Source organism: Phalacrocorax aristotelis, chromosome 6 (genome assembly GCF_949628215.1).
Source record: "Phalacrocorax aristotelis chromosome 6, bGulAri2.1, whole genome shotgun sequence".
Taxonomy (NCBI): Eukaryota; Metazoa; Chordata; class Aves; order Suliformes; family Phalacrocoracidae; genus Phalacrocorax; species Phalacrocorax aristotelis.
The window spans coordinates 56971874-57029099 of record NC_134281.1 but is presented as its reverse complement, the minus strand read 5'-3'; the positions used below and the strand labels follow the sequence as shown (position 1 = coordinate 57029099).

General features: G+C 43.2%; 1 protein-coding gene across 5 annotated transcripts; it reads right to left on the bottom strand.

Annotated features, from left to right (window-relative positions):
* Positions 1–1500: 1500 nt before the first annotated feature.
* LRRC8D (leucine rich repeat containing 8 VRAC subunit D) lies at positions 1501–56643 on the bottom strand. 5 transcript variants are annotated; one of them, XM_075098083.1, is made up of 4 exons: positions 56355–56628; positions 44421–44548; positions 24276–24377; positions 1501–6696 (listed from the first exon to the last, which is right to left on the bottom strand). In XM_075098083.1, exon 4 carries the CDS (start codon positions 6692–6694, stop codon positions 4124–4126), a length of 2571 nt encoding a protein of 856 aa, XP_074954184.1. In that variant the 5' UTR covers positions 6695–6696; positions 24276–24377; positions 44421–44548; positions 56355–56628; the 3' UTR covers positions 1501–4123. The 5 variants fall into 5 exon arrangements, 4 of the variants coding, with proteins under 4 accessions (XP_074954184.1, XP_074954182.1, XP_074954183.1 ...); XM_075098081.1 differs by lacking the exon at positions 24276–24377; XM_075098082.1 differs by lacking the exons at positions 24276–24377; positions 56355–56628 and adding an exon at positions 45789–46139 and having other exon boundaries at positions 44421–44544.
* Between the last annotated feature and the right edge of the window lie 583 nt (positions 56644–57226).

The following is a 57226-nucleotide window of genomic DNA, read 5'->3' as shown; positions in this document are numbered from 1 at the left end:
CTCCGTTACTGCCCAATCCGTTCCTACATCTTGCCAAACACCTGGCAGGAATGAGTTAGGGAACCTTATTCCTGCACGAGGCAGGGTGGCAGGCTTAACGACATCTTGAGATATCTTCTAGTCCCACCTATGATAGCTTGCTGTCTAAATCAAATTGTTCTGGGACCACACATTAGGAACGCGTTGATAGGGCTCTGTCATGCAGCTAATGACGAGACTGCCTGTGCCTCTTGAATCTTTCTACATGACCTCATTTCTACTGGATTTGTGTTTTTCACAATCATTCATGCATTTTACCTCCATTAAAGAATCCCCAGCTTACAGACAGGAAATTTAAATATTTTTAATGTCCTTTTTCCCAGGTGAGGAGAAGCTTGTGCCAAAACCAAAAACGGGTCTCAAGTTTAACCTCCCTCCTTGCTTCAGGCTGAAGAGCAGCGCTGTGTCCCACGTTATCTTCAAGGCCAGTTGTTGCACAGGCAATAATACCATCACACTGGGTGACGGCAGCTCAGATAAGCTACCCTTCAGCCCACTGCCACTGTGCCATCGACACTGGGATACCTCAGCAAATTTGAGGCTTTTGTTCTCATCTTCAGCTCCCTCATGGGCACAAACACGACAGAAGCCTTATTTTTCATGTTCACAGCAACACTCAGGACTGTCAGGTTCCTGCACAGCTCCCTGTCTTGAGAACTGGGAAGTCTGAAAGCTAAAATCTGCTTCTGCAAGAAACCAGGATGATGGTCAACACCACAACTGTAGGAGAACTTCATTTGCTTTGCTTTAAGTAAAGGAATCACAGTCTAGCCCACGGCCTTCACATGACCGTACACCACTAACTTCTGTGCGCATCCATGGAAACACAACATACAGAGCAGCTGTTTCTGTAAGACTTTAATAAAAATACAGTCCACAAAGTGAGTCCCCCATAACCAGGCATGACTTCAAGCGTCTGGCCTTCCCCCTTTGCTACCAGAGAGGGCAGCTCAAGACTGCAAAGCCGTTTTTTTAGCAGCAGAAAGCCTTGTCAGCATCCTCCCTTACACCACCTTACGCTCAGGACATCCACGGCTCTGCACCACAGAAAGTATTTTCCAAAAGGAGAATTTATTGGAAGACTAAAGGATCTTCACAGAAATGCATTACAGTGGCAGGAGCAATCAGAACGGACAAGATCCTATTTCCTCTCAATCTGAATGAGCACAGTAGTTTTTCTTCCAGGGCCATACACATATTCTGCAAAACTCCATGAGCCAAATAAAAACAGTGGTAGGTCATTTAGAGTACATATATATTAAAAAAAAAAAAAAGAAAAAACCCTATCCTGAAGTACTTCATCCTAGTTAGAAGCCATACCTACAGGATTTACTAGAGCAGCAACTCATACCTCTTCCTTAGATTACAGGCACCGCAGAACAATTCAGCATAAGATACTTGAAAACAGATTTTACTATGCAAACACACTTTTCCCCCATTAAAAAAAAAAAAAGATTAGAGGAAGATATAAATGTCTTATTTATTAAATCAAATAGAAATGCAAAATATATTTCACATGCCTTACATGGAAAAGAGGTGAACTTCCAAGGCGTTAAAGCAAGACTGTGTCAGTTGACACGCAGGAAACAGGAACATTATAAACAGTCACAACGGGGAGGAAGGACCGGGGGGAGGCAACGTGGGGATGACGGGCAGTTCCTCCCCACTCTGAGAAAGCTCTCCTAAAAACAAGAATGGAGTTTATGCTGAGCAAGCATCACAATTCTGAAATTAACTTTAACATACACTTATTTTGGAGGAAGTTGTCTAAAGAAGTACCATTGGCTAATACCTAGTCAAAACAGTGGTCTAAATTACGTACACCATACTCAGATGAAGTGGACGTGGGTTTATTTCTTGAACATCAGTAGGGACAGTAGGAGAATTGGAAACACCAAAAAAAGTTTTAAAAAAGCTGGATCAATCCACAGCCGCATTCTGTGCGACTCCACTATTAAAATAAGAAAAAAAGATGAAAAATAGGACTATGTTTCTCAATATTTTAATTACTTTGTCATCCTCCAACTCTTCCTCCCTCCTACAAGCAACTTCTTGGAAGCTGAAACGACACTCAACAGCAAATACAAAGCATACACCAATAGTATATTCCACAGTTTTTCTAAAGAGTCAATAGTCCAGCAATTTTAAAGTGATCTATGTGCAAAAAATAAACACAGAAGAGAATTTCTTGAAAAAAAAAAATTCCACTGCAGCCTTAACTTCTACTTAAAAAAAATTCTGAGGATTAGCACTAAATTTCCCAGTGGAGGACAGATCAGTAACTGCTAGTATTCTGCCACACCTGTGACTTGGTGTTGCAGAACCGTCAGCGTCCCAAGGTTACTACCTGCTGGCAAGCGGAGAACAGACTCTATCCCCAAAAGAAGTGGGAAAACCGCTCTTCATAAACTGGTCTTCTGACATACATAAGCATAGGGTGCAGGTATGTATTCAGAGGCTGCTCCCTACAGCTGAGAACAGTCCTCCCAGCATGACTAACAGTAAATGATTAACAATAAAATGTGCAAGATTCGTACCAGCAGTATTTGAAATGTTCCTGACTGCTCGATGCCCCTAGGCTTAAACTATCCCCTCGTTAACAGTGGTGGAAGTCAGGGCAGCTCTGGTGAAGTTACAGTAGAAATCGCTGTGCATGAGGATTTCTGTGTGAGAAGAACAGTCCCTTGAACTACAGACTAGTTCAGTCCTGACCACACTACAATAGGGAATTGTGTTTAAACCATGAGTAATCATGTAATCATCTCCCAGCATAGTACTTCTTTTCTGCACACATGGAATGTAAATGGCCAAGATTTACAACTGATGATTTTGCAGATTTAATGGATTATATTTCTTTAATGGTTCTGGCAATGCAAACTCAGTTAAAAAAAACACCACCAAAAAAACAACCAAACAAAAAAAATCCCACGCTCACTGCTGTCTGCTTTTTTCTTTATTTGATGACTTATCTGGCACACAGTTAGGGCTTTCTAACAGTGCGTAAGTGTTCAAAAACATCAAATTACTTGGGCTGGGGCGGGGGAGAAGGTGGTCCTATGGTTAAAGTCCAGGTGTGGAGGACACACCACAATAGGTGATAAAGCTAAAACACGTTTGGGTAAATCGTAACTGTCACGTCTCTGTCATTAGTCTAGTAAATGGAACAGACACCCCGGTTCTTAAGCAAGGGCTGTGAAACAAAACAATCACCAACTCATAAAATGCCTGGAGTTTCCCAGATGAAAACTCGGAAGAGGAGCAAAACATGAGCAGTAAAGTCACTTGGTGTTTCATGGCTTTTGAAGTCACCTTGCAAAACAGTTCAAATATCAAAACTATCCCCAACTTGAAAGCCAAGTGGCAGTATTCTCCCTTTTACCACCCACTGCTGCGTGGGACAGAGGAGCGTTAGGGAAGGAAGCTGAGGGGGAGACCAGCTGCGGGAACTTGACCAGTCTTTGCTGGTGTGAAGGAGTAGCACGCCGGACCACAGAAGAAACCTCACCCGACAACATGAGGCCTTGAGGATGAAGAATGAAGGCAAACACACTTGGCCTGATGCAAACCACATACCTTAATGCAGGAAAACGGTGATTGTGGTGCAGTTCAAAGCACAGCCAAACTGGTTTCATTTGCTGAGGGTGGCTAAATACTAACAACACATATCAACATGTGTTTCAAGTGCTGTTAGAACCATACCGCATACAACATTTATGCTTGGTTTCCCCCCCCATAATGCACTAAAGTAAATCCAGACCTTAAGGAATAACTTGCATAGTAAGAAAAGGTCATCAATTTAATCATTTACTTTAAGCAGGCAAGCAAATTTGTAAACATTCAAAAGCGGCAGCATCCAAGTTACAAACAATTTAAGGAAAAAAGAATTGAGATTATTAAGGTTCTCAAAAATTTTTGAAATAATCTTTTAAAACACTGCAAACATTGAACACTCGGTTACACCTCTTCTAATCCTGCTAGCAGTCCTTCCAAGGAATTCTGCTTTCTAAAACGCATGGTCTCGCAAGTGCCATACTTTTTAGCATTTGCCTTTTGGAAGTCAGCTACGGGAGCCTTTCGCCTCAGCCTAAATCCCGTTAGCAAAGGGAACGCTTGTGTCTTGGTTCAACACCTCTTTAACTTCTGAGGGCAAAGCGTCAAAGAGGTGATCTTCCACCACGAGCCCGCTTTTCCTGAGAAGCTGACACTGCCCCAGCGTGGCTGGCAGACGGTCCAAGCAGTTTCCCTTCAGTTCCAGATGAGTCAGGTGCACCAGCTGACTAACTTTATCTGGGATTGAGGTAATACAGTTTTGCCCCAGACTCAAAGTCCTCAATTTAACACATTTAAACAACTGTTTTGGCAAAATGTCGACTTTGTTTCCCGTGATGTGAAAATGCTGCAGATTTTGAAGCAAACCTATTTCCACTGGAATCAATGCGATTGAGTTGTAGCTTACATCTAAACACCTAAGTTTCTGTAAACTAAACACTGCGGTTGGTAAGGATTCGAGTTTGTTATTGGAGAGATAAAGAGACTCCAAATTCTTTATGTGGGTAATAGAGGAAGGAATGCTGACTATTTTATTGTGCCACAGCTTTAAACAAGTCAATCTTTTTAAATGCTGGAAACTGATGATTTCTTCAATTGTGCGTATGCTATTTGTCTTTAAATCCAGTTCTTGTAAGTTAGAGAGGCTGAAGATGGCATGAGGAATTCTCTCCAGTTCACAGTTCTGCAGTTCCAACTCCGCAACATTAGTCATTTTCTTAAGGCTATTGAGTACCACAAGCTTAGTGCCGTCATTATGAATGACTAGTTTTGTCAGATGTGGTGCCACATCTGTGATATTGGGGGGAATTTTGGTCAAATTGCTCTTCACGTGGAGAATTTTAAGGTGTCTCAACTCTCTGAGAGATTCAAGCCCTATCATTTTATTGTTTTCAGAGTTCAAGTTGCCTATCAAGTACAATTCACAGAGGTTTTTGAGCAAATACACCCACGCAGGAATTTCTGCAACATCTGTGAATTTCACATGAAGGCATCTCAAGTGGTCCCGGAGGAAGCTGAAGGCAGTCTGCTCGACCTTCGCAGGGCAGTGGCAGAGATGAAGCTCCTGAAGATTTGTCATCTGGGAAATTTTCGCTGGGATTTTCGCTTCAGGAATCAGCTCCAGTTTCAACACATCCAGGTCCGTCAGCTCAAACACTGCATCAGGGACCCCCGACAGCATGAAAAGATGCAACTCTTGCTTGTCCTGGGCATTGCGGGAAACATGTTGCCGCAGCTTTTCAAAAGTCCATTCGTGGTTTAAACTAATTTCCCGTAGTTTGTTCTCACTTACCTCTGACAAAAAGACACCAAATCGCTTAGAATACAGCTGGTCGTACTGATCTACCATATGCAAGAGAAAGGCAAAATCATTTTTGACATCAGGGATATCACTGAAGCTACTCTCTTCTCTGACCTTTTCAAAGGAATATTCTTTTAAAGGTATTCGGAACAGCCAGAAAAGTGTGTAGAGACAGATAAAACCATAGACACAAATGAGGGAAATATAGCTGATAAGCAGCTTCTTCAACATGTAAGCCATGTTGTGTGTACATTCAAACTGTGTGTAGCCAATCAGGTGTTCCACTTTCGGGTTGCAGATGTGTTCAAAACTAATGGTGTTGACAAAGTTTGCAGTATAGCAGAGAATAAATATGAACTTGACGGTCTTGATGACAGTCTGGCCAACATAGAGCTTGTAAATCAGATCACTGTCCTCCACATGAGCCCGGAACTTACGCACTTTCTCAAACAGCGCTTTGGCTTGCTCTCCATCTTTCTTATCTAAAATAGTGACACTGGGAACCTCAATCATAGGCTTGTCAGCTGAAAATTTGAAGCCAGACTTTGTTATCATGGGAGTGCTGGCGCTTGGGCTTCCTTCATCACTGCTAGTGGAAACATACTTGGGCTGGGACTGGGCTCCAGTTAACCTCTGTTTGTTCTCCTCAGAGTCCTCACATGCCGTTTCAGACAATGCTTTTGTAGTCCACGGGGACTCAAAGCACTTCCCTAATATAGACACAAAATGCTCAATTTTTGAGCAAGTCTTGGGATACTTGAACCAAAAATTGCTACTGACTATTAAAATAATAGTATGGATGAGAACAAGATAGGGAAAATACTTTGAATACCAAGGAAGAGCCAAATGATAGCACATCTGGTTAATAAATACGTATTGCTGAAAATCCAGATTTGTTTTCCGGCCTGAAGAATCTTTCTGCTCCTTCTTCAGCTCCTGGCCTGATTCAGTGGGTTGATACTGAGAAGAGGTAGCTCTGCTCAGAGGTACGTCAGGTGTTACAGTAGGGGCACTTCCGAAGGAAACCGTTCTCATTGATGCTTCTTCTCCTTGAGCAGTGGTTGTTTCAACAGTGGTAAACTCAGCCTTCCCTGACGTGCTGGGTTGTGCTTTTGAATTTACAGTAGACTGCAAAACTGGCAAGCAGACCACCTGGTCTTTGGTCAGCTGCATGGTTCCAGCAAAAATGGCAACCATTAACATAACAACAGCTAGATAATCCATGAATACATCCCACCATGGTTTCAAGATACGGTACGTTGGCTGGATGTCATTGAGCGATGCAACTTCTGCAAGGGTAAACATTCCTACAAAGAGAACAAAGACAAAAATCAGTATTGTCGAGTGGTGAGCAGGTTACTTTAGCATTTCCTAGCAATCGCACCATGACATGCAGATCCTCAGAAGGTTCCAGTTTTCATTACGCTTTGTTGCCTGTCGCACATTGTCCATTATTCCACTCAACACTGTTTTCTCAAATGCTATGTACTGAAATGATGTGTTACTTATGCATCAAAACATCAGTCTTCTCATTTCAGGCCAGATGATACTTACGTACTTTTGCCACTTGACAGTACAAGCACCAAGGCCTGCTCTGTGCAAATGAAATATCTGAAAGGTGAAGTGCTGTAGCTGATATTTATTAGTAACATGAACAGCAACAATTGATTACCCTGCACAGAATCCAATTCTGTAAAAATGACTGCCTGATTCTGAACACATGAAATCCAGCCGTAACATCATTTTGTAGTACCTTGCATTTAAACAAAATAACTTTTGTTAAATGCTTTGCACCTTGCTCATGACTTGCACAGCACATTTGAGCTCTCTTGTTGCATTATAAGCAAGGTCTCTCATTTCTTTTCATCTAACACAATAAGAGTCAATGTCTCCCACCCCTTGCTATTGAGCATCCACACTGCTTACCAGATTGGTTGGCTCCTTTACCTTAAGTACTGCTGCACAAGTGAAAGTCTTGCAGTTACTATGTGAATATTTGGCACAATTTTTAAAATGTGTTTGGATGTTTTACAGTGAGAAACAGTTATCACCTGTTCACTGGACCAAACGGTACCGCATAAATTTTTTTCCTCCCAATTAAAGAAGAAAAAATCCTTCCTCAGAAAAATAAAACCCAGCTAAACAAGAAAAAAAAAAAAACCCTCTCAACTCTTTCTTAACATAATGGGGAAAATATTTTTTTCAGATTATCATCACAGCCTGGTGATTATAGGATGCTGGTTAGTCCAGGTAGCACAGGAGCAGGCTGTAAGGCTTTCACTTTAATTTAAACATATGCACCGTGAGACAAAGTGGCAAACTGATACTGTGAGAATCCAAACCTCTTTGCAGCTTTAAATAGCTTGCTTTGCTTTTTGTTTTGACAAAATCTAGGACTCAACTTATCAGCTTTTTAAAAAATAAGCTTCCTGTGCAAGCAGGATGTGGTAAAATCATCCTTTTAACTGCTGAACTTATGACCCAAATTTGCCATTTCTAAAGTAAAATATGCAGCTTGTGCGCTGCATGTACGGAGTGGGGAAGGAGACAGGATGTGCATTATCACGCAGAGTCTGGCTCCCTTTGGTTGGGAGAAGAACAGCTTAGCAGAGCACGAGGAGATCAAAGCAGGCAGCATGAAGAAGCATCAGATTTATCATTTTTAACTTGTGGAATACCAATTTGTACAGGCCTGCACCTTACACACACTAAAGGGCAGTGTCACAGGCAACGAACACACAACATGATTATTTCTAGCCTACATTTCTCTGAAGATAACAGACATTTCTATACACAGAACTCAAATATGAGCTACTGCCTATATGGTCAAAGGCATGCGTTAGCCCCTCTCCTTCCCCGCACGAGTGCAAGCAGCTCCCATGGCCTCGGTCTGTGGGAAGGGCCAGCGGTCACCGTACAGAGCTCGGCATGGAGCTCCCGATGAAAGCATCTCCTCCACCACAGGGCCTGGTGGAGGAACCAGCCCCTGGCCTCCCACGCTCTCCTCCCAGGAGCTTTTACTAGTTTTGCATACCTAGCCTGGGATTTGGTGACGGCAGCCGGAGAGGAGAGGGTTTTATCTCACTTCAGCACTCATCTCAGTTGGTGCTGTTGGCACAGTTGCCAATATGTAAAAGTTAAGGCTCAGTTCCTCAGGGAATGGGCAGAAGGAACTTCCAGCTCTCCTCCCTCTCTTTATTTTCCAGTGGGCAAATGAATGTCAAATACCCCTCCCTCATCAGTAACACAAATTGCTGGGCTCTTACAGTTCTCCCAGCTCCACAAGAGCCTCCTCTGGGCAGCATGGTTCCTGAGCCTTGCCCCACACAATTCCCCAGGGCTGTAGTTGCTGTAGAAGTGCTGAAGGACACAGATCAGTAACACAGCCCACAGCTACCGAAGCCTCACAGTGCTTTACTTGAGGTTAGCTACAAACTCCCATCTCCTTTAATGTCTCCAGGTGCTATCCTAGACTGAGTCACAGCATGACTGCTTGCCCTAGGATCGCTGTCTTCAACATGTAAAAAACATGTGCAAAAGAATAGCATTAGTCATTTGTACTAATGTGAACAGATAGATAAGGACCTTCCTTACTTGAAAGGCAAAGCTGCCGCCTGCCCAGGACAGGAGAACCACAAAACAGCAGCAGGATCCCGTAGAGATTTTTTTTTTCTTTCTTGGAGGCTGTTTGGAAGGGATGCTGTCACGGATCTCCAGGCTGTTTTCACTGTGGTCTCACCCACCTTGGCAGCCGCAAGAACTTCTCGTCCACTAGGTTACTAGCGCAACAGTTCGACAGGAGAGCAGAGAGCCAAACGCTTAGCAAGGACAAGGCATGCACGGTTCCTACAGCCGTGCCTCTGCACACAGAGCTATGCAATGCGCAGGGGGAAGGAGGCAAGCGGGATGGGAAGGAGGAATGAGATGCCTGCTGTAACAAACGTGGGTAGCTGCTACTGCGTGTTCCTCTGGGGCTAGCCTTTCCCTCAACTTTGCACTAGCTAATTACGTGGGAAGTTACTTCATTGCGGTTTGGGGCACAACCTGCAGAATCCCTTTCACAGAATGAAGGTGATTTTTTTTGTTTTGTTTTGTTTTTTTTTGCTTCTGCCACGAGAACACGTGGATAAAGTACCGAAACCCAAGCGCTGCAGACGTGGCTGCTCTAAGTCACTGAAATAATGGAAACGAAATGAGAGTGCACAAAGTGGTTCCAGCCAGAGACTTAGAAAGAACAATTCAAAAAAACGCTAAAGCTAAAAATCACCTCTACCAGACCTCTGACTCGCATGCACGCAAAATGATTTCAAAAGAGGTTAGGAGACACAACAGAGCCCATGTAATCCTCTTTGTGAGGCTGTAGGCAGCGTGGTGTAACAGGAGCTTTACACCGCGAAGTACCCCATTCAGTGCTCTGAACATGTCTTTTCTTTCAAGTTACTGATACTCACAGAAGAGCTGCTGTTTTGGCAGCGATTAGCAGTTATAAAACACAAAAAACCACTCTGTGGCATTACTGTCTAACACTGTGTCTCATAAAAGAGAGGCAGACCTTTTTCTAGCTAGCAAAAATCAATTCCAGGAGCTGAAGACAGGTTTCTGTCCTCACATGTCTAAAATAGTTAAATGTTCTGAGTCTTAAAAACCAAAATGAAAAACTATAAACCCACACACAGTATAAGTAAGACACGTTCTGGCCCACAGGCTGCAAATTAATTTAATGTTTTCTCTCTTAAATCCATCATTGCATATATTGGTGCTTGATTTTACTAAACTAATAACCATAGAAGTTAACTTTTATTTTTGCAGATGCTTAGAAATCAGACTATTAAGAGGTACTCAGAACAACAGGTCTCTACAGTGTTTTAATATTTGGGGGTTTTCGTTGTTCCACGGTTAAATTTAAACTAAAGCTTTTAAAACCTGCTTTGAAAGCCTACTATCCAGAATATTCCTTGGAGTAGGTAGACAGCATTTTCATCTCTAATTTTCACCTCCTTTTAAGGGTGCCAGATTGGGGTTGGGGTTTCATGACAAGCTGCAGCGATGACCCAGTCATAAGGAAAAGCAAAAACAGAAAAAAAAAAAAAAAAGGAGGAAGGGTGAAAGAAAGTAAAAGTAAAAGCTGGTCTGGAGGCAGGGCCTGCAACTCCCTGCTATAGGTGGTCTCCTCTCAAGACCAGTGCATGCTCTATTCACAACCCTGATGCAAAAAAAGTTTGTAAGCAGTTAGCTCAAACTGAAGAGCAAAGTACTATGCAGCTGAAAAGCCAAAATGCCTGATTTCTCATGGCAAAAGCATGCGCTTCTTTCAGCCCCTTTCAGGGCTCGCCAGCATTGAATGGACCTTGAGGCTCAGCAGAACATGGGGTCTGAACACACCGAGATCTAGACCCAAACTAGAAAACTGTGGTTCTTGAAGAGAAATCATTTTTAATTCCCAATATGGAATTTCAGGACACAGCCTCCTTTTTAAAATAGCATATTTTAGTTTAGTTTTAGTAAGCACCGATTTTAATTCAAGCCTATCGCAGTACGAACTTCAGGGCTGCACAGATGCACCAAGTAAGGCAGACATTTAATTTTAGCAAATAATTCTTTTTTCTCCCACACCCTTTGTCTCCAGTTCCATAACTTGGATGATGCTTTAGAAGAACATCAACCTCTCCCAGCTCCATCCATTACCTCCAGGTATCTACTGGGTGCATTCTCTCTTCTGGGAAAAAAAAAATTCTTTAACCTAAACAAGCACAACTGTTCTAAGCACAACTGTTTCTTGCTGCCTTCTAAGATTTTAGGTGGACAAACTTAAAGTTCTGAAAGCAGCATAGCACTACCTCCAGTTCCATTGCTAATGTGATATGGAACTCTAGAACTAAAACCACTTTGTTTATTTTGTACTTATATAAGTTACAGTAAAAACAGAATCAAAAAAGAAAAAATTGGCAATGACAATTCAACTGTTCTAAGTTACCCTTGCTGATTTAACATGGGCCTGTAACAACTAATTTCTTAAATCATACTTCTTACCCAATTATAACCCTTTCATTAGTCTTACAGAAAAGCTGTAATAGAAAGAGCTCAGAATGTGATTAGCCTGGGTGAATTTTTCTGACATATTTCAGACTATAAATGCTGAAATACAACGTGGACATATTGGGGTTATTTCCTAAGAAACTGTTGTAGCTTAAATACAGAAGTTAGAGGAAAAGGAAGCAGCAGATTGGTATGTCACTAATGTTTATTTACATCCTACTTCTTCCTGTACTTACTGATAAAAACTTCATCTGTCTGCCCCTGTAATTCACCGGCCCTCCTGTTTTAAAAGCGTATTTAAATTTAAAGCAAATTCAGAGTTCAAACAAACAAATAAAACCAGAATTGTAGCACATGAACCTCTCATTTCATTTTCAGGTTCCCAAGACTCCGAACAAACCCACTTTGTTTCAGGAAACAAAAAGATTCTTGAATTAGCCTTGTCACCGCAACTGGTCAAGAATTTCCTATTAAAAAAAAACACCCCATTTCTAGTTGAAAAGAAAAAGTGCTACCATGAACAAAATTGTTTTCTCCCTTCCCACAGGAAATTAAGGAGAAGAAAAGTTTTCCCATAACTAAAAGGCTTTGCTAGCTTGCTTTTGATCAAGTGACTATAGGTTTGAATTTATTTCCGCTGTATACTTTACTCCCTCTTTCCACCAACCATTTCTACTTCCTTTGTTTTTCTACTTCTGCACTATCCTATTAAGGCAGGCGATTAGGCCTTAATGTGATAAGAATGGATTATGAGATTCCTCTTAGCCAGGACATTGCGAATATCAATTGTTCCACAGATAATCTGCAAAGATCAAACAGATCAAAAAGATGCCACCATCCTTCCCTCCCCCCCTTCCCAAAACAAGTGTAAAGAGCCCCAGAGCCCTTGTAAAATAATGCATGAAGTCATTCAGAAAAGAGCCTATGAATGAATATATGAATGTGTCTGTATGCTCAGAATGCACCGCCTATATTGGTTATTCAGTTTCTGACATTAAAAGAAGTTTAAAACAAGCTGAAGGAAGTTTAACCAAAACACCAGTAGACTTTGGGATCTGGTAATAGAGGGCAATAGTCCTCGCTCATGTCGCGGGCATGTTACAGCTGTGCCTAGCCCGGACTGCAGCTCCTAGTGGGTTGGCTGAGGCACTGCCTCTGGGTAGCTGTAGAGAAGCAGCAGCCCATTTGAAAAAGAGGAGTTAACTCTGCTTTTTTCCATGGGGGATTATTGTGCTTTGCTCTACCTGACCCAACTAAAGTAACAAAACCAGTTTTAGGTACAACTGTGATACAGCTGCTCTTCCCAAGCATCAAAGCCCGAAATTCGGCTACGCGTGGATTTGTGCATTGAGTGTCCCCATTGCCTGAAAAGCCCAGGAAGGAAACGTTCCACAATAACATAAAATAGAGGTATTTTTAAAGTGTTTCTCTACTGTATGAAATGTTTCGCTACTTCTCCAGCAACAGAAGGTATTGCAGAACATTAACTAACACCAGAACGCAAGGACTAGAGCGCGGCTTATGGTATCAGACACTCCCTGATTAGTGCTTTTGTCTCAGGAAGATCAGAAACAGATTTAACATAAGAACTTGCATGGAAAAAGATTTCCATTTTTTTTCCACCAAATTAGAATTACAAAAATTCCTACTCTCTATTTCTTCCCTAAACATCTGACAGCAGCTTAATCTACCAGTTTTAGATCAATCTGCAAGATCTGGGTGGTTTATTTTTGTTTGGCTACCCCTTAACTGAGCAATTTCTTATTTGTTTGGCCTATTTGATGTTGCAGGCTAAGCAAATTTCTACGGGATGGGATATTTATCTGTCTGATTTGACTTTCTTAAAATTAATCGTGTGTCACCGTGAAGGTAGTATTTTAGAGATAGTGTACCACAAGATGCTCTGTGGGAGTGATGGATGGTAACTGAATAAGGAGAAAGCAACAAACACAAAGCTGAAAGGAGATTTCCTGTAGAGAAAAACATTCCAACTAAGGAACAAAACTTCCATAGCTTTTAATTATAACTAAATCTCATTATATAAATATACATGGAAAAATATGATGCTGTTACTACATACCTGATTAAGGAGGATTCATTAGCACCACTCATACACTCATCATTTGAGAAACAAACAAACACAAAAAACAACAAGAACCCCCACAACCAACCCATCTCTGCAATTCTCCATCCCACTACCCAAATTGCACAGCTATAATTTTGGACTTTCCCTTAAAGGGAATATATAATCTCTGATATAGACTGTAAGTAAATTCCCCAAGTAAGGAACCATCATCATCTTTATGAACAACATTAACATGACTAACAGTAATTTGGTAAACAAAAAATTATCAAAATCTAATTTCTCTCAGACTGTATACAGAAATATTAGACTTCAGTAAGTTGGAGACAAAAATAAGATTTTTGCTTTATACAATCAATGTCAAAATAGCAACCATTTATAAAAAACTTATTTCTTTTTTAAATCTTCAAAAATTCTGCCCTTGAACGCTGGGCTTCTTCAGGTTGTATAACACTCTAACCTACTTTTGGATCCTGCTATTTAAGTGTTTACACTGAACCTTCCTTGTTTACCAGCTCTTTGAAGGTCTAGTGCTATACACCACTCCTACACAGATGGTTTTGTAATCAATGTGATATTTAAAATCAGTATTAGCAGCCATAATTTCCCTAACAATAAACTCTCAAACCATTCTTGTCGTGCTGTAAGTGACCGCAGAGGTCTGTTTAAGGATGACTTTCAAAACAGGAGCCCAATGTTGTACTTCTTACTAGCTCCACAATGCACCCGAAAATTAATACAATTAACTCTGCATTTGCCACATTCAAGTCCACAGAGCACAGAAAATTAGCAACTTCCCGCTTTACCTATGGCAGGACTCCTGAGCCATGCTCTTACGAGACAGCTGCTTTGACCAGAAGCACAAGCTTCAGTTTTGATTCACATTTATCCCAGGCTTCGGAGTACAGTGCTCAGTATCTTTCAGAATACGACTTGTCAGTTTGACCTTGAAAAGCTCAGAGATACTCTAAGCTGAACGTTCAGCAACACTTCTCCATCCTCACTTCGTGCAGGTTAGTAGCACTGGAGACCATAAAGGGCGTGAGAGATGAGATGGGAGAAGGAAATGAGTGGAGAGGAGAGTGGTCGTGAGCATCCCTCTGCACGGGTCTCTGTAGCTGGTAAAGAGCTCAGGATTATAACTATATGCGTTACAGTGCAAGTCCGTTCACCACGTGTGATTTTACAGTTACAAAACAAACCACCTAGCAAGGCAACATGCAAGCAACCAAGAGAGATGACTGAGGGTAGACCCAGAAAAAGTAAATACTGAACTTATGCTTTTCATACCTAGTAAGTAACAGTCCATAAACACACAGGCATTTGACAGGCAATTTCTCTCAGGAAGGACATGAATCTTGCAAAACACAACCGCCTGAACAGAAATTTTACAGCAGAGTAACAGGGGCCTTCCAGATGAAGGCAAAGAACATATAATCACAGAATTGTTTAGGCTGGAAAAGACCTTCAAGATCGTCAAGTCCAACCATTAACCCAGCACTGCCAAGCCCACCCCTACACCATGTCCCTGAGCACCACAGCTACACGTCTTTTAAATACCCCCAGGGATGGTGACTCCACCCCCTCTCTGGGCAGCCTGTTCCAATGCCTGACCACTCTTGCAGTAAAGACATTTCTCCCAATATCCAATCTAAACCTCCCCTGGAACAAGTGGAGGCCATTTGCTCTCATCAATCACTAGTGACTTGGGAGAAGAGACCGACCCCCACCTCACTACAACCTCCTTTCAGGTTGCTGCAGAGAGTGAGGAGGTCTCCCCTCAGACTCCTCTTCTCCAGGCTAAACACCTCCAGCTCCTTCATAAGACTCGTGGCTCCAGACCCTTCCCCAGCTCCGTTGCCCTTCTCTGGACACGCTCCAGCACCTCAATGTCCTTCTTGTCCCGAGGGGCCCAAAACTGAACCAAGCATTCGAGGTGGGGCCTCACCAGTGCTGAGTACAGGGGCCCCATCCCTGTCCAGCTCCTGCTGGCCACACCAGTGCTGACACAAGCCCGGGGCTGGTGGCCTCCTTGGCCACCTGGGCACACGGCCGGCTCATGCCCAGCCAGCTGTTGACCAACACCCCCAGGTCCTTTTCCTCCAGGCAGCTCTCCAGCCGCTCTGCCCCAGGCCTGTAGCGTTACATGGGGTTGCATGCCTTAGCGTACCCTGGCACATGCACTCCTAACCTTACTTGCTGTTACAACCACCATTGTTTACACAATATGGATTCACCCTTCTTTTATCCAAGGCAGCACATTGCTAGTGATCGAAGTAGCAACACTAAGGCTGAGCAATCAGATTTCCAACAGCACCTTCTGTTTTACCTAGGCTGATTACAGCAATAACAGTGAGCGGACACTTGGTATCTCATTTCACATACATAAAACATACCCAAACTGGTAACCTTGAAAAGACAGCCTAACATGTGTGTGCAAGACCCCCAGTTTAACACTGAGCACTTTTACTCAAGTACAGACACAGCTGAAAGTTACTGCAGTTGATTTAACCTGTGCTGACATGGACATACAATGCAATTAAAAGTGACATCATCCAACAAACTAACAGCTGCTTGTGCTCAAGTGCTAAACAATTAAGCTCTTTGCCATTTCAAAATCTGCTCTTCCCCTATCTTTTAGCCAGTGATGTTTCTGCAGTGTTTTCACAACCACTATCCTAAGTACAGGAACACACAGTAAAACATCTGGCGCCGCTACTGACCAGAGCACTTTGGGAATTTATCAAGATGCAAAAGCAAGCTACACCAAAATAAAAGCACATCTGGTAACTCTAGTCCCTAGAGGTTGCATTTTATCACTAAAAAAGCCCCAGTGATACAATTTTTTTAAAAAGTAATTAAAAGGACTGAAGAGAAAAAGGGGAAAAAATTATAACAAAATTGTATTTCCTTTTTAGTTTACAAATCTGAAAAACAGAATGGCTGAAAATGGTTTAGACCCTGAGATGTTATTTAAATTTGCCTTTACATAAGTAAGTCCACATGGCTACAAAGTTTGTTGCATGAAATAGCTTGATCTCAGTGGAGATGGCACTCAGCAACTCATGCAACTCCCCTGAAAAATACTCCTTTCTGATCCACAGCCACACACGCTGCCAGTCCCTGTCTCATCTTGTTCTGGATTCACTTGGAACTGGGGCAACTTCAAAAGCGGTAAGAAATTGAACTTGGCATAGAGCTGCTAGTTTGGTGATTTTAAGCCACAGAACGTAAAGATACAAATCTTATTACAGGGTATATTAGTACCTTTAACTACACACCCTAAACATACCTAAAGAATAGGAAGGAGTGCCAACCAAAGAAAATGTGTTGCTGAAGTTCACGTTGCTGTAGGTTTTAACAGCCCCTCTTAAGGGCAAAATGACCTCTCCACCCTAACTCATACTAAGGTCTAGGTTTAATTTCTAAACTGTATTCCCATCAGAATGGAAGCAGGTTTACTGAGTAACTAAAGTAAGTTATTTTCAATGAATGCTTTCCTTCTTTTTATTTTTAATGGACATGCCAGCAACCTTGGACTGGGTCATTTACAGCATCCTCATGGAGATCTAGAGCCAAGAGCAGACAAAAAGTGCCTTTAACTAAAGAACAGGCTCCATTGTTCCCTACCTGAGCTGGCTCATCTCTTCAGACAGAACAGCAAACAGTCACTCTCACTGGGTTACACATTAAACCGAAGTTTCATGTATAAGATTTGCACACATGCAAGCTACTGTATTTTCAGGTACCTGCAGTGACACTCCCATTACATCCATTAGCTAAAAGTGATCTAGGAAAGGTCACAAATTAAAAAATAACAACAAAAGCAAATTAAACACACACACAAAAAATCCACCAAAAAGCACCCAGCGACACAACAAACTACACATAAACAGCAGCCTCCTCCTCGCACAGAGTTCCTCTATTTCTGCCAAGATCTTTTCCATGGCAAGAGCAGTAGGAAGGTACACCAAGTGCAGCTGAGAATCAAGATATGAAAAAGCACACTTAGAATTCTACCTTTCCTTTTACCCACTATGCCAACATAGAGCTCCCTTGATTAAAAAAAAAGGGGCAAGTTTACAGCTCAGTAAATAGGCTGCACCCTCAGTTTTTAAATACGCAGCCTCTCCAACTCTTTATGGGACAATAGTCAAATTATGTTCCTGCTTAAATGTCACGCAGCCTTTTTTCTCCCCAGGGAAAAAGGGAGACTTCCTCACTCAAGACAAGGACTAGCCATAAAGCCATGTCACAGAAACTATTAGAGATAACTGCTAAGCAGCCTCCGACACCCCTTCCCACCACCCTGTCTCCCCCCACCCTGGGCAGACACTGCACAACCGATAGCCTGATCCCAACCCTACCTGCTCTTTATCAAGCAAAGAGATCTTCTATGCTTCGGACATCCTGCCAGATGGGTAACAACGATGACTTGTCATGTAAAACTGATTAACAGATGAAGGATGACTTATTAATGTTACCGCATTCCTGCCAAGCTTCCAATAGCTGAATCTCCAGTAGTTTCATGCCAGGAGAAATGCCTGAAGCTGAAGTATTTATCTTCAAAGGGAGTCATTTAAGTTTACTATATTTCTTTTTCCTCTTCTAAACTTAAGCTGCTTTCTGTAAGAGGTAAGCTATTTACTTAGTCCATCTAGTCCCATAATTGTTTGGTTCAGGGTGTGTACTTCAATCTCAGTACTTACACAAAAAAAGGAATTATGCTACAACACAATTTGGAGGCTGATGTTTTGAAATTTTGCTGATGAGTTCAGATCACCTCCTTCCTTTTTATGCTGTATTTTCTCAAAACCCCATTCAAAATGTTGCCTGAAGAACAGAAAGAATGTTCCAAAAGACTTGCCATCTTCCCTGAGACTGCAGCATTCCTGCTCTAACAAGCAAGCTTCTGGCTCTGCAAAAAGGTTCAGTAAGGCTCAGTTGTGTTGCTTGCTGCCATTCACCAACACCAACAGATCCATACAGCCTCCAATTTAAATATTTACTATTGCTAAATTTATATTATGATTTGACCCAAATGTTCCAGCTGGAATTGTAACCTCTGCACTGAGGGCTCTCCAGCAGGGAGCGGGCAGACAACCCCTGCCCCTGAAGGCTTACAATCCAGAAGTGATTATTTGTTAGGCAATGACAAGCATGTTTGTGGCTGTAAAATTCAAAGCAAAAAACCAAACCCCATCGGGCTTCCAGAAAGAGATAGAAAAAGCCGGATAGCAGCGTGATTAAAAGTATAATCAAACTTAATGTTTTAATGCACTGCTATCTTTGAAAAGGATTAACATTATGTCCAGATAAATCTGTTTACAGTTACAGCATTCCTATATACTTAGCTGTACTCCTTCTCACTGGTGTGAGGAGGATGCGATCTCAAAAATAAGGCATTAAACATAATAGCTCTTGAAACCTACCTTTCCAGTAAGACAGACAATGAAGCTTTCCTTTCCACTCAAATCCGTTTTAAAACAGCTAATGAAGCTTTCCGAGTATGTACTTCAACTCAAATAAACAAAACTATAAAGAGGAGACATTGTATCGGTCTTATCAATGGACAGATGCCACTCCTGCTCCATCACTTACCACCTTGCCACGACTACGACAGCCTTCCCCACGCGCTCGCAGTAACGTTTTTGGCAGCCACCTTCGCAGACACGCAGTCACGTACCATGTCACTGCCTGTCTGACTTTTACAGCCAAGGTGCTATCTGCTTGGATGGCCAAATGGGTCCAGCGGCAGCTTCCCCTTGCCCCAGGTGCTCGCCATTTGAACTTGTTTTGGCAAGTTACTCATCACTTAAAGCAGCACAGTAGCCACTCCCCAGATGCTACAGAAATAAAAGGAGAGTTGACATCTACTGGGGGAAAGCAAGAGAGTCAGGTTTTGTTGTTGGCATTGTTTCAATACACAGCCAAACCAGGTAATTTTCACATCCTCCAGTTAGCCCCAGTCAGGTCCCGAAAGATTCTGTGCAAGCACAGGTAACTGGCAAGGCAAGTTCAGGACACAGCACTAGCATCCTACTGACCTGGGAGAAGGGCCCTTTCCTTCTAAATAATCCAGCCCTTCCACCAGCATGCCAATATTTCAAAAAACTGGGGAAACGGAAAGCCTGAGCCCGTGCAAGTACATCACCACTGATTTCAGAGTCCTGGCTCTCATTGTGCTTTCCGTCGAGCAAAACGCGAGGCTTTCGGGAAGAGGTGCAGTCCAGCCCCCCTTGCTGCCCTGGTGCCCTGTTCAGAACAAGGTAGAGACCCAGACTTGTCCCAAGGCAAATTGTTCTTTAACATCATTTCCAGCAACATTTCTCTAGGCATGTGTGATGGACAGGGCATCACCTACTCACGTATGTGAAGCAGGAACAACGAAGCAAGTCCTGCTTTTATCTTTTAACAGTGCCAGAAAACTCCAGTTCCAGTGTGGTGGTAGGAGACAGGACAACTACAGCGTTCCTCTCCCACAGGCATGCAGAGACCTCCTCAGGCTCCCGAGTGATCAGGTGGCACAGCCTTACGGATCTGCAAACACCGGATCTGCAAACACCGCTCTCTTGGAACAGGGCAGCCTGGAGGCAACCTGAAACTATCAGGGGACAGCAGGGATTACTTGAGCTCTCGGTTTGCATTTCAAGTTGTTGACTCAACACGAAACAAAACCACTAAATGGCCACAAATCGCCCACAGTGACCTGAAACACATCATCGCTGAATGCGAGTAATCTTCGATACACCATATCTATCCACAAGTTTGACTGGCACTGTTTTAACAAGGATCTACTCAAGAACATTAGGATAACTGGCCAACCACTTTATTTATATGTTCCTGATATCTCATCCGCACATTTGTACTACTGCCTGTGCATGTGGGTGTACAGCAATAATATACATATGACTACATTCCCATAAACCATGAGTTAAGAGTTTAGGATTTGTCATGGCCAGACCAAAACATGAACAAAACCATCCGTTTGATTTATTATAAAGTTTCGTAACAGCCCGTCTTTGACCAAGAATTTTGCCTGCCAAATTATGCCTCAAGTATGTTTTTTTTAATAGGAAAAATGTTATCAAGGCCCAGAACTCTATGATAGCTTTGTTCCCTTTTAGGATGAACGGCAATTTTAACCTTTGTTTCAAGTTCCTCAATGGCTAACAATAAAAAAACCTTTCTCTTAGACATAAAACCACCAAGCAACTTCAAATTAACAAAACTTAATTAAATTATTCCTTTAAAGCTTCACTGATTTCAGTTTCCCAACTGCTGACTTGCTTTAGGAAACCAAAGTGAAGGACCGTTCTCCACCCGCATCGCAAAGCTTGGGACATGCACACACAGAGCACCAACTGACCTTGCAGGACAGACCCGAAATGGCGACTTTAAGAAAGCAGGTGATGTGCTACTGCTGTAAGCTGTACGTCTTTGCACATGGACGCAGCCATGTCCATGTCCACAGTGAAGCAGCCCTGGATCCCAAGGCCTTTGCAGAAATATCAAAGTTGGATCCTTGCTCACCACATGCAAGCAGGCATGAGATAGATGTTCTTTTGGATCTGAAGCCAAGAAAGGGAAGAGCTAGTACTACAGCTGGCCACGGTCAGACAGGCATCATTCTTTAGGCCTGATGGAACGCTGCAGCCTTGTCCCAAAATGGGACTAACGGCTTATTGTGCTGCTTGCTCTGTTAAGAGTGGCAGCGCTACTGTTGGGTTAAAACATTCTTCATATGACAAACCATTATGGGCAATCCTGCTCCTGGCTCACTAGGGGCACCCTCTGTCTCTCCATACCATGCATCAGATGGCACTACCTTTCACAATACTTGCATTGTATGCTCTGTGCTCCTTGCGTAGCACTCAGCTCCTGGGTTTTGGTTAGAGTTCCTTCAATTCAAACAAAAAAAAAAAAGAAGTTATTTTTGTACTAAGAGCTAGACTGTGATAGCACTTGATATTTATATTGCATAAAAGGTTCAATTTCCTACTCTATATCAAAGCCTTACTGCATTATGCATTGTGTAATCCTGTCTCAAAAAGATTACAGCCCCAAAATTCAGTTGAATTGCATCAAATTTCATACTGTGTAACACGGTAGAGTGTTTGAGGAAGGCAAAGTTTTGAGCTTGACCAGTTATAAAAGCAAGAACCTTTAAGTCTATGCTGTGGGCTAGAAACAGGAATAAATCTCCTTTTATCTTCTTTATCTTTATCTTCTATATTAGCAACACTTTGACCACAGGAAAAGTCACAAAGTAAAGACATCCTAAAAACGTTTGCAAGTATTAGCAGTGCATTGGAATTATTCCTTAATACGTGGCTCTACTCTGAAAAGTGTTTTAACAAAGGCATCATTCAAGGATATAAATTAGCAGGAAATTTTGCTATTTCCGTGCAGTCGTACAATTCACAAATAAAACTATTTCTCTCCAGTTATTGGAACTCTTCCTCAGGAAGTGTAGCTGAGGTTTCCACATACAGTTAACCTGGGGATAATGCTTTTTAGTGCTCTGCATGGACTTACTTGCTGAAGCTGGCCGTATTCACTGATTTGCCATTTGCTTTGTCAAATTAAGAGATGCAAGTTGTAAGAGCGCTTTACTTCCACCCCTAAAGGGAGACGATACAACTGGCTGTATACGTACAAGAAACAAACAAAATGAGTAATCATGAAGTGGCTTTAAAAGAAAAACAAAACCCCCATCAAAAATTAAAACACTCATGGAGGTAAAGGCCCACAGGCTTAGACTACAAGATCTCAAGTTATATAAATAAGAGCAATAATGCTATTATGAGTCATTTATTAGGGAATCTTTACTGCCTTCAGTTAACAAAAAAAAAAGTGTGATGACAGCACACTTGAAATTATCCAGTTACATAAAATGATTTCTTGCTTCTGAGTTGCTGTTTGTGAATAGCTGCAATTTGAACAGAGATCTGAATAAAGATCCTTCTTCCCCCTCACTGTAACACAGACCCAAAATGAAAGTTTATTAGCAATGAGCAAAAGCATATGCAGATTAACATGAAATATTCAAACTTTCCAGGTTAGGCTTGCATTTAAGGTTTTTAATTAGGAGCTCTGCACGTCTATAGTCCAAGGCAAAGGTCAGCAAGGAACAATCAACCAGGTTATGCCACCACAGCCAGCTACTAGAGTCTTCTCCAGTCCTTCTCTGAGACAGCTGTCACTGTCAAAGACACAACATACTACAGGTCTGATCCTCCAACTCCCAGATAAAGTCCCCCTGCCAACTATAAAACCATCTCACCAACCACCACAGAACAAAATATTGCTTCTTAGTAATTTAAGTCACTGAAAACCCACAGGATATAAAACTATAAATTATCACAACCATGCCAAAAACCAATACGGCCAAAACATAGCAGCAAAGTGCAGTTATTTCTCTGTAGATGAAAGCCAAGGGATTTCTAGTGTTTTCTTTCCTCTAATGCACAAAACCAAAATGCCAGCAGCATGTTCCTTGGTAGAAGCCCGAAGACCACTTAAAAGTCTCCATTTTCAAGACATCTTAGACTACATAACTTATTTCATTACTTTTCCCCCCTCAAACAAAGTACAAAAGCAACTTCAGTTTCTTTTATGATCCCCTTTGACTCTTGGAACTCCTGTGGGCAGGCAAGAACACCAAGAACTATGAATACAGCTCGTATTTGGCATTAACTGAACATCGTTAATTTATGATTTACAATTATATTACAAAATGCACATATACACAAATGTGTCTTACGGATCAAGCCATCTTTCCACAGTTAGCAAATGATGCAATTTATTCAGTCATCACAGTCCAGATCAGACCAGTGACACTGTAAGACATCACGCAAGCAACACAATAGCATGTACTGAAGAACTACTGAAAACTCATTTAACAAATCAAATCCATCTCGTAAAAAAAATCCCAGGGGAGTCCTTTACCACAGTATATCATCTGTGTTTCAGACTCAGCATTCCAAAATATTTAGCTTTTTCTACAACAAAGAATTTGTCTTGTCTTGGAATGACTGCACACAGGGGAAAATACAGCATTCATATAGGAGCCACAAAATATCACACTTAAAAACTGTGCTTCTTGATGCAGCTCTTCAGAGCTAGTTCACAGCATCTATGACTTCAACATTCTGTTTGCCTCTGTTCAAAGGTCCAGTAGCCCTATTTCGTGGTTTGCCAGATTAGTGCTATATTAAGCACGAATATAGCACTATTAGCACCGGACGGGCAGCCCAGGGGGGTAGGACTGAGCTGTTACTTTTATCCTCGCACAGATCTTCAAAGGAAGTCCACTCACTGGTCCCATCTTTGGGCCACAAATGGCATGACCACAAAAGAAAAACAAAACCAAAAACATTCCCACCTACAGGGACAGAGATGCTAAAATGCTTGATCTTTCGCATTTGCTCAATTTTAAAAACTTTTATTGCATTATTCTTCTGATGTTCTTGTTTTAAGACTTCCCTCCCTCGCTTTGCAATTCTGCAGATTCCTTTCCACCAAGACTCTTGGACAGCGCAAAGGCGTGTGTCACAAGACACATCCAGGAGCTGACTGCTTTTTCTTTGAGCACATACATGTATTTGTGTGGACACAGTGACAAACGCAGAAGAGGTCTCGGCTCTTCAACTGACATCGCAGGAGCATACTGAGGTAGACACTGCCAACAAGGCTGAGCAGCTACTCCCAGCGCTTGGAGGACATGAAAGGAAGAAGCAGTGAAACAAGTCATTATGCCTCTACCTATATCTCCCCATCAATGATCTCTGTCCGTCAGTATCAACCAGATGCAACCGTCATCCATAAATAAAGTTGTGGGTGTGCCTGTGTGCGCCCGCAGGTAACCTTGGGAGGAGAAAAACAGAAAAGAAAAAAAAAACGTAATGAAGACTGAAACATTTGTAACTCAAGAACAGAGAGAAGCTTTCTCCAACACAAGTGTCAGGAGGCAGTTCATAAAGGAAATCGGAGACTTTTGCTTGACAAAAGCACACAGCTAGGCCTTCTTCCCTGCACATCTTAAACCTCCTTGCTCCATTCCATTCCTCTCTCCACTTCTGAAGACATCAATCCTCAAATAAAAACCATGCATTTTCTCTGCAGACCAATTACTTTAAATACAATGGAGGGACACCGCACAGGTATGATCACTGAAAGCTGAATGCTCAAAACCAGTTTGTTACTCTGATGCATGTATATTCTGTTTGTGGATCAGCACCTATGCCCTGCAATCAGAAGCACAATGACACATTTTAGCATGCAGGGTGCTTTCTCGCTTTATCACCACCTCTCCTTCATATACACTCCCTCAGTGTTCCTTCAGCCAGCATGACGCTCCTTATAATAAATTTAGAAACAAACCTCTGAATCACCAGTTCCTGTTGTTGAAAGTAGCTAGATGTTACAGCAAGTTTCCTAGTAAACAGTTAGAGAATAATCTTCCCACTATGTTAGACCCCATTGTTACAAAATGCTTTCAAACCCTAGAACAAGGTTTTACAGTTTCACATGAAACTAAATTTCATTCCCGAGGTGCCTAATCCTTCCTAGAGTCATATGAATTCTTACCCATAATGGTATCATGCAGCAGTGAGTTCCAGAGGTTAATTGTCCACTATGAAAAGAAAAAACCCATTAAAAACCCCCTCAAAAATGTTGCTTATAAACTCATTGCTTGTGAACCTCCCACTGCATTTACTCCATTCCACTGTACTTTTCCTTGTCACTTCTTTAGATGCAGCTTCAAGAGGAGGAATGGAAAGATCTGAGCTACTACTCTGCAAGAGAAAAGCATCACAAAGATTCCAAAACTGGTTATATGCAAGAAAGGTCAGTTCCAGAGAGAAGAGAGCAGAGGTCAGATGGTGCTACACACAAGCTAATTCACCCTGCAGAGAGGAATTACTTCCTAGCATAAGCAGAGTGGAAATGCACCCACATTTCCCAGTTTGAGTCCATGAGGAACCATATGCATGGTTAAGAAACCCTTGGCAACCACCTGAGGACTCCAATTCCTTCTATTGTTCTTGAAATATATAAGAGGAATTACATATCTCAGGCCAAGAGGCATCATCCATGTATATGCCTCACATGTATGTACATATGTATATACATACACACACACTCTCACAAACAATATATACTTTCTGAGGGGCCAGCTGGTGCTCAATTATTCAGCATATGAGGAACATTTTGTTTTGCGGATTAGTATGGTCCCATCTATGAATTACTGAAGCCAGAGGGACACCACAGACCACTATACTCAATTATTCCTGTATTTAGCCCAGAGGACTACATGTAACTGTAAGCCAAACCTTTGTTTGCCTAACATAACACTTCCAGAAAAGCTTTCAGCCTTGGGAGCATTTTGGGTGGAATCCACCACTTTCCTTTGTCATTTATTTGTTCCAGTGCTTACACTCTCTCACCGTTACAAATGCATGCCTTATTTCCAATTGCCTGATCTCAGCTCCTCGCCATCAGTTCTGTGTTACGCCTGTTTCTGCTAGCCTTTTAGCCTCCAGCATGCCTTCCCTTAGAAGGTGCTTCTTGCCAACTATCAAGTCACCCCATTTATCCATCAAGAAACAACAGATCCAGCAACAGAATGAGCTTTTCAGGCTCTCCTTGTGGTACCCAAAGACCACCCAGCCTTCAAATATCTCTTCTGACTCTTTTCTGAACTCACTCCCGTTTTCAACAGGCTGCTCACGACCCCAGATTCACACTCAATTTACTTTCTTTTGCCCATTGTCCCTCCTACTCATACACCCAAACTTGCACACCTTTGCTGCCCTGCAAGAGGGCAGTCGTGTCCAGTTGTTTACTCACTGAGCCCCCAAGCAGTCTTCTCCCCAAGCTCCTCTTCTGCCACTACTTTGAAGTACAATACCTGCAGGCCCCATAACCTTGCATCAGACTATATTAAAATGCACTTTTGATTGGTACAGCTCACCAGGATACCCAATTACTCTGTACAAGCTGCCTTGTCCTCATTTACCACGCTGCCTAGCATGATATGGCCTGCCAGTCATATTAGTACAGATCCTGTCCTTGTCTCCAGGCGCTTGATGAAAAGGTTCAATGGAATCTGGCCTCACCTCAATCCTTAGAGCAGATTTCTAGAAACATTCCCATTTGATAATGATTCACCACCAATGACTAACTTCAAAACATCAGTTAGTCAGTTCTTAATTCCTTTGCTTTTGCAATACCACATAGCACTAAAATGTCAGGACAGGAGTCCCGAAGGGGTATGTCAAAGCCCTAACGGACCACCTCTGCTGCTGCCAAGAAAGGGCAACACTTTCTCAGTAGGCAGCGCGTGGAAGGAGCTAGGGAGTAGTAGGGAACCACAGCGGCTGGACTGTCTCCCTGCCCCTGCAGCAGATGCCTTCTGAAGAGAGCTTTACTACATCTCATGCAGGTCCCTCCCTCAAGTAAAACTTAAGCTTCCAGCATGTCATTCATTTGCTAAGACACATTTCCCTTGAAGTGATACAGACCGATATTAGTCTGTCTAATGTTTTATCAACTGAATATTGCATTAACTTTTCCAATATTTTGATGAGGATTAAAGTCAAGCTAGGTAGAATATGGTTAAATCAGTTGTGCACCCTTTCCTTGTCTACCCTGGCACAGTTAATTTTAAGACCCGCAATACCAACAGTTATTAAAAATTGCCTGCAGGCCTGCAAGCTCTTTAAAACAATCAAGTCCTAGCACTGCTGATTTGCCTATATCTATCCCTAGAAGGTAATAAATATTTATTCATTAAGAAGGATTTAATTCTCTGCTGGAACAGCATTCATGGTATCACGTTCTGCACCTTCCCAAATATGGAACAGTATTAACTAATATTTCTACTTTTCTTGCATGAGCTACTTATTATCTCTATCTAGTAACTGGAATTATTTGTTTCCTAACATATTTCAGCTGGAGAAAATATGCAGAGTTAATTCTCTAACTTACTTCCTAACTTCTCAATGTGTGCTAATTTTCATGTATCCATTGTCCCCTTTATTAATATATTTTGCTTTAACATTTCTAGATGTGTCCTGAAGCCGGGGGCTCTTAGTGTAGTAGTTGTCTGTTTTCTTTAAACCAGAATTTCAGCTTTTGAGCTATTTAGTATCTTCTTATAGACATCTCTTTTCCATTCACATTTTTCTTCCTATAACAACATCAAGTTCTCCATGATGACAAATATGCTCTTTTGAAGCATTAAGTATGATTTCTTTGGGGCTGCTCTCTGTTCATCCATCCTGTAAGTAACTGGGTCACACTCGATAGTCCCATGGCAACCACCAACCTCCAGTTGTGTGATACCAAAGTCCACAGGAGCCGTCTCAGCCAAAGAGCTGAAACAAGAGCTGACCTGCAACGGGCTGAATTTCCAAGGCACTGAACACCTTTCCCATGATGCCAACTGGATGTTCAGTACCTCGGAAGCAACAAAACAAACAGAATGCATAAAAGGAAACAAACCTGTCTGCTGATTAGTAATTTTAGTCATCTCTAAAAAGCATTTTAGAAAAACATCTATATTAATTTCTCCTATTCCCTGACTGTAAAGGTAAGGCATTTACCAAGTCACCAATTTGGTGAGTCAACCAGACTGGACACGAACATGTTCAGGCTCCTGCTCATCAGCCTGACCCTTGCCCAGCTTAACAGCTTCTGCATACTACCAGCCATCTGCTACTTTTTTTTGATGAACAAGGCAAAACAAACTGACCTCAGTCCTACCCTAGTGTGCAGCACCACAAAAACTGCAGTGCTCCTCAGCAGTCTCAGCAGAGAAGAAAGGCAGTGCAAAGCACACGCACTCTCAGTGTAGATACAACATTCCTTATCTGCCTGAGGTGGAAGCTTCTATGCTTTACCTGGATTTGCACATGCAGTCAATTAAAATTTAGTACAGAATCAGTCCTTAGCCTCTAGGACCAAGTCTTTCACAGGGCAATAAAACTTAATGTATTCAGTAAGAAAACCACAACATTTGGTTTTGTAATTGCCACAATAGTAGGAAAGACACTCAAAACCTTCCAGTTTCACAACTTTATTTAAATAAATATGCTAACTATTCATACATAGTGATCTGCTGAGTATCCTAGAAGCATGGTGGTAGCAGTCTACAGATGTAATTCTGCAGTTCAACACATGTGATGGACTTTTCCACATAATGAGGAGTCCCACGTGGCTCCTGAAGCACATATTTGTGTGCATTTATTTAGAGTAGAAATTCCTTGGGATGTTTAGCAAGAGTCCAAATTCAGTAGCTGAAAAGGAAATAACCTGGGTTCTTGCAGTACATCAGCCACTGCAACTTATTTTGCACAATCGAAAATGACTAAGGGAAAATGCATACAGTTGTTCCGTCATTTGCCCTCTTATTAAAACAGCAAAGTGGGAAGGAAAGTGAAGGACAGGGAAGAAGACTGTAGCAGTGCATTAAACAGCAAAATGGAGTGCCCTACCGATACCTTCTGCAACAAATTCCCCCAAAATTAGACAGCAAATATTCAAAACCACCAGTCTGCACAGACAGTTCAGTGTGAAGTGTATGCTCTCTGTGCTGGGCTCCTCTGTCCCCTCAGGCTTGAGGTAAATGTAACTATGCAGGTTGCCAAAAGCCTCGTATACTAAAACATTCAGCCTTCTTCTACTACCCACATTTTGCCAAAGTTCTCTGCCTCATGCATACATCTGAAATAACTTTGTATGGGATGGGAAGAATCTCAGTTTGGGCTGGAAGTCCAAGATGTGCTAGGGGGGCTCATATGCCTGAAACTTCTATTATCCTCCTCCCCATCCGCTAGAAAATCTCACAAGAGATCAGCAGCATTCCATTCACTATAAAAGATAAAATATGTGAACTACAAGTTTCTACTGAAACTCTCAGCCATCACACAGTTAATGACAGCTTTAAGACGCCGTTAACAGTGTTTCAAAGGTCTATTGCAAAGACAGTTCACATTCCTCTCATAATTTCTGCTTAAGGTTAGCAGAGCCTGAAGGAGTTACTTGAATATTAAATTCAGATGAAAGTACAGAGTGACTTTAAAATATCAGTGCTATTCCTGACTAGTAATACATCTGTGTCCACATAAACCCACCCAAATCCTTAAGGACAGCCTTCCTATATAACATAATCCACTTTGCGGCTTTGTCTGCATAAGGCACTTTGGATTACTTCTTAAGAGACAAAAAAAACATAGAAAATTTAAAAATTGATTGATTAAACTGCTTAAGACCTTCTTCAAGCACTCTTTCCCAGAACCAGAGTGACTCTCAATTATTCTGCCTCAGAGATGTAGGGCAGTTGAATCAATTCACTTTAAATTCACACCTTCAGCTGATTCAAATAATTTCTCAATGGCATGTGAAGACAAGCCCTTAACTCCAGAACCACACACAGGATTTACTTGGGAGTAACTGTCCAAAACATCTCCCTCGGGAAACAGGCCCAGACAACACAACACATCAGGATGCTGGTTCAACACCAAACCATTCTAAGAAGAATGCAAGAAACCACACAATCAGAAAAGCTTGAATTCTGGTAAATAAATTCATGACTGTGTATTTGCCAGGTTTGTTTTAGGGAAGCATTTCCAACAGGCACCTAGCCTTAGTTTGAAAAGCCTCTTATTCTGACACGATATTCCAAGACTGCTCACCCTCCTTCCCCATCCCTACCCTTTCTCTGCAGGCTGCATCCCCCAGCTGCTCTAGCCCAAACCCCAGCCTGCCTCCCCGACAGCTGACACACAGGGCACAATTTAACACACAACACCACAGCCCCTTGTAAGATTTTGGCATTGCCCAAATACAAGGCTAAGTAGCCTGGAACGGGAATTGCAGGTTCAGATCCAGCAGAGAGGTGCCTTGACTTTGGATGCTCCCACCCCCGCAGCTGGGCTCTCATTGTTTTTTCCTGGGGATGTATTTTCAGATCAGAGCCAGGGCCTGCTGGAGATACAGATCAGCTTTGCTCATCCCACAGTTCTCTGTCACTGACGAAAAATAGCTCTGGAGGGAGAAGAGGAGGCTTTCAGCTGTTTTCTCCAGTCCTCTAGCCGTTTCCTCTGTCTTTGTCCTCTCCTTCCAGTTTTTATACCTTGCAATATGGGAGAAACCATTTCTCATCTTCATGGCTTGATGTCAGAGTAACTGTTTTCTTACACTATAGAGCCAGCAAATCCCCAAATCTGCCTTTAAAACAAACTTAATAGCAGCTACAATCTTCCAGCAGCACCCTCAACAACATGATCACCAGGTTTTTCATGGAAGAGCTGAAAGAAGCTGGCATCTTCCTTGCTTCCTTACCAAAGGCAGCCCTGAGAAGCAGCTGGAGCCAAACAGGAGTGGTCCAGGTAGATGCTTCTACCAGGCACCACTGATACTCTACAGGGTTCAAAAGAACCACAGGAGAGGGACATTTTCCTAGACAGGATCAAAAATAGATGGCTTTAAGATGGCTGGAAAGCATGTAATATACTATTCTTCAATTTTCTCATAAACAGTAACTTTATTCTTCCTGAAACATTGATCGACATTTGATCTTGTTATGAACAATTCTGATGCCTCCCCCACAGAGCATCTAAGCTGCATCACATTAAAGCTGTTCCTTTCTCCTTGCCTCTAGCATATTCCTAACATGTAAACAACTCAGCTGTGCACACAAGCAAAGGCACAGCTAGCTAGTGAAAGCTGCAGCACTAAGGGCACCATAGGAACCCATCCAATCCTAATAACCCATTATTTTCACAGGGCACTGTATTTATTAACTAGAAGCCAAATGCTATTAATGCAAATGTACACGTGAAAAATGATCCCATTAGAAAAGCTGAAAGAATATTACAGAGTGTTATTTTTCATGGATAGTCATGTTTCACAGGCTTTGTTATCCCCCCGTAACCCAAACATACCAGAGAAGTCAGTCAATGATGGAAGAATTGTGACAAGACTAGGAGAAAGGCAAGTGTCAAGAAAATCCAAGCAGGCTTACTGTCTGAGGATTTCTCAATTGATGTAACACCACATGACAAGTAATATTGTTGTGGCCAAGCCTGAAAACCTATAGGGATTTTTCCAGTTCAGCTTGAAAAAAAAAAAAAACAACCAACAAACAAAGCAAGAAAAAAACCTCTACAATCTCTCTTCTCACCCCTTCAGCAGTGAAGGAATTTGCAGGTGATACGCTATCACAAAAATTAATGAAGTTTAATGCAAAAGCATTGCTTACCCGCATACTTTGTGTATGTTAACTCTTGCTTTACAGGCTCTGGACCGAGCGTACCAGGCAAGCTGCCCTGGTAAACCCTGCTCGCTGGGGCACACTTCAACAGCCAGATCCACCCGCTCCTCCACGGAATCCCCTTACAACACCATTGCTCAACCCACAAATCTCTCTCTGCAGGCAAGTCTGTGAGTAGGAAAAACTAAGGTCTGGAGGAAACACAGGTCATCTCTGACCCCTATCTCATCCGTCCAGGGGTCCTGCAGTGGTGCCACAGGAAAAGCAAATGTAACTGCAACTACTTTTGTTTAGGGCCTTCTCTGCATTAGGAGGTTTCCAGTGGCAGGAATCCAGAGCAAAGCAGCTCTGGAGTTGTGAACTGAATACAGCTGCGCTGCCAGGCTCAAACACCAGGACCTAGAGCAGGCCAGGGTGCCTTTGGACACTGCCTTCTGACCAGAGCAGTTGCAGTTTTTTGCCTCTTAGGTTAAAGCAGAGCCCAGTGATTTCTTGCTGTTCTTCTGTCCACACCTACTCCACAAACTGGAGCAAATCAGTCATGTCCCAACACCCACTAGCTTCCTTTGGCTTACTTCACACATTCAAAAATGTCAGACTACGAATTCCAGACCCTGCTTCTTCCTTCCATGACGCAAAGTATCACCCTAGTCACACATATCCTTCTCCTCTCCCACTTCTTATCAAATTCCACTGCCTATATTGCCACCAAAGCAAGTTTTATCCACTTGAAGCCATGAAATCATCCACTTCTTCCCAGAACCCCTCAAGAGCAAACTGCTTTCATGCCCTCCTCTCTGTACAACCCAGCAGGGAGCACCCACTCAGTCCTGCACATAACGTTTACCCAAGGAGGTTTTACTGGAGTAAAACAAGCATTCAGGGAGATCTAGTTTTATTAATACAATTGCATATCATTCCCTGCAGCTAAAATTTCTTCATCATCCCCACATTTCCCACTTTCAATCCTTTTAACACAAATTAAAGGGAAAAAAAGCCTTCCCCTTCCATATTTTGAGCCAAGGCAAACGGTTGTTTTATAACAAGGTCAAACCACCTCATTTTACAAAACTAACTGGAGTCTAACTCCAATGCTATCCCTGCAAAGCAGTCCTGCACACTCTTCTTCCACTCTAAAAACCCTACTCATGGTAACTGCACCACACGACAAATTTTATAAAGACTTCACACAGCAGTGCAACTAAATCTTAACTTCTGACTAAGGTAAATTAAAGTTCACGGTTAAAGCAGGCCAAAGTGTATCACTATCTGCAAGCTGGAACACATAGACTACTCTTCACAGACTCAGGCCTTGAAAAGTGCAAGGTTCAGCAGCTGCACCCTACGTATCTCATAAAATGCAATGTCACAAACACCAACACCAGAAGGCTGTGGCTACATTTCAGTGCCAAATACCTGACAGCCATCTCACTTTTAGAGGAACCTGATCAGAAGACTGTAGCCTAGCCATAACTCAGGGTTTAATGACTAAGGGGACTAGTGAACTGAAAATGTGAAGCGTTTCAGGTTTAAATTATGAATGGTAGAGACAGCTCAAGTTAAAATTATTACATTTTCATTCACCTTTCATGCTGATAATTAAATAAAAATGAAAGAAGGGTTGGAAAGCGGCTTTTTTGTACGGTGTCAGCAAACAAATGCCTTGATGTATATTCACCATGCACTAAACATTCAAGATTCAGTTCCAAAAATGCACAGGACTGCACGTAACATGGTTTCAGTTAATAAAAAGACAAAGACCAGTTTGTTACCTCTCCTAGGATCAGAGCCACAAGACCTACACCTTGTATCAAAGATCTGCCCCAGACAGGAGCCCTCAGAGGGTATCAATTAGCATCTTAAAGGATTTCAAAAAGCTGCTGAAGCTTCTATACCTTTCATGAATTGGTTTTGATTGACCCATCTTTGTCCTACTGCAGCTGAAAAACTCCTCAAATAGAGATTATTTATGATAATCTAACTGAATTCAAAGGGCCAGTTTTGAGTCACCCCTTCAGGGTCATACCGCAGCTTGCAGCATTCCCCACTTTTACCACTACCCCAGCATAAAGGCAAAAAGGCCTTTATGCACACCCAGCTCAAACACAAACCTGTAGAAATATAAGGCCTTGATGGACAAACTCCTATTGAGGAAAAGCCAACGAACCTGCATGCAAGAGCATACAAACACTGAAAAACTGCAATACCTTTTACCCACGAAGCACCTAGTACACCAGCGCAACTGAAAAGGTTATGAAGCAAGCATAATTAACCCTAACACTCACACCAAAATAATGGGAACACACTCGGCTCTTTCAGTGCTGTAACCTCATCAAAACGCTTGATCCAAACTTGACATTTATCTCTCTATAAATAACATGTAAGCAAAAGCAAAGAAAAAAACAACTGCAGTTCAGGGAAAGACATCAAAACGAACGTGTCCATAGTACTCAAAACGCTAAACTACATGTGGGAATATGATGATCTTTTGAATGGCTGAACACTGGGACACAGAGGAAAGGCTTCTGATTAATAATTAATTTAAAAACAAATCTTTTCAGCCATCAAACCCCTGCAATGACTCATCCACTTTCTTTACCAAAGTCTAAATTGTTATGAGAAGACTGCAATTCCACTGGAACATTACCCTCCTGAGTGCAATACTTAACCCTGCATATGAGAAAGGATTTTAGTAGGTTCATTCCTGTCTCCCACAAAAATATCATGTTCTCATTGGACCTGAAAAGAAAATCACACACACAAAAAAAACCCCATAAGGCAAAACGGTATTTAGAATTTTTACACGGAGAAACAAGAGAAGATAAGGTCCACCTCAGTTATTCATTACAAAGCCATATTCTCCTGGTGATGGTATGTACTGCAAGCAAGTAGAGAATTCACATTATCAGAAATCCTCAATAATCATGCCATTAAACAACGCAATTTTTTTTACACTCATACAGACAGTTCCTACTGTCTGTAAAGGAATTTGGTTTTATGGAAGCATGGCTTGATAGGAGTTGCTTTTTGAGCTTACAAAATTAAGAGCTTGATCCTATACCCCACATCCATATAAACCTCTCTTCAGAGATAACAGCTCTATTAAACTAAGCTGCAAGACTGGAGCTCAGTTGGCGATACCTATGTGCAGAGCTTGCTCTTTTCCTGCACTAAAATTATATCAGAACATTACAGCACATTTGCATATCTCCCACACACGCAACTTTCTGCCAGCAGTAACACGACGACGCCATCAAGGCTTAGAAAACGTACCAGAGAGATAGAACAAGAGGGTGGAGTTTCCTGCAGCAACACCCAGAGTGAAGTCCAGCAGCTCCCAGGGAAGGTGCTCCCCTTCTACCAGCCCGATGCCTTCATATCAGGCTCCCACTTATCAGTGGCAAATGTGAAACTCCACCCAGGAAACGAAAAGCTTCCTATTGTTTCTCCCCTCTCCACAACCTCCTGGTTACTATCAGGAAAAGTGATAGCACTCCACCCTTTTTCCATAAGAATGGTTTCCATTTTTCCCTTTTACTATGTTCAGCCTTGGAGCTACAGTGAAATAGGAGGAACAGGAGAAAGAAGTCCCTGCTGGATTATCTCTCCCTTAATCTCTCCCGTATGGTTTTCCTGGGAATATTTCTAGTGGCAGCCCACACTGCTGCCCTTGATTTTAATCATGCAGAAGTAACACGACATTTGCATCACTCTTGTCAGTTTTCCGGCTGCACAAGTTTTGCAAAAACATCAATTAAAACAAGCAGACCTTCCCACTTGAACCTAGCAAAGCTGTACAAAAATTACAGGTAGCAGATCCTTGGAAGAGTTTGATTTACACATTGGTGTACAGTTATTTTCAGAGAAGCTTTTAGTTAAAAAAATTAAAATTACGACAGTGCTGAAGATTTCTGGCACCTTACAATCCTCCTAAGCTGCCAGTTAGAAAAAAAAAAAACAACCACCAAACAACAAATGAATTGATCCAAGTAAAAGGAAGTGATAAAAAGTTACTATCAATCACAGGAAAATACCTGACCTGCCATGCATAAAGTGTAACTAAGGTGTGAGAGTAAGTTTAAGTGATTTCAAAAGTCAATAGTGTAATCCAGTATCATAATTCAAGGTGTGCTACATACTAGAAATTGTAACTTGAATGCTCAAGTTGTACAGAGTTGTGGCCATTCTTTCCAGCGGCCCGTTTTTCCCAGTCCCACCCTACCATGGCATCCCAATAGTGAAACTCATTTAAAATGCAAGTAGAACAAGTCAATTAATCTGAAACTCGGGAAAGTCTCAAATATTGTGTAGGAAAAGTTGAAAACAAGCCCATACAAGTGAGACAGTATAACAATAACAGACTAAATACAGTAAACCCCCCCAAATGATTAATAAACGTTCATTAATGCTCATGCTAGCTGCAGGGCAAGTGCCTTTGTACCACAATTTGGTGAAGACCCAACTAGAAAGAAATGAAACCACCAGAAATTATGTTTGCTAGTATCAAATCAGGCCGAATGCACACCACGTACATGGGGATAAGACACTACCCTTAGAAGCAGGCTTTCTGACACCAGCACGCTTAAGATCTAAATTACTATGGACTAAGGAACGGAAAAATGCAAAACCGCATGAAAGGAAGGCAAACCCTGCTTACAAAATAGCAGTGAGTCAGCTCCTGAGGACTGTTCTATGACTGCTCTGAAAACAAGATGCACATTCCTTATGTGCCCTTCGGTTGTACAGACTGAAAACAAGTTCATCCTCTAAATACACTTTTAATATGGTAGATGATATTCCAAAGAAGGTGTCAAGAAATATCAGTAACACTCTCTAACCCATTCAAACTTCAGAAAACATTTTCAACCAGTGCTAATCCACACAGCCTTTTAACCCTATACACATCTATCCATGTTTGGTGCATTTAATAAGCAAGAAACACTCATATCCCTGGCCTTAGATCAATCAGAAACAGCTTATCTTGGGAATACCTCCAACTCTAAAAGGTCATTGAGTTATTTTGAAGAGAATCTTTCTAAAATGCCATGACCCTTTAGCCTGCCTAGTTCCATCATCTGTGATCAGACTATGTAGAAAGCCAAGAATAAGCTCCAAGGCCTTTTGTGACAAGCTGTGAAACTCAGCCATTTAATATTACAAGGAACACTAAATAACACTGCTACTCCGAGCATTTATTTGGAGAACACAACTACATTTGTCCTCGTTCAAAACCAAAGATAGCTGTTGCCTTTTCATAACCTGTCTCCCCCTTAGCAAGGGCCCTTGGCTGCAAACAGCTCTCTCCTTGACCACATTATAGCTCTTTTTGTTGTTGTTTAGGGACTATCTGGGGGGCTTGCTGGTCTTCTGCTCTTTTTTGTTGTTTTCAGATGTTATTTGTGACTGGGGCTTTTCCTGGTATATTGACTATTTTAAAAAATATATATATATATACACACAGACACACATGTACTCAAAGAATTACTACAGCACACGTGCAGGAAAAAATAGGTCAAATAAGTCAGCTCTGTCAATAGTACTTTGCTGCCAAGTATTAAAACAAGGTGCTGGCCACTGAATATCATGCCAGCGTACGCTTAACAGAAGCACCCTGTTCAACCCCTCCCAAAAGAACAGAAACCTTGAAACCAGATCATTTCAGGGAAAGGATTAAAGGTTGTTCCTTCAGGTGTTGTTCTTGAACACTGAATCCCTCTGCCACACATTGCAGTTTTTCATTGCTAAACACATATATATTGCAGAAGTACCTACAGGCCTCAAGTAGGTCAGGGCCTCAGCATGCAAGGTACAGAATACGTGCATAATACTTGACAGCTCCTGCCTCATCATATTTTTCTATTTCAAGTGTTTGTCTTCCCACTAACACAGCTATGTGAGCAACCCACGCAAGCAGAAGAAACTCATTGACGCTGCAAAAAAAACCACCCGAGTTCTACCAACAACATACACAACTGCTGTCCAACACACAAGGAAAACAGAAGTAACTCTACCCCTCATTAGGATATTCCATACAAGGATCTAGCTAAATGTCAAAGCAAAGCAGATTTGGGGCTTTTTAGGTTGGCACAGCTCCAGCTATTATAACAAAGACAGAAGTGGCTGTTGAAATAAGCTTTGGTAAATGTTTATGGATGAGACATCCAATTCTCATTTCCCATCCCCTACAACCTCGACATACCCTTTTAGTGAAAGAGTTTCTCGGTTGTTGCGTTCAGACTGAACTCTGGTTGAGACAAACAGGTGCAAAACAAAAAAAAAAATTTACATGAACTGTAGGTAGAGAAACTACAGACAGAGGGCTAAAAACCACGTTTGCATATCTTAAATTAGCTGCATTAAAGACGGACAAATATGCCATAAACCTGAAGCGATGTTTAACCAGATGACAGGGTTCCCGGCAACCTGATTATTTTACCAAGCTGACAGCCAGCTTTCCCAGATTGTCTCAGACTCAATACACACACCAGGACAGCACAATCCAGAGAGGGAGCGGACCAATACATTCCCATAACATTACCTGTGCTTTCTGCACCACGCTGCTGTCCCTTCTGATATCTTCTTGCCCCACCATCACCCACCTCCGCCTTCCCAAACACTCATCCACATCCTGCAGAGCTTCCCCATCCTGCTCCCTCAGCTGAAAAGGAAATACTGGCATTGCCGTGGATCTTGACTGGAAGTTACCACTGATCAGCTGCTGCCCAGGGACTAGGGAGTACACAGACTTGGGAAAAATAGCCATTACTCATCAACCATGACATGGGACCGTCTAGCTCTGTCACTTCTTGCATCTAAAGAAAATACCATGCAACCCCCCATTTCCACAGCCCTCTCCATCTCCCCCATGCCACAGGAACGTCCGCTGCCCACGGCAACACTACCAACATCCCAGCCCAACATCATGGAAGGCAGCAAGTCACCACCTGCCAAGAAGGCAAGGCATGCAGGACTGCCAGATCCGGCTGCAGACTACGGCCAGACCCCAGACTGTAGCTCTGGTGCAAGCAACAATCTGGGGTTTTCTTTCTTTGAGGCAGGTCGGGGCTGGTGGCTGAGCTTTGCCTCTAAAGCCCCAAACCACCATGCTTCCTCCATAGAAAAGATTGGAAAAAAACACCTGGGCAGTGTTCTCTTTAACCACTGCAGGACTTCAAAACAACACATGGCTGGGGTTTTCCTTTTTTACAAAACTTCTTTACACTTCTTCCCCCCAACCCTCCCCCAACATTTCAAACATCAGTAATGTTAACAATCATAAAGTTCCTAGATAATTACTTGAACTGCCCATAAAAATTGTTTTGCAGCCTGTCTGGAAAAGCATTTTACTTCAAAAGGTAGCAGATTCAGTTTGTGAGCAGAAAAATCATGTATTTTTTTTGCCCAGCTCCTGCAGAACAGAAGAGTTAAGGGAATGGGAAAGAGTCTGATGCCTTATTAATCAAATTGATTTAAATTATACATAGAAAACTTCCACACCTTCCAATAATAGACTGAGCAAAGGCTACTTCACAAAATACAAAGTCAGATAAGTGGAAAGCTTGGGAGCTTATTGCTCAGCAACAAAGGCCAAGATTTTATATATCCAATGACCGGAGGCAGTGTAATGTTATAATTGCAAGCAAACTCTAGCACTTGAAATAATAAATAAAACTAGAGAAATGTATTATTTATTTAAATTTAAAATTTTTCTGAAAGAGCCCCATAAAAAGCTGTGGACAGCGTAACACAATATTACAGCTAAGCCACAGCAGCACTAAAATAATTGGGCAACAAAGAGCTCTTTTTTCATTTTTTCCCTTGCAATTCTCTCTCTCCCCACCCCCCATCTTTACTGTCTAAAGCACTGGGCAATAACATCTTCAACTTCTTATGGTATGTCCTTTTCACCATCAAGAGGTGCAAATACAGTATTACTACACAATGTGATGGGCCCATCTACACAAGGAAAAGCAGGTCTTAGAAAGGCCAACTTTTCCCCACCCCAGCCCAATCCCTTCTGTGGTTTATCAATTGTTGGAAGTCTTTCACCACTCTGTGAAACTAAATCAGGTGTGGACAAGAATGGGCATACTTTACCCTTTAATGCTGAACCTCACTATGCTGATTTGGTGCTCCAGCATTCACAGCCAGCCTTTAAGAGAGCAAGAGAAAAAGCACACTGCAATGGCACTCCCTTATTCAAGGGAGCATCGCCTACTGGAGACAAGGGACGAAGCTTGAGGGAGTGACCACATATTGATAATCTCCTCCTGTCTATCCACAAGGCACCTCTTGAGACTGCAGTCAAGAACTGAGAGTAGGTAAATATTTCAGATCATCATCATGTTGTGTCAAAACACACAGCTAAGATTACTGCAGCCTACTGATTTTGGTACACATCCAGTAGGAAACAGGTCCATGCGAATGAAAACATGCAATACAACATTACTCCACTGAAGGTTTAAAGAGCACTGCTGCGTTTTGACCATGATTTTTCTCTGCTACAGCAAGTTTGCTGACCAACACCCATGAGCACCATCTCCTGCCTCCCCCCGTGCTGCAGTTGGTATCACCGTCCGTGGCCAGGCTCAGGCTCGCAGGAGGACAAGCTGGCTGGAAGCAACTCAGCTCACAGACACAGAGCTGTGGGGACTGGCTTTTGCTATCAGTAATGGACAAACCTCCTGCCTAAGCAAAGAAATATGGGAGCAAAAACCAGTGGAAAAACCACCAAAGTAGGGCTGTTCCCAGTTTCTGTATCTAACGTTAACCTTGAAAACCCTACTGGGAGGACAGAAAGAAAGAAAAGATAACCTGACATGAAAATTGCAACATTGGAGCGAGGTACACAAAAGTCCTTTTCATCGCAAAGAAGTAGTCAAAGTGACATCTATATCTACACCTAAGGAAAAATTTACTTCTGCCTTGAGGCAGCCTTGGCAACAACATTGCTGCAAGCAAAAACCAGTTTATCGGATTGGGGGGAATGTAAATCAATTTAATTTGTCAGTTAATAAACTTCTAATTACTGCTTCTGGTATTGAAACACACACACATGGCGGGGGGAACGGCCCTTGCTCTCCAATCCCCTCGTTGTACCTGGTCCTGGCAGGGAGGCAAGGGGGCCGGCATGTCATGCTTCCTCCGCCGGTCATGGTCCCAGCAGGGTCTTACAGCGGGTCCCTCGTGTCGGCTGGTGAGCTGCCTGGAACCGGCGGCGACGGGCGCAGGGCAGCCTGCCCTCCTCCCTCAGCCCTCGCTGCCAACACCTGGCCAACCATGGCCAATACCAACATCGATATAACTCGATATATGAGCAGGCAGGCCTGCAGGGAGCCCCTACAACATGGCGAGAGCACACCTTAGTATTAGGTTAGAGGTCAATCTGTAGGCGAACATCCAGGAAAGTCTGCTATTCACAACACGTCTGGAACCAGCACGCCCTTCCCCAGAAGCTGAGGGATGTTTTGGAACACACAGCTCTTCAGGACATCCATCTTTTGTCTGTCCTTTGGGTGCCGTTGTCAAAAATTGATTTTATTTTCATAAGCGAGCACCTCCCATTCTCTCTCTCCACCTCTGCCACAGGCTCGCACACCTCAAACGCATGAAACACAAAGGACCACCGGCACAAGCTACACCTGGCACTCACTCCACAAACAGATAAGAGCAAGCTGACAGGTTACCTCCTGACATTAAGTTTGGCATCAAAACATTTTTGCAGTTAACTCAGAGAGGAAGCTGATGCGTAGCAAGTAAATCTGTCAGATCTGCCTACCTCTCAAGAATGAACGCTGTCTTACACCGCACAGAGGAGCTACGTCCCAGAACACCAGTAAAGCAGGACACAAGAAATGAAAGAAAATAACCAAGCAAATCCACCTTTCCCTGGGTCCCTTCATTCATACTTCCAGAAGAGGGTCGGCATTGCCACTTATTACACATGTATAGTAAACAAATAGCTACAGACAAGTTGTTCTTAAAACAAATGAAAAGCACATCAGTAAAATGTGATCTAAAATAAACCAGCTATGTTTGAAGATATCACTATTTCCTCTGGTGCTTCAGGATTCTGCAGCTGCAGAAATCCCACTAAAAAATTCAAAAGAGCTTAAAGCTTATGCTCCCATGAAAGAGGTTTCCAGACACAAATATATTTTATATATAAATACATATATATACACACACACACTCTCCATCACAGTAACCAGACCAGAACACTTGTACAGGAAAGCCCCCAGCCACACTTTAACATTTTGCTGATTTAGCTGTATCAGCCATGATTTTTTTTTCTTGCTTCCCAACTATGCCAGCAAAAACCTTACTGCAGAGGCCCTTCTACTGGCTGTGAAATTTTTCTGCCTGCATAAACCATTCCTTTCATAGGACCCCATCTGAGGAGCACCAGCAAAAAAAAACTCCTCTCGTAGCCGTAAGGGCACCTCAGAAGGAAGTGGTAAGACAGGGTAATGAAAGCATGCACAAGGGAGGGCTGAAGGCAAAGGAGAGCATTGCATCAGTCTAGCTTACATCTACAGAAGAAGGGAGGAAGCAGTAACTGCCATCACACTGGGTTTGTGCCAGCAGAAACTAAACTGCAAAGTCACAATCCTGCAAGAAGTAACAGCAGTAAAATTCCGCACAGGTCAGACTGACCAACTTTACTTTGACAGATGCGGCATTTTGTTTTCTATATGTATTTGTGTGTCGTGTTTTGTGTGTAACGTATAATCTTGAGAAGCAAATAAGACTCCCTGAAAACGTAAATGCAAATCATTACGTTTATGTCAAGTAGATACTAATCCTATTCCCCGGCAAGAGATGATTAAGTGTCAGTTGGGTTAACTGTTTCACTACTGGTAAGATACATATCACCTTTTCTTTGTTAAAACCTCTCTCACAACTCCGAACCGTCTTATGGGTAAAACCATCCATGCATTTCCCCATCCAGGAGTAAACAACCCCTCCACTATTCCTAATGAGCATCCTTATAATAATGCAGACTCATCCTGGCTACATAGAAAGTACTCAATATTAAGAATAGAGAACTATGCGTTAGAAAACAACAAAAAAGTTTTAGAGAGATTTAGCACAGTTATAAAGACTGCCTCGTCTGTGCTTCTACTCAAATATAAATCTTCTCTGCCCCCCCTTTTTTTAAACCCAGATCTGCTGCAGGTTATCCAGCCTGCCACATCACATCAACACAGAGGCCAGTAAGGCCTGGCTGCAGTATTTAGGTCAGCTTGTCTGTGAAGTACATAAGGTCTTGCAGACAGCCATGAATTTCTCAGTAATGCTTCAATAATCCCTCTTCATCTGCTATGCAGCTATTTTACTAGTAGCTGCTAGCTTTCCTCCAACTCCCCAACAAAGACTCTCCACAGGAGGGATGTTTGCAGGCAAATGAGCCACTATCTCTTCCTTGGGAAGCAGGAAGCTGGTTGTTGAGTCAAATAAATGCTGATTCTTATTTCCCAAGACAAAAAAAAAAAGTGAAGGATTCCCAATGCATGCTAGAAAAGGACTTCCCTTTTTTAACCACACAAGGAAAGATATAATCAGAGCTGGAAATTACCCCTAGAACATTAGGAATAATTTTCTTGACAGATCATCTGAACAAAACCCCACTGTTTTCTCATGGGTCAATAAATAAAAACAACATCAAAATGTGACTAATAAATTCAGACAGTCTAAGGGACCGATGCTGGTATTTCTGGAGAGAAAGCATCACTCAAGGTGAGAAACACTGCGCCTCTTCAAAGAGTGCTTCCCTCTAGAAGTGAATTACGGGCTGCTGCCATCCCAAGCATTGTACAAGCACACATAAGTAGTAGCCCTGTTCTTAAGTAATGTCTAAAGGTGTATAAAAACATGCAAACTCTTTTCAAAACACAGTCCTTGCAGCAGGAGCTCAACATAAACTGGCAAGTACAGTTATGTGAGAAAAAAATAATAAATCAAATACAATAAACCAAAACCCTGAACTTCTCTGTCTTCATACAGCAAGATGAACTTAAGTCGTCTTAAGTACAACAATTTGAAAGATGCAAACGCAAGAATAAATACGTTTCCAGGAACAATTATGGGAATCTCAGCAAACAAAAACACAGCTAGCAAGCTGACAGTTGGTTTGATCTTACAGCCCATCAGTCTGCTACCTTTCTGTGCTCTATGGTTGCCACATAACATTGTGCCCTTCAAAAGCTGGCACTTATATCACCCTATTAGAACACAGAATAAAACTGAGGAAAAACTCTTTCTTCAAGACATCAAATTGCTCTTCAACATTCAAACGTATTCAGAGTATTCCTAGTCCATTCTTTCTAACTCACATGGAGCCTGGGCAAACACAAAGTGAGCTGTACTGCACACTAGATGTGTAAAACAAATACCCCAGAAAATGCAGAGTTGTGTTTGTTTACCTCAGATCTATTACAGAACTCAAGCCTATAACATGCACCCATGCCAGGCACACATGATGACGTGGTTGTTGTTACTGGGCCGCCGTCGTATCACACGTTAGCAGGACTTTTCAAGGAAGAAAACTTTATTTTTTTAACTAAGGATCATCCACAACTTCACTTCAGCTCATCATCAGGCAACTTCTCCCATTCCCAGCTCAGTACCTGATCAGGCTGTGCTTCTCCTCCTTCCTCCTCCGGCTTCAGCTGGCTCCAGGAGGCTCTGGTGGTGGGGATACCAAGCCAGGCGCTGACAGTCACTTTCTCATTTTGACAAGCACCACAGACTCTTCCTGTATGAAAACAAACTGCTGTGAATCAAAACGGCCAAATAAAGTGTTGACACTAGCAGGGTGTCAGAGAAATGCCGCTCTGTGAGACAGAAGTGGAACATTAGTCATCCTTTTGCCACCTGATCTCTGGGGAAGGCTGAGCACACCTTATTTTTATAATTTCAGAAATACTCTAAATAAATTGTCCAATTCTTGAAGAGCGGAAATCCCTCAAACTAGCAATTTGCCACTTCTCACATATTTTCTTAAACATATTGGTTTATCCAAACTTAACCAAGAGCACTGCTGCTTCTACACCACTGCTTCCTTACACCACCATAAAAGCCAGGCAATGGGCTTTGATCACACTTGAACTGTTGCATAAAAGCAGTATGACTCAAGGTGGGCTGCTTGCCTGGCAATGAGCTGCCTGGAAAATACCTCTGTCCCCGGGATGAACAAAATGGAGAAGAAACAGGATTCTCCCCCCTCCTCCTGTAGCCAAACACTTCCCCCAGCCAAGAACTCAGCTCAGCTGCCTTCATCTCCAGCGACTCGGAGACTCCAGGGCAGAGCAGAGCTCACAGACGGAAAGCAACGACTCAGCAAAACGAACAGCCAGACTCCAGCAGGTAATTCATGAGTATTTATTTTAGTTTCCTGCTTATTAAGTATGCCTCGTTATAAATCAAGTATTTTACAGTAATTGCCTCCAATCAACAAACACCGAGAAAGCCGCTACATAGACCGATGCTGCTTCATAACCAAAATGAGTCCCCCAGCAACAGGCACGACTCTACACGACTCCCCGCATGCAGCAGTCTGGCCACCACTGCCTCGCTGCCCTTCTTGTGCCTCTCCTGCCCTGGCTGCACCCCGAGCAGCACTACTGCGTGCCCAAGCCCTTTCCCAGCACTGCCGACGGTGGCACGCTGCTGCCAGGGTGCAAACGCCAGCACAGCAGGGCGCTCGCTGCAAGGCTGGCAAGCCCCAGCCTGGCTGGCAGCAGCACCTCAGCAGGAGCCGGGGCAGCCCCCCAGCACGGGGAACACCCCACAACCAGGGCTCAAAGGCAAGGTCAACCAGCTGCTTCCCCTGCTTCATCCATCAGGCCACTGCTTCCATGGTGGCAGAGGCTGCAGTGGAGAGCTGCTCTGCCATAAGGGTCGGTGCCCAGTCCCAAGCACAGTGCGCTTGCCCACCGAGCTGCTCCCAAGCCATTGCAGAAAAAAAAAACCCAAACCCAAACCAATACACACACTTGCCTCTTAATTTATTTTCCAAGACCTTTTCAGGGTTGGCACTCGCCGGCACTTAGAAGCCCACACGAACAAGCCCTGTGTCATGCTTTCCATTGAGAGCATTTTAAAGGTCAGCAGGAACCTGCTGTTCCAGGTTTCTTCTTAGCAGTAGAGACCCAGGGTAAGGCGATGGGGAAGACACTGCCAAGTACGCAGATAAAATATGCGTCTTAAAGAATTTCCTCCTTCAAAGGGTTCGGTGTGGTCAAGTGGTCTCAGGAGAACTAAATCCCTTTGCAGCATACATCACCAGAATTGGAGGTTTCACAGACAGTTGTTTTTTAAATACACAGAGGGGAAAAAAAGCTCTGACAAAAGTCTATTGCAAGCAGGTTTCAGAACAGACCTTTGGATCGTACTTGAGCTCTGACAGAAAACACTCTCATAGCCACAGGGCCGTTCACCTTGGCTGTTTCTGTTACCTTTTTTTACAAGGTCAGAGACCCATGTGAGAAGGGTGTAAGCAGAGCTCGCCATGCCCTCCAACCCCTCCTCGGCAGCCACCCCAAGGCAACGAACAGGTTTTGAACACAGAAGGCCAAGGCAGTTCCCATCTCCAAAGTCAGAGGGTTGCGCTTTTTGAAAATACATCAGCCTTTAAGGAAAGGTGTCCAAAGAGGCCGAACGCCACCACCACCACGCTTGGTAAGGCATGGAAGGACAGGACAGCTTGTCTTCAAGAGCTCCATCCCAAACTGAAAGACTGCCGAGGTCCATCACCACCACCCTCCTCTTCCCAGGACAGACCAAGCACAGGAGCTGGAACATACCCAGACGGAAGGTGGAGGGCAACAAATGAAAAAACACAGTCATAAGATTTTGGGTTTGGTTGTGGGGTTTTGTTTTGTTTTTTTTAAACATACTAAAGCAGAAATTCTCATATAAATCATATCAGTCCATAAGAAGATGTATTCACATCCTTCTTACTTGGCAGAGCCAAGACCAGTGGAGGAATCTTCCCCGCAGAAATCCTCCTGGATTTTGTTCCAAATCCTGTTTGAAGAATTCTGTCTTTATGCTTCTTCCCTCAGCTCCCCCTCCCATTTTTGAAGTCACAACCTCAATTTATTAAAACAAAGCAACGTCTTACTTGAAGAAGCATCTGCTCTGATAGAAGAATACACACCCACTCCATTATGGATTCAGTGTATGGGACAATGGGTACGAAGGAGATTAAATAAGGAGCACATGTACCACTCCTCTTATAACCTAGTCCCCTCTGGCACTCATTCCCTTTCATCCTTCTCGTTTCTTTCAGGCCCCTTCAGCATAGGGAAAGACTTAAACCCCACTTACACTGGGGTGTTGGCATCACCCAGTGCCAATTTCAGCTGAAATGCAGCCAGGCACTTGGCACTTCAGGCATAACACGTGCAACCTCCAAATGCCACGTCCTATATACTATAGACTACATGTGGCTGCCTTCATTTCTACAGTCACTTGATTGAACATCTTTTCCACCAAGGAAAACAGTATTTCTGTTGCGCTTAACAGGGCTCGCATTTAACAGGGGAAACAATCATTGCTAACAGAGTGAAAAAAATCAGATGATGCACTTACAGAGCAAATCATTATGAATTCTGTAAAGAAAGGAGGGCAATCACAGCATTTTGGGGAAGAAGTAGAGATCTTGGGGAAAAAAAAAAACCTCAGCTAATAAAGTGAAGCAGTTCCAGTCATTAAAGGTTTAATTTCAGCACAACTGAATAATTTGCAGTTCTACACATTCCTCCAGGTACCCAGCAAACAGCAGACATTTGACAATCACTTAGGTTAAAATGCCATCTTCCTCCCTTGTTGCTGCATAAGAAGAACAACAAACCACCACACAGGAAAAACACCATGACATCAAGAGAGAAGACAAACCTCAAACTAGCACAGAAACCTACTGTAGAAGTATTGTCAAAAGCAGCATGTAACCTAACCATATAAATACCATTTCGTTGCTATCTGAGTGAGGTTCTGCAGTCAGGTTAAGGGGATTTGTGGCCACCCTGCTGCCTGAGAAAGCCATCGCCCCCCAACACATTCCCACCCTGGTGCGTGCCTGGGAGAAGCATCCCGCCTGACCACGGCAGAGGCGGGTGGGCAGGAAGGCAGGACTTCCCCTTTCAACAGTAGTGCAAGCTCAAATTTGCTCCAGCTGGTCTTGAAATCACACTCCCTTTGGAAACCACCTTAGGCATTGCTCCTAATCCATGGGAGCCCACAGGATCCCACTGACACTCCCTGCAGAGTTCATTGTCCATACTAGGGCCTCACTGCAGCTTTTCACATGCCACCCAACACCCCTTTTATTTCGGGAGCTCCCTGTAATTCTTTCCTTCTCTTTGCGGTCACCTCCTCCTCCCCTCTCCATGAGCCAGAGGCTGTGTGCAAACTTCTCCCTGCTTCCTCTCTTCTGTCACGGAAGGCATGAATATAACCAAGACATTAACAACGCAAACCTTGCTGGGCAAGCAGGCAGAGTTTCCCAGTGCTATAGGTGACCTGGTGTTTGACACATGGGGATAAGAGAAGGGGCTGCTGCTGGCAGCTCTGGTATTACATTCTTTAGCAGATAGCAAGCCAGATCTCAGACCTTACAAATTCAGACAGCAAGCAGGTAAATAATCAGACACTGAAGAATCCTTAACATGGCTGGGCGACAGAAAGCAGCAGCTCTCCGAGCACGGAGGGCCACCATCCTCTCTCCATTCACAAAAGAAACAGCAGAGGAGGAAGGAGCCCTCTGAGCTCCGGGCACTGACCAGCTGCGTACTGGTTGTGACCAGGCTGCTCTGCGCCGCTGTGCACACGGACAGACTGCGATTCTACAACACAAATTACAGAACTATTCAGCCAAAACCAGGCTTGTATCAGTTCAACCTGTAAGCTCATAGGTGCCCGTTAAATTTGCTGGAATGAATACTTACATCCGCAAAGGGGTCTGTAGTACTTTGCAACATGCTTTCAAGCTGACTGCAAACTGGGAGAAGTTGGCCGTCCAACCATGAGCAGCAAAGCCCTGTTCCTGGAGGTGAGACTCCCTCAGTCCAACACACAGAATTCACACACTTTCCACATGCAGAACAGTACATACAACTTCATACTTCAAGATTTTCTTTTATATTTACTCAAACTTAACAATTTTGTTATCTCCTCTCCTTTGCCACACTGTTACTGTTTTCTTTTGTATTTTTTCATGCCTCTCATGGTTTTATTTTCTGGCTTTACTAATTTCGTTCTCCTGTAACTCCAGCCCCAGCAGTTTCTTTCTTTAAAATCTGCTTTGGTTAAATTGATTGATGCTAATAAAGACATTCTTAAATTCACCTTTCAATCTAGGTACATCCGAAATCAAATTATACTAAAAATAAACAAAGAGTAACCACAAATTTTAACGACTGGAAAGAAGAGTCTTGTCCAAACCACTGCAATTTTCATTTTCCTGGTTTTTTTTTATTAGTACAATTCTGTTTCACTCTCAGTCCACTCTTTTTTCCAAGAACCACTCTTCTCCCATTATTCTCCTGTGAGACAGTTTCCCACCTGCTTTCCATCGGGGCACTAGCACTGACCAAACTCAACGGTTTCTGTAGCACCAACGAGCATTTGCGTATCCGCATTCCTCCACTTCCTTGTTTCAAGAGCCAATAGATCTGTTGTCTGAGGGATAGGAAAGGAGAGGAGCAGAACTATCAAGCCAGTCTTCCCTTCCTCTCTGCTAACAACGTCAACGAGGTTAAACAGTGAAGAAATTTAGTATGGGTTACAAAGCAGCAAACGTTACTTTAAAAAACTCAAGTGCGTGAAAAATTTCATTTCCCTTTTGTCAGTTCCTCTTCTAAGCTAGGTAGTTTAGGCTTTACTTCTTAATTTAATTAGACAGAAAGCAAGTACATGAAAGTTTCTGGATGGCAGCCATTGAGAGGAGCCCTGTATGGAGGCTTCTCAGTTTGTATTTTTAAACACCAGTCAGATTAAGCGTGAAGTCTGGTTCCTCCGTGCATCTTTGACAAAGGCAATTGCTAATGCATGTGGAAAGCGTTTGTAACCACACTGGTCCTGGAAAACAAAGCAAGCTAGTGCCCCACCTTTCACACTTCTCACTCAGGGTTTAACCCAGGGACTGTCATTCCCATCCTCCCTTTCCATGATCTGTACATGAAGCACTATGTACAAACGTGAGAGATGGACTTTTTTTAATCATTTGCTGACATTTGCATTGGTTTAGTGGACAAATTTATACTGAACAATCCACATGACATCAGCTTAATAATGTGTTCCTCTGTGCAGGACTGCAAAGGCGACAAAATGTCTATTACATAATACTTAGGTATAAAATATTAATGTTCACAGAGGAAGCTTTTGAATGGAAAGGTTATTTTCAATGATTAGCGAACCAGTGTTGTATAAGCTTCGGTTTTTAATCAGTGTATTTGAGATAGACAACAAACTACACTTTTTGTTGACAAAATCAACATTGCACACACATCAAGGTATATGAACGATCTCCCTGGGGTTATCAGCTTTTCTTTTGACCTTGAGGTACAGCAAGATTATAGAACTGCCTCCATGTCTAGCACACACAGATTCAGCAAGCCTGCTGCAGGGTTATTCCAGGGATGGGTGTTCTTTACACAATCTCTCACACCAGCTGAAAGCCCGTAAGTTTCCTTTCCTTCCTACCCTGCAATGGCTGAAGAACAGCTAGGTATTCAGGCATCATATTCATATACACATCCCGTGCACTTGTCTTCTCCTTAGAGCTGTAATCCCAAGTTGCAAAATGACTGCAGCAAGAATAAAGTGCTTCAAACAAAGTCCACCCCAAAAAACAATGCTGCTTTCAGTGGGCAAGTTGGTATTTGCGGCATTGGCTAGACTTGAAAACACTAGAGGTGTGGCAGCCCTGGCTTCTGTAGAACCCAAGGGCAATCAGGAACACCTTTTGCAGAGAAACTTATCTCAGTGCTGACTTGTAAAGCATGAAGTCCAAAGGGAAAAAAATAAAAAAGAAAAAAAAAAAACAACCCCTGCATCTTGGCTGTGGCTTTGTAGCCATTAGGCTGCATAAGGGCGGGTATGCAATGAAGCTCAGTTGGGCTGCCACGAAGCAGCCTGCCTCACCGCTTCATTGCAAGGGTTACGAAGAGCCTTTGTGTTTGGTTTTTTCCTTTCTGTGAGTATCTTTACATAGTGAATCTAGGGAAGGGGTCCACACAGAGTATCACTGGTCTCCAGCAAACGCTCCAGGACACTGTTTGCTGTAGGTCTCATCATATTTACCAGCTCCATGTGAGTGTCACAGATAAAACATCTAAAACAGCAACAGACACCTGTATTTAGGCAGCCCCACCCTGGTCTTGAGATACAGAGGAAATCATCAGAAGACATGACTCAGAAAAATCCTGAGCAAGTGAATAGAAAGAGATTTCAAAACTCGAGTTTGGGAATTGTGCAATTCTTTTCAGATTTAAATGCCCAGCGAACTGTTTGAAGGGATGTTTGGCAGGAAAAGGCAGGAACAGCATATAATTATCTGTTATGCCCATGCTTTGGGTCTGAGAAACCTTTCATTGCATTTTCCTGGTCCTCAAAGGAGACCTTCATAAGACAGCACCTTCATCTCACCGGAGATGCCTAACTTTTAACAAAAAGACCATATAGAGAAAGGGTTCTTTAACACTAACAAGGAGCAAGGCAGGTCACAAGAACTGGACCGTTTCCTTTTCTGTTGATCACAATACAAAATGGAGGACAATGGTGAATAAAGGTGATTGCTATCCTCACCTACCGTGGGCTGCCACACACCTCCAGCCTGGTTATTTTTTCCTGCTTCTTCCTCAGAGTTACCTTCAGCAAAAAAAAGGTGTCTGAAAAGAAGAAAAAGTCTGAGCAACAAATAACTTTCCTCCTTCCCTAAGGGTGGCTGTATTTTACACAATGATTGTTTCTGAAGTCTTGAATATCACAACTACTTCAGTCCTAGAACAAGTCACTTCTGAGGAAAGAACTCAAGAGGAAAGAAGGAAAATTATAGGTAGCAACCATTTTGAGACTACATAAGCAACATGTTTTCATATCCTGATTTATACTTGAAGAGGAGGAAGAAGAAAAGGGAAGGAATTTCTTTTAAAACAGTGCCAACAAACAGGTCCTTGGTGCAGCCATACTGCCCTCCCATACTACTGCTTGCCTCCAAGTGTTGGGCACAAGTGGCATTTTGCTGGCTTGATTCCAAAATAACAAGGTTCCTCTTTCCAAGGATATCTCCCTGAACACTCCGGCAGCTACTACATGAAAGTCTTTGAGCTTCTCTTCCTATTCATTTCCTGAAGGGGAACAGCAACCTGCTCTCGCAAGACTGGAAGAATATAGCTGAAGAGAACATAGAAATAAGTGAAAAGAACTTCAATTTTTTAAATTAAAGAAATTTATGGTGAGAGAAAGATTGAAGCAGTGTCAGTCAAAATTAATGATGTGGAAATTAGTATTACTGAGGGTATTAGAAAGTGCCAACTTGACTTGTGACGCACTTTCTTTTTTAACATGCCAAAACCCAAGATGATCCTCAAGAAATTAAACACTAGAAATACTGGCTTTGTTCTTTTCTTAAATTTGTTTGGAATCTCCAAGAGGAAAAAAATTGTTTGGCAAGCAATCAGTACCTATTCTTTGTTATATGGTTAAAAGAAAATTGCATTTAATTTGCTTAGACCAAAAGATCTTCAGCCAAACCCATCCCCAACACAAGCAAAACTTTGAAAAAACGTAGCTCAAAGTGTTCTCAAGGTAAGAGGCACAAAATAACTTTGAAACACTAATTATAATCGCTTTTACAAATATAATGCCAGTAGTTGCTAGAAAACTGTATTTTACAAACATCCTTCTCCATATTTCAGCCCTTGTCTGACAAATACTTACAAGCGTAGACCCACAGCACCTCAACATCACAGCCTAGAATAAACACTTTCAAGACCAAGCACCTTTGCTGTGACCCCAAGGAGCCTTATGCATGCGTACGTACCCATGAGACCACACGTGTGGAAAATTAGTCATGTGCACAAGTCTTTGCATGGTGAAGTCCACAGACTTCTTACTGCTTGTTATATTAAAAAAAAAAAATGTTTAAAATGTCAGTTATGCAAAAGCACAGACAAGCCTGTATCTAAATGTAAGGTTTCTGGGGAAAACTATTTCTGTTCCATAGCTTCCCCCCCGGATATAATCTTCCCACCACCAAGAGGCAATAAATTAATAAATAAAACAAAACAGAAAGAAAGGGGAAAAAAACTCAACTGTGTAGTCTCCATGCTAGCAAGAAATGGAGAAGTTTAAACATCAGAAACTGAAATAACATGTTTTGTTCTTTTTACTTTATATGGTAACATTTGAGTATAACATAAATACTGCTATTTGTGTTTATGAATATTTGGGGATTTACAGCAACTTCATTAATTAATTGGAAGATATGGATTGCTTTTTTTGAGAAGAAATGAAAAACCTTCAGAGTTCATTATCTGGCAAAATACTAACTTTGGAACTCCCTTTCGTTCACATCTAGTTGAACAACTAGTTTACAGCGTTCCCCTGCAATATCATTTGTGACTCAGGCTACTTTCTCAGTAAAACAGTCATCATCAGCCTCCTGGATTAAACGCTTTAAGCCCCAGGTCACTAATTCATCCTCAGTGATCACAGTGTCCATGTACCTGTATCAAAACTGCCCTCTGGCTCTTCGAGGCGCAGGAGAAAGCACAGGGAGACCCTGGGCTGAGATGCTGACTCAGCACTCTGCCTGCAAGACATCCCAAGCCAGCCCTCCGGCATGCAGCAAAAGGCGAACTGACACAGCAGCCAGTGCCATCAGAGAACACAAGGGGAGAAAAGAAACTCAGCTGGTGTTACAGGACCCAGTTCAAAATCCACACACTCCCACCGGCTTCAACAGACTTTGCATGGGACCTCAATACACAGAAGGAATGGAAAGACCCGGAGAAATTAAAAGAACTAACTTCAAGGTGGTAAATTTCAGTACAGTCACTATTTATAAAACTGCACCAAGGCACAACACGGCAGGGTCACAAGAGCTTTTGACCACAGGGGTGTACGTACCCTTTTCTCCACTAGCCTTCATCCCCTTACCCTCCTGTCACCGGCAGTATCTATTGCAAGTGTACTACCAAGACCATTAGCTTTTTTCTCACTCTCCAGGCATGCAGTCAATAAAGCTGTCCATACCGCAGCTGTACATCCTGTGTATCTCCATACCACCACCTACCTACTGCTATAGAAGAGAAGGAGGCTTGTCTGAAGCAACAACAAGAACACGGTGCTAAGAAAGAACTGGAATACAAGAGCTATATTTCATGTGTGCAGCTATGTGTTAGTGCAATGCACACTAGTTAATCTTCCCACAGCAAGCACCTAGGCACTTTGCATTGTTATTTTACAGGTTTGCTCCTATTAATAATTACCTTCCCGTGACGGCAGCACACAGACTTTCTCCGTTGCCGGTGCTGCTGCTTTAGAATTCCTCCTCCAGGTCTAAACATGCTGGACAGATTACCGTCCCCCCAAGGATGTCAGGACTGTACAGATATCTATTGCGCATATCTGGATCTTACAAATATTACTGCTTAATGCTGCTCCCTTCCCCACGTTACCTCATGTAGCCTTTGTAAACTTTGGATCTTTATCAAAGTAATCTCGATTGCAAATAACAGTATTTAAATATTCCTTGCTTATTATGTGCAAGAAAGCAGATACAGCAGACATAACAGACAAGTGCTTTTCACACTAAACAAGATACAGGCAAAGCACCAAATGAGTTTACTATAAAGGCAGTGCCTGCTCAGAAACATAGGAGAAAATGGTGTACGGCACAGAAAATATAGCCACAGTAGCATATTCCTAGGTCAGGACCTCATAAATCAGTTTCAACTAACAATAAAGGGTTTATAGGGGATTTGTAAATCACAAAGAATGAATAGGATCCTGGCCTCTGAGCAAGTCTTGGTGAATTAATTTAAGATGGCAATCAAGAGCAAATAACATAACACTAACCTTCCATACTACCAATCCTTACCCTAAGTTTGAAGGAAAGGGGTTTCCTCTGCCACCAGGAAGAGGGGAGAAAAAAAAACAAAAAAACAAAAGAGGAAGGAAAAAAAAAAAAAGACAGAGAAAAGGACTGAGCTACCCAATCTGGGATGAGAGTGCTTTTTTGATAGCTCAGAGCAGTGGGATCAAAAATCTCTGTGCTGTTCCTGCAAATTTCTCACATCCTAAAGCCCTCTCTCCCAAACAAGGGGGCATAGCCATTCCCCACCTTCAGTTTCAGAAGCAGAAGAGGCAATCCTTTCCTATCACGGCTGACAGACATAATGACCAAAAAACCCCAAAATAGTCCTCTACACTCATTTCTTTACCAAAACACCCTGTGACTGACAATGCTGATGAGTAGCAGGTCCCCCAAAGCTAGTACCGAAGATGTTTTGCTCTCTGCACCAGCAGCCAAGCAAAACACCACTTTCAGCACCACCATTGCAGTAAGTACCGCTGAGACTTATTCCACCAAACAACAGGCTGGTTACCACTACCGTCCTCCATTTTCAAGTCTGAGTAACCTACCTCATGGCTCTTACACACTGGGTGCGTCCAGAGGAGAAACTGCCACGGGCTGCTGGCGTGCTGTAAATGCACAGCCTGCATCCCCCTGCTGACCGCAGACCAGCTTCCCTGAAGGATGCTGGGCAAGTCACAAGCTTTCTGTGCCCGAATCCGTGTTTGTTTCACAGCAGCAGCAGCACTTGTAACGGGGACGGGGGGGAAATGGAGGTTGCAAGACAGAGGAGCTGCTGTGCCAGGCTCAGGGATCCTCAAGGAGCTGGAGTCGGTATTGCCACGTACCGGGGAGCAGGGGGAAGGGAGGAGACGTGCCTCAGGAAAAAAAAAAAAAAAACCACAGATGATTCTCCGACAAGGGCTGTTTTTGTCCTGAAGATGTGTTTTATTGACTGGTTGAGGCCCCTTTAATCTGCGTGTGGTGCAACAGCAAGAAGAGTTGACCCCATACAAAAGAGACGCAGCTGGCGGTCCCCACATGGATTTATTGCCACCAATCTCGGAAGGGGGCTCGCTTCTTTTCCAGCCGCATTTCCCAGGAGCACGTTGTTACTCCCAGACCCGCCGCCGGGGCTGGCCCCGCTATCGCCGCCACTCGCCCCCCGCACCGGCGGGCACGTCGCGGGTGGGTGCGTGGGTGCCCTGAGGCGAACACACCGCGCCCGAGGCATCGCGGCCGCTCCTCGGGGGTCCCGCCACCAGCCGTGCCCGGCGTTTGACGTGCCCCCGAGCAGCAGGCACCAGCAAACCCACCCGTTTTGAAGGCAGGAAAAAATGAGAGGGGGAAAATAATACAGACAAGGGAGGGGAGCGCAACGGAAAGCGCGGGGAGGGAGAGGCGGGGGTGCCGCTGCCGCCGCGCTCCCCCCTCCCGCCTGCCCCACCGCCCCCCAACGACCCCACGCCCGCCTCACCTCAGGGATGGCCCCACGGGCTGGGGGACCCCGAGAGCCGCCCGGCCGTGCCGTGCCGTGGGGACGCAGACCTTCTCCGCGGCGGTCACTCCCACGGCGCTGCCATGCGGACGGCGGAGGGGGATAAGGCGGGGAAGGGGGAGGCCGGGCCGGGCGGGCTCGGCTCCTAGCAGCGCCCTGCAGCGCGCTCTCCGCATGCGGCGCACACCCGCATGGCTCGGCGCACGGACAGCACCGGCTGCCGGTGGCGGCGGCGGCGAGGGCCGGCCCCGCGGCCCAGAGCACCGCCCGCGGCCCGGCGGCGGCCAATGGCTCCCGCGGCGCCGCGCATGTGAGGGCCGGGCCCGCCCGGCCGCCCCCCGCGCAGCCGCCGCGCCTCGGCTACCTGCGGGCGGAGGGGCGGGCGAGCCCCGCGCCCGGCGAGGCCCTGGGGTTTGGGGGGCTGCTAAACGTGACCTTGAGCACACTCGGCCCGCGGGGGGTGGCCGTGGGGCGCAGCACGGAGGCGCTGGGTCTGAGCGGCGGCAATGAAGCGAAACCTGTGGTGGCGAAGGCAGGGGTTTGTTCTCATGGTGCAGGTAACTGACACGCAGTCCGTGAGGTAAACAATCCCTCACGATGAGTTCAAATTATGTTTTAGTTATTAAAGTGTTAACTGGAGGGGGAAAAAAAAAAAGTTTTCTGGCATCTGTCTTAAGCCCTCGAGGGAAGCAGAAAGTCGAAGGCAGCTTTAGCTTGGGTGACCTTTCCACTGCGACTCCAGAGACTGAGCACAGCACCCTGAGGAAGGAGCCGAACGGAACCCGATCCTCACCCCAAAACATGTTAGAAACTTTTTTCTTCTCCTTTAAGTGAAAAGACACCAGTGCCCT

Excerpts from the sequence above, each read along its gene's own strand:
- LRRC8D (XM_075098083.1), bottom strand. The coding sequence starts at position 6,694 with ATGTTTACCCTTGCAGAAGTTGCATCGCTCAATGACATCCAGCCAACG.